Source organism: Hemiscyllium ocellatum, chromosome 5, assembly GCF_020745735.1.
Source record: "Hemiscyllium ocellatum isolate sHemOce1 chromosome 5, sHemOce1.pat.X.cur, whole genome shotgun sequence".
In the NCBI taxonomy this organism is placed as follows: domain Eukaryota; kingdom Metazoa; phylum Chordata; class Chondrichthyes; order Orectolobiformes; family Hemiscylliidae; genus Hemiscyllium; species Hemiscyllium ocellatum.
Window position 1 is genome coordinate 14,178,647 of NC_083405.1, and position 72,089 is coordinate 14,250,735.

Genomic DNA, 72,089 nt, shown 5'->3' on the forward strand with positions numbered 1-72,089 from the left:
AAGAGACTGGAACGTGGCAGCTGCTCTTATTTAAATTCGATGAATTAAACCTGGAAAATAAACCTAATCTCGGGAACAGAGATAATAACTTGATATTGCTGCAAACTCATTCATTCAGGTCCCTTCGAAAGTGAAGTCGAGCGACCATAACAAGTCCTGTCAACATATCACTCCAGACACACAACAATGTGGTTCACCCATGAATGCCCTCTGACTCAGTTCACGGTGAATTAAGAATGAATAACAAATGCTCTTCAGACCAATGATAACAATCCGTGGGAGAATAAGGAAGAATAAAAATACATGGACAACAGGGAAAATGGGAAACGTGCCTGTGTGGACTCGAATCCAATTGATTATCAAACTAAATAGACACAAGAATACCCGCAGTACCAAGACGTCATGGCCATGGGGTGTCTGCTGGAAGGGATTTAATTACCCGCTCATGTTAAAAATCACTTGCTCAGACACAATACACACAGGTCATTCACCACTCTCATACGTGAGAAGTGATCACTCTGGAGACCAACTGACAGAGTCACCAGCAAGTTTACAAATGACAGCAGGAATTAAATTCTACTGTTATGGCAGCTGTTAATCCCAACCAGCAATGAACCCTGTTTGGATGCCTGTTTCCAGTGGAGTTCCACTGTTTTCTGATGTAGAAAAATGATTTAGACTTAGTTATAGGAGACAAGGTTCAGAGGTTTGCTGATGATGCAACAATTGGTCGTGTAGTTGACTATTATGAAGAATGTCAGAGACTGCAGGGGTGCATCAATCAGGTGGAAAGGAAAAAAGGCGAACGGAATTGAATCCAGGCCAATGAGTGTTAAAGAAATTTGGGAGAAGAATCAATAACAGTGAGTATCCTATGTGGTGTAGACAGAGATCTTCGAGTGGACATTCATGATCACTGAAGATCAATGGAGAGGGGAATCAGTTGGACTGAAGTGCGTACTGTAGATGCTGGAGATCAGAATCAAGATTAGAGTGATGCTGAAGAAGCACAACAGGTCAGGCAGCATCCAAGTTGCAGAAAAAAATTGGCAAACGCCTTCACCAGGAATAAGGCTGGGAGCCTCGATGTTGGAGAGATAAATGGGACGGTTGGTGTTTGGGAGAATTTAGCTGAGAGTGCAATAGGTGGATGGAGGTGGGGATAAGAGTGTTAGGTCGGACAAGAGGGTGGAGCGGACAGATGGGAAGGAAGATAGACAGGTGAAGTTGGAACTAAGGTAAGGTGAGGGAGATGAATGAGGAAACTGGAGAAATCCGCATTGATGCAATAGGGTTGAAGTGTCATAAGGCAGAAGATGAGACATTCTTCCACCAGGCGTCGGATGTTGAGGGAGTGGTGATGGAGGAAGCCCAGGATCTGCATGTCCTCGGGAGAGTTGAAATGTTCAGTCACGGGCATTGGGGTTGATTGTTGCCGGTGTCCTGGAGATGTTCTCGGAAGCGCTCTGTGAGAAGGTGTCTGATGGCCCCACTCTAGAGGAAACTGCATCGGGAGCAACGAATGAAATAAATGACATGTGTGGAAGTGCAGGTGAAATTTTGCTGGATGTGCAAGGCTTCTTTGGGGCATTGGACGGAGGTGGAGGGTGCGTGGGCTCAGGTTTTGCAATTCCTGTGGTGGCAGAGGAAGGTGCTGGGAGGGAGGGTGGGTCATTGAAGGGCGTGTACTTGACTAGGTAGTCGTGGAGGGAACGGTCTTGGGGGAAAGTGGATGGGGTGAGGAGGGAAAAATATCATTGGAGCTCAGTGTTACTGATTTATTTTACAAACCCACTGACTCCCACAGCTATCTGGATTACACCTTCTCCCAAACCAACTACTGCATAAATAGTATCCTGTATTCAGAACTCCCCACCTCAACAGCATCTGCTCCCAGAGGACCAGTTCCACCCTAGAACACACCAGATGGCCTCCTTCTCTAAATAGCGGAACTGCCCCTCCCATGTGTTTGAAGATGCTCTCTAACGTATCCCAGCCATGCCCCGCACCTCCATCTATGAACCCCACATCTCCAAACACAGCAAGGACAGAACAAGGACAGAGGAAGGGCCTCACCTTCCATTCCACCAACCTCCACATAAATCACATTATCGCTCGATATTTTCACCACCTCTAAATTGACCCCACCAGTAGGGATATATTTCCCTTCCCCAAACCAATCCGCTTTCCTCAAAGACCTTTCCCTCTTTGAATACCTATTCTTGCCCACGCCCTCCAATGGACGACCATTTCCTCCCGGCACCTTTCTCTGCCACCGCAGGAATTATAAAACATGCGGCCACATCTTCCCCCTCACCTCTGTCCAAGGCGCCAATGGACACTTCCACATCCATCAAAGGTTCACCTGTACTTACACACTTATCACTCGTTACACCTGCTGCTCCAGATGCGGTCTCCTCGAAACTGGGGAGGGCGGTGTCTTCTAACAGAGCACTTCAGAGAACATCTGTAGGACACCTGCAAGAATCAAGTCCACTGCCCCATGGTCAAAAATTTCAACTTCCCCTCCCACTCTGCCGAGGACATGCAGGTCCTGGACCACCTCCATCGCCATTGCCTCACCACCTGACACCTGGTGGAGGAACGCCTCTTCTTCTTCCTCGGAACCCTTCAACCCCATGGCATACATGTGGACTTCATAATTTTTCTCATTCCCTCTCACCCATCTTACGTCAGTTCTAAACTTCCAGCTCAGCACCGTCCTCCTGTGCATCTTCATTCCTACCTATTTGCTCCAACCTCCTCTCTGACATATCACCTTCACCGCTCCTCTATCTGCCTACTGTACTCTCAGCGACCTTCTCCCCAGACACAGCCCCTCCCATTTATCTCTCCACCCCTAGGCTTACAGTCTTGTTCCTGATGAAGTGCAATTGCCTGAAACATTGAATTTTCCACAGATGCTGCCAGACCTGCTGTACATCTCCAACACGACTTTCATATTGAGGGGATTCAGTTGACTGAGACGTTTTTTGGATATTTTCTATTGTTGACCACAGGTTGAGGATGATAGTAGAATTTAGCAAACACCAGTTTAGCGAATACCTGAAGGACTGAGCACAACTCCGATCACGGCATAAATCAACATTCATTAAATTTTAAGATAAAAGATGGAGGTCTGAAGTATGCAACTTTGCCCATTAAGACTGTTTCACTATTCAATGAGTTTATCACTGATTCTATCCAAGTCAGGGTGCTATGGGCCTTGGAGGGGAACTTTTAAATGGTAGTGCTTCGTTGCATCTTCCAACCTTGTCCTTATAGTCACTGCTGCTGTTGAGCTTTGAAGGTTCTGCAAAAATGCCCGGATGACTTACTCCAGTGCATCGTGTAGTTGGTGCATTCTCTGCAATTATGCCTTAGCGGTGAAAGGAATAAATATTCAGGTATTGAAGAGGGTACAATCAAGTGACTGCATTGTCGTGGATGGTGTCTAGTACCTTAAGTGTTATTGAAGTTACACCCATCTAGGCAAATAGAGAGAGTTATGTTCCACATCTCATTTGTGCCTTGTAAACGACGTAGAATTAAAGAAGAAATGAGTAAGAACATAGAGCATAGAACAAGGAACTATAAAGCACAGAACAGGCCCTTCGGCTCACGATATTTTGCTGAACAATTGTCTTATCGTAAGCATCTATCCATGTACCTATCCAATTGCCGCTTAATGGTCACCAATCATGCTGACTCGGCCACTCCCATAGGCAGGTCATTCCATGTCACCACTACTCTCTGGGTAACGGACCTACCCCTGACATTCCCCCTATACCTTCCACCCTTCACCTTAAATATATGTACCCTTGTAACACTCTGTTGTACCCGGGAAAAATGTCTCTGACTGTCTACTCTCTCTATTTCCCTGATAATCTTATAAACTCTGTGAAGTCACCCCTCATCCTTCGCTGTTCCAATGAGAAAAGGCCTAGCACTCACAACCTATCCTCGTACGACCTATTCTCCATTCCAGGCAACATCCTGGTAAATCTCCTCTGCACCCTCTCCAAAGCTTCCACATTTTTCCGAAAGTGAAGCGACCAGAACTGCACACAGTACTCCAAATATGGCCTTACCAAGGTCCTGTAAAGCTGCAACATCACCTCACGACTCTTGAATTCAATCCCTCTGCTAATGACCGCTAATACACCATAGGCCTTCTTACAAGTTCTATCCACCTGAGTGGCAACTTTCAAAGAGCTATGAACGTAGACCCCAAGATCCCTCTGCTCCTCTACCTTACTAAGAACCCTACCATTAACCCTGTATTCTGCATTCTCATTTGTCCTTCCAAAATGGACAACGTCACACTTGACAGGGTTGAACTTATCTGCCTCTCCTCAGCCCAGCTCTGCATCATATCTAAGTCCCTTTGAAGCCGACAACAGCCCTACTCACTATCCACAACGCCACCAATCTTCGTAAAATCTGCAAATTTACTGACCCACCCTTCGACTCCCTCTTCCAAGTCATTAATAAAAATTACAAACATCAGAGGACCCACAACTGAACATTGCGGAACTCCACTTATAAGTGGGCCCCAGGTTGAATATTTACCATCTAGCACCACTCTCTGACTTCGACCGGCTAGACAGCTCTCGATCCAACTGGTCAAATTTCCACTATCCCATGCCTCCTGACTTTCCACATAAGCCTACCATGGGGAACCTTATCAACTGCCTTACTAAACTCCATGTACACTACTTCCACTGCTCTCCCCTCATCCACATGCTTGCTCATCTCCTCAAAGAATTCAATAAGTTGAGTTTATAATCAAAAGCTGTCTACCCACGAATATGTTTTTTTGTTGTCAGAGTGTTTATGTGGAGTAATAGAGTCATAGAGATGTACAGCATTGAAACAGACCCTTCGGTCCAACCCGTCCATGCCGAACAGATATCCCTAATCACACCTGCCTGCACCCGGCCCATATCCCTCCAAAGCATTCCTATTCATATACCCATCTAAATGCCTCTTAAAGTTGCAATTGTACCAGCCTCCACCATATCCTCTGGCTGAGCATTCCATACACATTCCACCATCTGCGTGAAAACGTTGCCCCTTAGGTCTCTTTTATATCTTTCCCCTCTCACCCTAAACCTATGCCCTCTAATTCTGGATTCCCCAACACTAGGGAAAAAAACTTGTCTATTTATTTTATCCATGCCCCACATAATTTTGTAAACCTCCATAAGCCCCCCCTCCGCTTAGCCTCTGACGCTCCAGGGAAAACAGTCCCAGCCTGTTCAGCCTCTCACTGTCGCTCAAATCCTCCAAATCTGTCAACATCCCTGGTAAATCTTTTCTGAACCCTTTCAAGGTTCACAACATCTTTCACATAGGATGGAGACAAGAATTGCAGGCAATATTCTAACAGTGGCCTAACCAATGTCCTGTGCAGCCGCAACATGACCTCCCAACTCATGCATTCAATACTCTGACCAATAAAGGAAAGCATACCAAACGCCTTCTTCACTATCGTATCTACCTGCGACTCCACTTTTAAGGAGCTATGAACCTGCACTCCAAGGTCTCTTTGTTCAGCATCACTCCCTAGTACCTTACCACAAAGTGTATAAGTCGTGCTAAGATTTGCTTTCCCAAAATGCAGCACCTCGCATTTGTCTGAATTAAACTCCATCTGCCACTTCGCAGCCCATTGGCCCATTTGGATCAGATCCTATTGTAATTTGACGTTAGCCTCTTCACTGTCCACGACACCTCCAATTTTGGTGTCATCTACAAACTTACTAACTGCACCTCTTATGCTCGCATCGAAATCATTTATGTAAATGCAAAAACATAGAGGACCCAGCACCGATCCATGTGGCACTCCACTGGTCACAGGCCTCCAGTCTGAAAAACAACCCTCCACCAGCACCCGCTGTCTTCTGCCTTTGAGCCAGTTCTGTATCCAAATGGCTAGTTCGCTCTGTATTCAATGAGATCTAACCTTGCTAATCAGCCTCCATGCGGACTCTAGTCGAACGCCTGACTGAAGTCCATATAGATCACATCTACTGCTCAGCCGTCATCAATATTCTTTGTTAAGTCGTCAAAAAACTGAATTAAGTTTGTGAAACATGATTTCCCACGGACAAAGCCATGTTGACTATCCCAAATCAGTCTATGCCTTTCCAATTACATGTATATCCTGTCCCTCAGGATTGCCTCCAACAACTTGCCCACCACTGAGGTTAGGCTCATAGGCAGTCTCAATCCTTTTTCCTAAATACTAGCTCCATGGACGATTACACAGGGGAATTAGGTTACAGTAAAACCATTGAATGTCAATGGGATACGATTAGGCTCTCATTTGTCAGAGTTATCATTACTCTATTTCGTCCTTGTGTGGACAAATCTGATTCCAGTCGCTGTCTGATTTCAATTTCCAACTCCCTCTGTGCTTGAAATTTCAAACATTGCATCACAGAAATGTCTCCACCTACCTTTATAATATGTAAGGCCGCTGCAGGGGATAGCAGAGATTTACGAGGATGGTGCCAATGCAGAAAAAAAGGAGCTGAGTGGAATTATTTTTTTAAGCTGGGATTATTCTCCTTGAAGCAATGGAGGCGGAGGGGAGCTCTATAAACACATTATTACATTTATAAACGTTCAAAATTCGTGGGACCTTGACAGGGTAGATACGGGCAGGTGGTTTACCCTCTGGTATGAAGAGCACCAGAGGACATGAACTCAGAATTAGTTATTGCCTATTTAGTTCGGAAATGAGGATTAATTTCTTTGCTCAGGGGCCAGAGAATCGGTGGAACTCCTTACTGAAACTGTTGTTGAGGCTGAGTTGTTGTGCATTTTCAAACTGTGCCAGACTGATACTTAACCAGAAAGACGATGAAGCTCTGTTGCGGTAAGGCAGGAGAATGGAGTTGAGGGTTATCAGATCAGCCATGAGTTCATTGAATGGTGGAGCAGACTCGATGGGCTCAATGGTCGACTTGCAATCCTACATCATTTGGTCTAACGCCTTATTTTATTGATAAGTTTAGAATTCTGAGGGGATAGGATGAAGTGATCGAAAAGGTTTCTCAAACTGATCTGACAGATCAGGAACTAGGCTCATAAGCTCATGACCAAGAAATGAGCTGTGGCCTGGAGAGAACAAATGGCACTGTGCACATCACAGATGGGTAAATGCAGAAGGTGTGATTGCTAATAAAATTAGTGGATCTAATGTTGTTGGCAAATTGGTGATCATGCTGGATGATGGATCGCGGTATTCACAAAACAATGGTTTGTGAAAGAATGTAAAGTTTGTTTCATTAAAAAAGTTTTCTGCAGTTCAAATCCAATTGACTGTTTAAAATACTGATCAGACTTTTATGTGAGGTGTTACATCAAAATACTCATTCACAACTCCACTGGATAAACTATTGCTCTCGATCTCTCCTTATTTGTTTCACTTTCATTCGATGTCAATTCAGAGAAAGTAAAGATGGAATGAAAGGATGAAAGGAATGTTGCACTCAATTTTATTATCCCAATTTAACTTACAACAGAAACAAACTGCTTTATTTCGACTTTGATGTGGTATAGATATAGAACATAGAAGGATACAGCGCAGTACAGGCCCTTCGGCCCTCGATGTTGCGCCGACCGAGTCCCACCCAACCTATACCAGCCCAACAACTTCCAAATGCCTATCCAATGCACGCTTAAATGAACATAAAGAAGGAGAGTTCACCACTGATACGGGCAGGGCATTCCATGAACTCACAACCCGCTGTGTGAAGAATCTACCCCTAACATCTGTCCTATACCTACCACCCCTTAATTTAAAGCTATAAATATATATATATATATTAGCTATATATCACAAATGTCCGGTGCAATGAAGGGCAAGAGCAAAATTCTCCAACCAATGTCTACTAAAGATACGATGCACGAAGCGAAACCACAGCTGCGTTTGATATAAGTAACAGCCAGAGTAGGATTCAAATCCACACAAGCACAAAAAAAAGCAACCCATCGCTTTAACCTCTGGGATACTTCAGCCCGTGGCAAAGGGGTCGAATCCACATCAGTATGTTTCTGCTTTCAGCGGTATAATAGTACCAGCAAAATCCAAGGAATTTCCGTCGTCCTTGGAAGGAATACCTGTCCTTGATTCATTCCGATTCAGAATTGTCTCAGAATGAATCAGCAAACAAGAAATTTCCGTCACATTCACACGCACATTTAGTTTTAATTTCTTCATATAGTTTCTCTGTCACGTGAAGAAGTATATATGGAGAGAGAAGTGAAGGTGATGTATTAGCTCGATAGTCTTTCTCATGTGACTGAACCTGGACTGGGTAAAATTCCCAGGAAAGAAGTTTTGTTTACTTCGTTTTATTAATTTTGCTGCAACCTCACTCTGTTCATTGCAGTGATCGGAAATGAATTGGATTTCTATCATTAGAACGTTTAATGTTGTATTCAATTTTGCTCCTAATTTATTTCAGCTTAAAGGAAATACTGATGAGAAAAACAGAAGGTTGAACTACAAAACAAGATATCAGTTTTGATGCTTAGTTACTGTGGCAGATTTCAGTGGGTATCAAATGAACCCAGCATCATGGCGAATATCCTCCATTTAAGGCATGTGATTAAAGCAGGAAATCGATCTTCAAGAGACGAGTGACTTCCTGTTCATTATTGAAGATCTTTCCTAAACAATATACCAAATCGGCTCTGTTCCATTCACAATACTTCATGTGGAATATTAATTTAAATCTTTCAAAACTCTGAGAATTTTTTTGCTGAATCTTATTTAGCTGCATACGTTTCCGATATATCTTTACATCTAAAGTCATCCAAATGAGACATTGTTTCCTCGCACCTTCCATCTACCACACCCCACTTTTACACTTTTACCTGGCCACATGTCTCTCTCTCTCCTGGTGAAACTCACTCCTTGTGTGTCTCGAAATGTGCCTTTCCAAATATTTTGGAAACGGATTCTCAGAGTAACAGAAATTATGTTCCCATCATTTCTTTATCCTACATCGATGGTTTTGAAAGAGTGACGTTCAAATATTTACCAATTGAAAGAGAGAATTTACCACCTACTTCCTCTCTCCAAACCTCACATACTCTGGAAAACTTACATTCGGTTTTATTTGGTTCAGTTTCAAATTTTCAAACATACAAATAAATAAAATTCTATTCCCACTAAACGCTGTCAGCATCATCTCTAATGTCTTAGTACCCCAGTAAGCGCTGGCATTGTCCTCTCTCTGATAGAATCACAGATTCCCTACAATGCAGAAAGTACAATTCAGCCAATCGAGTCTGAAAGGGCACCCTGAAGAGCCCTCCTCTCTATCACCGCAGGCCTCTGGTTTGTTATTTCAAGCAAACCTACTGGAATAAAACCTGGCACCGTGTGACTGCTGACCTTATCACTGCGTTACCCATGTCTAATGCACTTAACTTATTGAATTCACTCCCTTGACACATCAGCGCTATTTAACATGGCCAAGCCACCTAACCTACGGATTAACAGCAGTGCGAAACACTGAGCACAGGTACCATCACATTGAGAACCATCTGTATCATGTTTAATGGCTTTACACACTGGTAACTCAGCTTCGTGAAAGCAAGCTGCGCCCATCAACCCGAATGCAATGCATCCAAACGCGATTCTACGCTGTACAACCTCATTAGTGCAGCAGGAAATCTTTCTGCACTCAGATCTGAATGGGTTTACTCTGTTTTCTTCCTTAGATTCCTGCTTTAAATAAACATATCAGTCAGGAACAACTCTATATAATGGTTTTCATTCCAACACAAACACAATGTGCAGTTTGCAGAATTACCTGTTAGCACTTTCACTGACACCCTCTCTCCCCAGGAGCTTGCAGTCCTTGCCCAGCTGATTCAGACAGCACTGTCCTTCCTGTGACACGTTCCACCAAGAATGGAAGGCCATGCATTAATAACCTTCACTGGGTGACAGAGCGACAAATTTAAAACATTTACGATGCCCCAAGCGGAGAATTGAGTCCTGTGACAGGCGGGGACACTGACCACGATACTGTGGAGGACCACAACATCGAAGGAAGCCCTTCAGCATGTTGTGCCCGCACTTGTCCAACACAACTGCTCAACGACCTAAATCAAGTTTTCCATCGTTTAGCCCATAGACTTACATTCCTTGTCATCACAAATTCACATCTGAATTTTTTCAGGTTAAAAGCGTTTCCCGCCTCTTTGACCCTTTCCACACATCGACTCAAACCTTTCTACCTTTTCCCGAAATCTCTTGGCTCCGGTATTCGATCCCTCGATCAATAACAAACGCTTCTTTCAGTCTATCCTATCCATATCCGTCATTATTTAGTGCATCTCAGTCATGTCTTCTCCAATCACCTCTGCTCGGCGGCAAACAACCCCATTCTGTCCAAGCTCTCTTCATAAATGAAACTCTTCAGCCCAGATAATATCTCAGTGAATCTCTCCTGCAACTTTCGCAGTGCCATCACATCATAGTGCTGTGAGGAAGGCATATGGTGTACTGGGCTTTATTGGCAGAGGAATTGAGTTCCGGAGTCCTGAGGTCATGTTGCAGTTGTATAAGACTCTGGTGAGGCCTCATCTGGAGTATTGTGTGCAGTTTTGGTCGCCATACTATAGGAAGGATGTGGAAGCTTTAGAACGAGTGCAGAGGAGGTTTACCAGGATGTTGCCTGGAATGGTAGGAAAATCTTATGAGGAAAGGCTGAGGCACTTGGGGCTGTTCTCATTGGAGAAGAGAAGGTTTAGGGGAGATCTGATAGAAGTGTATAAGATGATTAGGGGTTTAGATAGGGTAGATACTAAGAACCTTTTACCGCTAATGGAGTCAGGTGTTACTAGGGGACATAGCTTTAAATTAAGGGGTGGTAGGTATAGGACAGATGTTAGGGGTAGATTCTTCACACAACGGGTTGTGAGTTCATGGAATGCCCTGCCCGTATCAGTGGTGAACTCTCCTTCTTTATGGTCATTTAAGCGGGCATTGGATAGGCATTTGGAAGTTATTGGGCTAGTATAGGTTAGGTAGGATTCGGTCGGCGCAACATCGAGGGCCGAAGGGCCTGTACTGCGCTGTATCCTTCTATGTTCTATGTTCTATCATTGCTATATTGTGAATTGCAGAACTACACACAGTACTCTAGCTAGAGTCGAATTAACTTTTTTTTCTTTTGTGTTGCAGTGTGAGGGCGTCGCTGTCTCGGCAGTATTGATTGCGATCCCTAATTGCACAGTGGACAGTTGACATTCAACAATATTGCTGTGAGTCTGGAATCACATGGAGGACCGACCAGGTAAGAATGGCAGTTTCCTTCCTTAAAGGACGTCAGTGAACCCGATGGTTTTCTTTTTTCAACAATTGACCATTGATTTATATGAGTTATTAGATTCGTAATTGCAAATATTTATTGAATCCCAATTCTAACACCTGGCACGGTCGGATTCAAACCCGGGTCCCTGGTTCATTTGCTTGGTATCAGAATTATCAGTCCAGTGGTAATAGCGCTCGGCCATTGCAAAAAACCATGAAACTAATTTTTCCCAATGAAGTCGCTTTTCCTCGATATTGTCCTGCGTCAATTTCCTGAGCTTGACTCCCCAATAATCTCTGGTCCATGTCAGTAAAAGCTGCTACATGAGCATTGATCTCACAACAGTGGTACCAAATGGATCAACTGGACTTCAGGTCCCGATCGTGGGCTTGGGGCACGTTCACCCAGCAACATTGACCGCAAAATCACAGTCTGAATGGTATCAATGTGAGAGTCAGTGTTAGTTTCTGCAGTGCCTTAATGAAATAGGAAATGACTCCACAACCACACGATAAAAGAATATAGCTCCGAAAGCTAGTGCTCAATTAAACCTGGTAGGCTCTAACCTGGTGTTGTGTGATTTTTAAGTTTGCACACCATCGTCCAACATTGTCGTCTCTAAATTAATGAAACGGGGGTGTGGGACGAAAAGTTCAGTTAACGATCTAGGACGGAGAGAAACCTCCGAGAACGGTGGATTTGAATTTCGTCATATGAAACAGAGATTTGAGCGAGCAGAATTTGAAGGAAAAAAGTCATTACCTTGGAGGAAATTACCATGTTAAAACAACTGATTCCTTTGTGTTTCACAAAAGCTGAAGCAGATAGAGCAATTATTGCCGTAACTCGGATTCGAACCGAGGTTGCTGTGGCCACAACGCAGAGTACTAACCACTATACGATCACTGCATCCCACACACAAGCACGCAGACTGCCGCAGTACAGTAGCATAAGAAATGTTAGGCAGAGCACCAAATGCACAACATCAATGCTAAGCGAATAGTGGCAGATATGTGGGAACTTAGATTGGGCTGACCGTTTAACATCGGTGCCGCCAGTGGCTGTGGTGATTCCATCATTAATATGCTGAAGGCTGAGATAAATAGATTTCTCCAAAACATCAAGGACTCCGGGGACAATGCAGGTTTTGTTGAAATGTATGTTTCAATAGCAATGCAGTTTAACATCGGCTACTTCACCGGTTTCCCCACACAAGGCAGTAACCACTGCTGCCACAGAGTCCCAATTCCCAGCCCCAGAATCAGAGGAACTGAGTGGCGAAGTCGTGAAGATCCAACTTGAAATTGGGATGGGAATGAGGTCGCAAAGTAACTCGATGGCTCCAGTGATACAACCAGTGAATGCATGGTATTTCTATGACAGTTTAGAGGCACAAGCAATTCCGAGGTTGCGAGTGCGCCTGGTCAAAGGGGTGGGGGCAGAAGGAAAGTTTGTTCCCGTTTATAATGACATAGCAATCCACAGTGCATCTTGCTGAGACAGCTGAGTACCACAACTGGAGCGTGGGCAGCTGGTTTGGAGTTGGATTCTGCTTCACGATCACCCACTTTCCTGGAATGAATTACGTTCACCATTTTTCTTTCCAATTGTTTGATATCTTCCTTCAGTCTGCGGCTTTCTTCTTCATGATTAATTGCATGACTAACTGTTGTATGATCTGCACACTGCTAAATGACGGCCACGACAAGCGAATATGAGTCATTGATCTATATGAGAAAACAGGGGAAAATCACAGCAGGCATCCTTCAGTTATTTCCCAGAAGACAGTTAGGAGTGAAACACGATATTACGCAACTGGAGTTTCATGTGGGATAGAACAGATTGCTATGGCAGTTTACCTCCCGAACTGGCATGAGTGAATCAGGTGAGAGTTTCCACACAAACTGATTCAGGTCATCATGAGAGTCTTCAAACTTCACCATCTGTCCTGCCAGGATCTGAACCCTTTGTCCCCAAAATATTAACTGGGATTTGGATTAACAATACAGTAATAAAACTAGAAGGGCATTATCAATGTTCAACGGGTACAGGAGGAGGCAGATGTGACTAGATTAGTTTGGCAGTATGTTCAGCATGGATTGTTTGGTCTGACTGGCCTGTTGTCATGCTGTATGACTCTCTGACTGACGCTATTGAACAGACAGTTGGTTGGGATTAACAGCCGCATTGACAGCATAATCCAACTCCTGATGGGATATGTAATCCTGCTGGAGTCTTCTGAGGTTGTTTTGCTCAGAGATCCCTTCCCACACATGTGACTGGTAAACGGCCTCTCCCCAATTTTACTGATTAAATTAGGTTCCATTTCTGTGGTTAATTGAATTCCTTCGAGCAGTTCCCACATTGTCCTGCTTTCTCTGTGGTATTGGGCGTCATTTTTTCTACCCAGAGTGAACGATCTTTCAAATTGTGTCCACTCAGAAATAAATCCTGTTTTCCATGTTGTAAATGTGTTATCATTCTTTCTCATTCACCCACAGGGTGTGAGTATGACTGGTCAGGACAACATTTATTCTTCGCCCCTTGTTTGTTGCTGCCTGGCTACATTGCAAACCCAGGTGTGATTCCAGCCTCGGGTCTCTGTCTGTGGGCAGTCTGCACATTGTCTGCATATTTGCACTTTTATTCCTTCCTCTGACCAAAGATGTGCCAATTAAAGAAATCAACAATGGGAAATTCAGGCTTATGGGATAAGGAATATCGTGGGGTCTGGAGGGATGCCCTTCGGAGTGACCGTGCGGACTGGAACGGCCGACTAGCCTGCTTCCCTACAAGGCGGAGATTCTTGAATTAAGGATAAGCTAATGTTTTTCTGGTCCTGGAGTCTCTCGTAGGCAGGACTGGTTAAAGATGGTAGAATCGTTTGCATACGGGACATGAATGAGTGCGATTTCGGGAAATTTAAGTCATGATCTCGGTTCCTGAGGTCAGGCTTGCATTCTAGGTTTTATTCGTTGAACTTAAACATTATTGGTTCGCTGCCCAAGTCCCCAAGGACAACTAGTTTAAAATATCACCCCAACACCACCTTCTCCATGTTGAAGTCTTTACTGTGGGAAGAAACTGATGCTGAGCTGATGCAAACAAAAGCAGCTGCCATCACCAGTGTCGGAAGCACAGATACAAATAGCAAAATCATCTTTTAAACCCACCACTGCAAAGTTAATGGCTCAACACGCTCCTGTTGTGCCACTCAGCTATCTTAGCAAGATACACTGTAGATTGCTGTGAGAGTGTAAACGGGGACAAGAATTCCCTTGATCATGAGCATACTCAAAATAAATTTTTTTGCGCCTCTATACATCATAGAAGGACTGCACTGTCACCTATTGCATCACTGGAGACAGAGAGTAACTCCGCACACTCATTCTCATCCCCATTTCCGGTTGGATCTGGACGGCTGTGCTGCAGTTTCTCTGACTCTGATGCTGGGAACTTGTGTTAGCTCCCAGCACTGGTTACTGCCTTGAGGAAGCTTGTGAAGTCGCTGATGTTAAGCTAAAATGCTTGTGAAGCATACATTTTAACAATATCCTGTACTGTCCCTGAGTCTTTGATGTTTTGTCGAAATCTATCAATCTCAGTTTTCAACATTCTCATTCAAAGATCTCCACATCCTCTGAGGACATCGAACTTAAAGATTTAGCTCATTGTCAGTTCCCACATGTCTGTCACTGTTAGCTGAGTACTGATAATGTACATCTGCTGTTCTTCCGAACATTTCCTGCGCCAGTATACTTAATGCTGCTTGCAAGCATCCTGTTCTGTGGTTACTGTGATCGTGGTCGTCTGTATTTTGCATTATGACCACAGAAAACTCGGTTCGAAAACATATCACGACTTAGGTGTTCTCTCCGTTGTCCTTTTTGTGACACATCATAAGAAATTAATTGTTTTTCCTTCAAATTTCGCTTTCTCACATCTCTGCGTTTCATATATCAGGATTCAAACACACCCATTGTCGGTGATTCCTCTCCTTCCCACGATCATTAAACCTCCTTTCCGTCCCTCCTCCCATTTCTTTGAGGCAATGCACAATGTATCACTCTCTTTCACATTCACACTGTTCTGTCTGTGCTGTGGTCACTGTTGCTGAGTCAACGTGCACCAATCCCACCATCGGGACCTCGAAACAAGTCGATCCACTTGAATACCGCAGTTGTGAAATCAATCCCCATGTAGCAGCTTTTACAGACATAGGCCAGAGACAGTTGGAGCGTCAGGCTCATGGAAAAGATCCAGGGTAGTTTTGGGAAAAAGAGATTTTATTGGAAAAGATCAGTTTTTGTGGCTTTCTGCATTGGTCTTGTGGTAATGTCATAGACTAACTGATAATCCAGAGACCGAGGTAATAGTCTGAGTACTCGGGCTTGAGTCCCAACATGCCAGATTGTAAAATTTAGATTCAGCAAATATCTACAATGAAGAATATAATGACGACTATAGATCCATTGACATTCGTTGGAAAAAAAAAGCATCTGGTTCACTGATTTCATTTCAGGATAGAATCTGCTGTCCTTACTTGGTCTGACCAGCATGTGACTTCAGACTCATAGCAATATGGTTGAGTCTCAACAGCGCTCTCTTCAATTAGGAATAGGTAATAAATTCTGCTTTGCCAGTATCGCCCTCATATTAATACATAAATTTTAAAACAAATGCTCATTAGGTTCAAGCAAGAGTGTTGTGTGCAGTTTTTCAAGTCACATTATGGCAGGAATGTAATCACACTGAAAACATTGCAGGAGATATTTACCGGGATATTGTTTGGGATGAAGAGTTTCAGTTAGGAAGAAAGACAGGACAAAGTGGACTGTTTATCGCAGTGCAAAGGAGATGTAGAGGAGACATGATTGAGTTAGGGTATGGACAAGGTTGACTGAATGAGTTTCCCATTGATGGAGGGATCGATTAGCAGGGGCTAGAGATTTAAAGAGAAAGGCAGAAAGGTTTGAGAAGATGTGCCAAAATGCTTTATCAGCCAGTGGGTGGTTGGAATTTGGAATACACTATCTGCATTGTTCAGAGTAGCAGATACTGTTATTGTTGAAAATGTGTTGCTGGAAAAGCACAGCAGGTCAGGCAGCATCCAAGGAGAATCTCCTTCGATTCTCCGCCTGCTTACATGCTGCCTGACCTGCTGCGCTTTTCCAGCAACACATTTTCAGATCTGATCTCCAGCATCTGTAGTCCTCACTTTCCCCTAGACACTGTTATAGCCTGAATAAATATTCAGATGTGAACTTGTGATGCCAAGACATATAAGGCTGTTAGGTAAACATTGTGAAATGGGATTCAGTTCATTCGGCAGGTGCTTTTGACAAGTATGGCCACAACTGGTTGAAGGGCCTCCTTTGACACTCTTGTTCTCAGTCGTATAGTAGTTAGTGTGCCCACCAGTTTCAGGGCTCAATTCTCCACTGGGGACAGTGTAAATATTTTAAAACTGTCGCTCCATTCCCAAGTGCGGGTATTGATAGTTGTCCTTCCATTCTCAATAAGGCATGTCACAGGAAGGACAGTGCTGCCTGAATCAAGGTGGGGAAGGACTGCAACTCTCAGGGAGGCAGAGTGTCAGTGAAAGTGCAAACACGTGACTTCTGCAAACTGCACATTTGTACTGTGTTGGAATGAAAAGCATTTGACAGACTTGTTCTGGATTGAAGTGTTTATTGGAAGCAGGAAGGTGAGTAAGAGACAGCGTAAAAGCATTCAAATATGAGTGCAGAAACATTTCCCCCAGCACGAATGAGATCGTAAAGCACAGTGTAGCGTTTCGATACATTGAATTTGGGTTGATTTGCTTTGATGAGGCAGAGTTACCAGGGTATAAAGCCATTATACATGTAAAAATTATACATGTTTTGCTCACGATGATGAACCTTTGGCTCAGTAATTCGCACTGCTGTTCGGTCTGAAGGTTATGTTGATTGGCCAAGTTAAATTGCCCTCTCGTGTGCGGGGAATGAATTCAGTAAGTTTAATGAATTAGCCATTGGTAACGCGGGGACAAGGTCAGAAGTCACAGGACACCAGGTTCTAGTTCAACAGGTTTAGTTGACATCACAAGGGGGAGGGTTGGCCCTTCTTCTGGTGAAATATAAGGGAATAGGGAGGAGAGCTAGGTCTGAGTGAGTTGCTCTTCAGAGAGTCTACACTGGCTTGATTGACTGAAATGTTCTTTCTGCAATGTAGGATTCTGTGATTCTATGAATTGAAAATGACGGTGTTTACTGGGGTGTAAAGGCATAAGAGAAGATGCTGTTGGGGGTGTGCTGAGGATGAGATTTTACTCACTTGTCTTCTTGGAAAACTGAGAACAGTTATCCCTGAACCACGGAAGACTTAATGGGTTTTTTTTTCAGGTTATGAAATGTTTGAACAGAGTAAATAGATAGAAAATTCCCTCTTTCAAGTAAGTAAACATCGAGACGCCAGACATTCAATACTTTTGATGAAGCCTTTGAATGACAAAGAAATGATGAGAACAGAATCGCTGTCACTCCGAGAATCTGTTTTTCAAAGTATTTAGAAAGGCACATTTGGTGACATGCAGGGAATAAATTTCACAAGGAGAGAGACAGCGTGTCGCTAGATAAAGGTGTAGGGATGAGGTGAAGTCGTTCGGAAGTTGCAGGGAAACAATGTCTAAGTTGGTTGACTTTAAATGTAAATAAATTTCTTGAATGTGTGCAGCTGAATAAGATTCGGTTCCAAATCTATGCATTTTGAAAGATTTAGCATAATATTCCACCTAAAGCATTGTAAATCGAACTGAGTGGATTTTTATTTATTGTGTAGGGAAGATATTACATAATGAATAGGAAGTTACCAGTTGCTTGGAGATCGACTTCCTGCTTTCATCACTTGCGTTAAGGATGTGAGAACAAACACCATGATGTTTGATACATTTAATACTCAGTGAAATCTGCCAAAGCAACGAGCAACAAAACTGGTGGGTTTTCGTTTGAACTTTAACCCTCTGTTTTTCTCAGCAGTATTTTCCTTAAGCTGAAATAAAGTCAGAGCAAATTTGCATACAACATTAATCGTTCCAATGAGATATATCTAATTCACTTCTGATTATTACAATGGACATTGTGAGATTTCAGCAAAATTAAAATGAAATGAACAAATCAGCATTTCTTGCGATTTAATCCAATTCAGGTTCAACCATATAAGAAAGGCCATTGAGCGACAGCATTGCAATTATTTCACTCACCAAAGCTGCGTCTTCTGGTGAAAGCAGAAACACAATGGTGTGGATTCAATATCACTGTGGAACTTTCTCATCCATGACTTCACCACATGTAACCTGATGAGGTTACATATCACCCCACTACAAAATGTGCAGAGGAAACCTAGAGATTATGGTGCCGGGTAATTATACCGCTGTGCTCCACACTCACGGGTTCGAGTCACACTCTGGTTGCTAACTTTATGAACCGCTCGAGCAGTTTTTCTTTACACCTCACACTCTCGTATACACTGGATCGAGAATCTTGTTCTTGCCCTTCACTGCACGGGAGATTCACAATTAATCGACACCACATTAAAGTCGAAATGAAGAGTGAGAGCAGTCATTCCATTCAATTGTAGATAAAATTGGTGAAATGAGAAGGAACGCATTTTTTTCTTTCTGCCCTACATTCCACTTTGTCTTTCTATGAATTTACATCGAAAGAATGGGAAATAAGTAACAAGAGATCGGGAGCACAAGCTTATCCAGTGGAGTTGTTCATGAGTATTTTATCCTAACACTTCACACAAAGATCTGATCAGTATTTCAAACAGTCACTCGGAATTGGAACCGCATTCTTTCACAAATTTCTGCTGTGTGTGAATCATACAACGATCCAACATCCAGCGTGATCACTGACTTGCCAACTTCCTTCAGCAATCACAACTTCTGTACACAGCCACCTGTGCTGTGCCCAGTGTCATTTGTTGCCCCCAGGTCACTGCACATTTCTTCTTCCTGAGGTTATGAGCCTTGTTCCATATCTGTCTGATCTGTTTAATAAACCCTTTCTGTCACTTCGTCCCATCCCCTCACAATTCTGAACTTACGAATAAAATAAGGCGTTGGATGAAATTTTAAAACAGTGGAAGTATGCTATTCAGCACAAGGAGTCTTCTCAACCATTCAACGAATTCATAGTTGATCTGATTTGGAGACGTCGGTGTTGGACTGGGGTGTACAAAGTTAAAAATCACACAACACCAGGTTTTAGTTCAACAGGTGTCTGTCACCCGATGAAGGAGCATCGCTCCGATAGCTAGTGTGCTTCCAATTAAACCTGTTGGACTATTACCTGGTGTTCTGTGATTTTTAACATAGTTGCCTCCCATTCACAATTGAGGAATGGTTTCTTGTCCCGGATATGTCCGCTCCCTTGGGCGACTAGTACGAATCCCACAAGAGAGACATCTGAATCAGACAGTGAAATGAGGTCGATTAAAAAAATATAGAAAAACTGGGGTGCACAGACCAACGTCATAAATCTGAGTTTTAAATATTAACTTGGTGTCCGGGAAAAGGGATATTTGATCACTGAGGGACTGGTGAGGGCACTGAGAAGTTGGGGGTAGGCAGAGTAATTCGAACTGTCACGGAGTAAAGGAAGGAAAAGTCCCTCGTAACATTCTTCCTGAAAGTCCGTCAGGGAGGATGTTGAGGGAATGGACAAGTAACACTTGTACAAGGGAAAAAGATAAAAAAGAAAATGATGAAATATTGTTGTTTAGTACGGACCAAAGAACCAATCCTTCATCCAGCTGTCTTCGGGCCAAAGTATGATTCGGATGAGGATTGGGTATGTCAGTGTTTAGATTTGTAGTGAATAAAAAACAAACTTTCAGTCAAGAGGCAGACTGTGCATCCTGTTGGAAGGGCAGTGTGGGAATGATGGTATTAAAGACAAAGGATTCCCCCTCTGCCCCACCCAGTTTATGGGATCCTTTTGCCTACTTACACTCCCCAGCCCCGGAGCATAAAACCAGATTAGGTGAAAATGGGGGACTAGGAGAGACAGACAGACAGGGACAGGTAACGGATGACCCACAAGAGGAGGACGAAGGAGCGGTGGACAGGAATGTTGTTGTCCCCGAACCTCAACCCTCAACAAAAGAAAGGGAAGATAAAGTAGATGTAGAGGAGGCCTCTGGAATATCTAAACCAAAGCCTAAGGGGGAAAATCAAAAACAAAAAAGGGGAAGAACGTCAAGACATATCCCCTTCGGGATGTACCAATAGGGGACAGAGAAATTTGGTTTGTAAGTGCCCCCTCACCAGTGGGGAGGTCAGAACATTTAAAAAGAAGATAAATGTCCTGGTTGAGGATCCGGTAGGGTTGTCTGAACAAATTGATCAATTCTTGGTGCTCAGTCTGTATACATGAACTGAGTTAATGTCTATTTTGAATATACTATTTACTGGGGAGGAAAGGGGACTTATACCAGGAGCAGCCATTAAAATATGGGACACGGAACTTCCCATTGGGGATAGGGAAACTGGACAGGGAGAGACGGAGTTTCCCCTCAGAGACATCCAGTGGGAAAATCAAAACGCGGAGCATCGGGAAGAAATGAGGGAATTGAAAGACCTGATTCTAAAAGAAATAAGAGAGGCAGTTCCGAAGTCGCAGAATTTGACTAATGTCTTTGAAGTGAGAGAGGAGAAAGATGAGACTTCCACAGCTTTCTTGCAAACATTAAGAGACTCAATGCGGAAATACTCTGGAATGAACCCTGAGGACCCAATGGCACAGGCTGTTTTGAAAGTACATTTTGTGACAAAGGCATGGTCAGACACAGAGAAAGATACTGAAGATAGAAGGGAGGAACGAAACACCAATAGATGAATTGTAAAGAAAGGCACAGAAAGTGTTTGCAAAGAGAGAGGATGAGAGACAGAAACAGAAGGCAAAAATGATGGTAGCTACGGTTGATGAGGTAGTTAAGAAAAGACTGGAACCAATAGTGAGCATCCGGAGCGGCGGGTGGCAGCATGTAGGACAGAGAGGTAGAGGGAGAGGGAGAGGAAAGGGGGGAGCACTTGATAGAGGGTTCGGGCGACAGCGGCAGAGATGAAAGTCTCCACAGGCAGGATGCTATTATTGCAGAAACTCGGGCATTTGAAGCAGGAGTGTCCTGATCTACAAAGGGAAGAGCGGGCAATTCGGCTTATGAACTTTGATGAAGAATAGGGATGTCAGAGTATCCTGCCCCCGGGGAGCCACCAGGAATTCTTGATAAACCTGAGGGTGGTACCCTGTGGGGAAGAGTTAGTCTTCCTAGTAGATACGGGGGCAGCACGGTCATTACTGAATTTTAAACCAAAGAAAGTAGAAATGTCAACACGGTCAATTGCTGTTTCCGGGGTAAAAGGGGAACGATTTACTGTTCCAGTATTTTAACCTATGATGATAGAAGGTCCGAAGGATACAGTCACAGGGGAACTATTTTATATCCCTGATATAAGAAGTAACTTACGAGGGAGAGATTTAATTATCCTCTGAGATTTGAATTCAGGAAAAAGAATTAGTTGTATAAATAGCAATGTTGACAGAAGATGTGGAGAGAGAGATAGACCGTATTGTGTGGGCTAGAGAAGGCAATCGTGGAAAAATACAGATATGTCCCCTAGAAATAAGTTTAAAAAGGAAAGGGGACGTTGTTTATGAGCGACAATATCCCATTTCCATAGAAGGTAAATGAAGACTGCAGGAAGCAATTGAGGGGCTAGAGATGGACTTTTGGAGCCATGCATGTCTCCTTATAATATCCTAATTCTTCGAGTGCAAAAATCCGATGGAACGTATCGATTGGTGCAGGATTTGAGAACATTGAATCGAATAAAACAGGTCAGGCACACACAGTGGTGCCAAATTCCTATATGTTATTAAGTAAGATCCCTCATGCCCACAAATGGTTTAGTGTGATAGATTTAAAGGAAGCCTTTTGGGCTTGTCCCTTGGCAGATAGAAGTAGGAATTTCTTTTGCCTTTGAATGGGAAGATCCCAAGATAGGACAGAAACAGTAAAACCAGTGGACCATGCTCCCCCAGGGGTTTACGCAATCCCCGAATTTATTTGGACAGATGTTAGAACGAATATTAGAGAAATTTAGCAGCCCCAAGCAAACTTTCCTGTCCCAGTATGTAGACGACCTCTTAGTAACAGGAACGAGAAGAGAAAGAGTAGTAGAAGGTACTAAAAATATTGAATTTCCTGGGTCAACAGGGACTGCGAGTATTTAAAAACAAAATAGAATGTGGGGAGCGAGAAGTGAAACACTTGGGACATTTAGTTAAGAGGGAAAGCGAAAGGTAAGCCCGGAACGGTTAAAGGGAATAGTGGGGATTCCACTGTCCAGGAATAAACTGGAATATCGTAATCTTTTGGGTTTAACGGAATATTGCAGATTGTGGATTGATTCTTTTGCTCAAAAGACGAATAAATTATATCTCAAACCACTAGAGGAGGAACCAAAGTGTCTGAGTTGGGAAGAAGAGGAAAAATAACGATTTAAGAACTCAAAAAGATCTGATGCATGCCCCCATGTTAGTCTTACCTTCACTAAATAAAACTTTCCAACTCTTTGCTACCGTAGATAGGGGAGTGGTTTTGGGAGTATTAACCCAGAGGTGGGGAGGAATGAAATAGACAGTAGCATATCTTTCGAAGCAATTGGATCCAGTATTCCGGGGAAGGCCTGAATGTGTGCAGGCCATGGCTGCCACTGCACTGTTTGTGGAGGAAATCAGAAATCTACACACCAAGTGAGAACGATCCTAAACCAAAAAGCTGAGTGATGGTTGACAGACTCGTGGGTTCTGAAATAAGAGGCAATATTAATAGAAAAGGATGATCTAGTGTTGATCACGGACAGTTGTTTAAATCCAGCTGACTTTCTTTGGAAAGGGGAAGGAGAATCTCCTCAGAATCCAGAGCACAACTGCCTTGACATTCTCGAATACCAAACTGAGGTCCACATGGACCTGAGAAATGTTCTGCTTCATGCAAGAGCCTGACTTTTTATAGACCTATGATCCCGGGTGACTGAAGGGAAAAGACATAATGAGTATGCAGTTGTAGACAGGATGAAAGGTAGGGTGATAGAGGCAGGATGGTTGCTAAATGGGTGGTCAGCTCAGTCCTGCGAACTCTATGCATTGGAAAGAGCCCTTAGGGCGTTAGAAAATAAAGAGGGAGCAGCATACAGTGATTCTAAATATGCATTTCGTGTTGTGCACACTTTTGCAAAGATATGACAGGAAAGAGGACTGATCAATAGTCGGGGAAAGGAATTAGCACATGAGGAGTTGATTAAATGGGTCTTGGAGTCCCTATTACACCCCCGAGAATTAGTGGTAGTGTGTGTAAATGGTCATCAGAAAGGAAATGAACCAGAAGTTAGGGCGAATAAATTAGCCGATGAAGTGGCTAAGGAAGCAGGCCTGGACCCACAAGAGTGCTGATTCATTCCTTAATACCTACTGTCCCTGATCCCCGGAACCTCCTATATTTACTGACAGAGATGGAAAAGAATTGAAAGATTTTGGTGCTGATAAAAATAGCAGACGGGCGATGGATGTTACCTGATGAAAGGGAAATGTTAAACAAAATGATGGTGCGAGAAATTATAGCTGTCCTACATCAATTCAGCCATTGGGGAGTACAAGCAATGTATCTTTTAGTTCTTAGGGAATATGGATGTCGAGGAAAATATAGAATTGCTAAAGTAATATGTGAGGCATGTATAATATGCACAAAGGTAAATAAGAAAGTCTTGAGAAAACAGACCCCGGGAGGAAGAGTCCCGGGATTGAGACGCTTCCATAGTATACAAGAAAATTATACTGAACTACCCAGAGTAGGAAGACTAAAAATATGCTAGCCACAGCAGATCATCTATTTGGTTGTGTTGAGGCATTCGCCCTAGCTACTGCCACTGCAAGTGTGGTTCTAAAACAATATTAGAGCACATAACTCCCCGATATGGGCTAGTGAACCATATAGATTCCGACCAAGGAACTCATTTTACCTCTAAAGTATTACAGGAGATAATGAAAGAGTTGTGAATTTGCTGGGAGTTCCATGCTCCATGGCACCCACCATCATCAGGAAGGTTTGAGAGAATGAACCAAACACTCAAACGACAGCTCTCTAAATTGATAGTAGAAACCAGACTACCTTGGACCAAATGTTTACCTATAGGTCTCTTGCGAGTACGAACAGCCCCAAGGAAAGATTTGGGACTATCCCCTATGAAATCATACCTTATCTGGGAATGTACGGAGAATTGACAATTCCCGAAACGAAAGGCTTGTTCTAAAGAAATATATATACTGGGCTTGTCCACCCCATTGTCTCTCCTCAGAAAACAGAGTTTATTGGCACAGACACTGCTCCTTGAATTCACCGTTAAACCCATTCTGCCAGGAGACTGGATCTTAGTAAAATCATGGACAGAGACTAAATTGTAGCTGGACTGGCAAGGGCCATATCAGGATCCTTTGATTACCGAAACGACATAAGGACAGTGGAGAAATGCTGGGCTCACTACACTCGGATCACAGGGCCAGTGAAATCTCCAGTCGAGGAAGAAGTCTGGACAAATGAATCAACGCAAGATCTGCTGGAAGTCAGGCTGAAGAGACTTAGAGTAACTGATTATACAGTGACAACACGAGTACGGGATTATTTCTGTGGGATTGTGTATTAAGTTTTTTTGTGTTTCAGCACAATTTTTAGATTGCTGGGGATGCTTAGAGTTATGAAGCTAGCTCTCTTAGTATTGGGATTTTGTCGAATATAATTTTCATATGTGTTATTAACGGTCCCTGAGTCTGATAATCCGCAAGTAATAGACCTGATGCATGTAGCTTAGTAAATTGTGAGGATGTCGATAATCAGAGACAGTACTGCAGCTCAGAGATACATCTTAAGTCCTTTGAGGATGGTACTTGCTATAATGGTCTTGTCACAATACACCGGTCCACGTTCCAATCACCTCTCGATTGTCGCAATAAAGACCACAACCCAATATAGCTAATGATAAAGAAAACCACATGGCACAAAGCAATTCTTGGGGTGGGGAGGCACCTATGCGATACAATTAGATGAAATATTTGCGATAGAAATGTAAGCAAACGGGAAGGATTTCTCAGTCTGTTGTTTTCGAATTAGCATAGGACAGGGAAAACGGGCAGAACTATTGGGTAATAAAGTACAAACATTCACCCCTCCCGATGAACCTAAAGTAGTAAAAATTATAGAGATAAAGGAGTTGAAACAGACCATCGAAATAGAAACTGGATATGGGGATGCAAATGGCTGGTTTGAATGGGTAAAGTGTACTGTAAAAAGTCTGAACAAGAGCAATTGCTATGCATGTGCCTCCGGTAGGCCAGTGGTCCAGGTGGTTCTTTTTTCTGCTCGGGTATAAGCGAGACAGGAAGGTAATGAAATATATGATAGCCTTGTAACAGGATAAGACTGCATGGAATGATAGTAATTGTACCTCCCTATCTCTGATGTTCGCTCCCTTGGAGAAGAAAGATTCAAAAGTAGCCCCTACGTTTTCAGCCGCAGTCTGAAATCATACGATGTGTGTGCATAGACAAGGTACAAATCGATCTAGAGATTTGGGGCAGCTGAAAGTATGTACCGAGATTAAGAATGTCACTGAAACGGACAAGGGAGGGAACTACTCAGCACCAAAGGCTCCCCGAGCGGATCTGTGGTGGTACTGTTGAGGCAAAATATTAAGACCCACCCTACCACCGGATTGGAGAGGGATATGTGCGATTGTACAATTGGCAATTCCATTTACCCTGGCATTTGAGAAGGAAAAGATAGTGGGGCAAAAGGGAAGGTGTAAGAGATCACTGCTAGACACTTCTTCCAATGACAGGATGTATCTCGATTCTGTAGGAGTCCCTTGGAGGGGACATGATGAGTTGAAGGCTCGTAATCAAATTGCAGCAGGCTATGAGTCAGCTCTCTTTCGGTGGGTAACAATTAATAAAAATGTAGATTGGATAAATTACATTTTCTATGATAAACAGCAATTCATAAATTATACAAGAGATGCGGTTGAAGGAGTATCAGAACAGCTTGATGCGACAAGTAGGATGGCATGGGAAAACAGAATGGCCCTTGATATGATTTTAGCGAAAAAAGTCTGTGTGTGTGTGTGTGTGTGTGTGTGTGTGTGAGAGAGAGATGCCGGGAGGAAGCTGTTGCAACTTTATTTCTAATAACACTGCACCTGATGGTTCAATTACTCGGCCGTTGACGACCTTGGCAGAGGAACTGGCTGAGAGTTCAGGAGTAGACACATCTCTCACGGGATGGCTTGAATCATGGTTTGGAAAATGGAAGGGGGTGGTGATTTCCATCCTTATTTCCCTGATAGTGATAGTCGAGGTACTGGTAGCCATTGGCTGTTGTATCATGCCCTGTATACGAGGACTCACCCAAAGACTGATTGAGACAGCTTTAATAAAACAGATTCCCCGAAAAGGCAATCAGGCAGAGGAACTTTGTCGATTAAATAATGAGAGGATGAGTGACACCAAGATGGATGAAATCTCTGGAATGATGCTTGTGAATTTTGGGAGCAATGCTTAAAAGAAAAATGCAGAAGATAACAAATGGTAATTAAAGAATAAGGGGGAAATTGTGGGATATAGGTGAAGTAGCGTTACTTCTGCAATCATAATTATTTATGCAAGGTAAATGCACTCACACCAGTGTATAATTGTTTCAACCAAGAGCTGAGTCAACAAGAATGAAAACTATGTGAAGGAAATATGTAATTGTCTTTGTATTCGCTGAAATGTGCATACAAGAATGAAATGTGCCTGCAAACAATGATAGATTGAACAGACAACGAGATAAGGTGCTGTGAAGGTGTATGTTAAGCCAAATATGCTTGTACAAGCAGGAGGTATAAGCATCTGTTTCCCATTTTGCAAAAACACAAAAACAATCCCCAATTGAAAGGTCATAAGGATCAATATGGTTGGGGAAAGCGAGGGAACGTCACAAGTGGGGAATTTAGATAGAGGTGATGGAGGATATGTCTAACAATGGGCCACAGCAAGATGTGGTGAAATGGCCAAGTAAAGGCCGGATAAGGCAAGAGAGAAACAAAGTAATGGGCACTGGGTTTGGAGTAGTGAATCCCATATAAGATATGTATTTGCTAAACTCTGCGTGCCTTATTCCAGGCACCACGCTTGCAAGCGTCTACTAAACATACTGATTGCTTCAGATTTTGTCATAGACTCTTTTTTTTCACACTCTGTAATTTAAATTTACTGTGTTTTCTATTCAAGTTCTCATACTAATTGCTCCTCGTTTTCTTCTTAACTTTGAGACAAATCTCAAACTTCCGGGCACAATAAAATCGATATGAATTATAAATTAGGATCTGGACAAGAGAACCAACGAACAGCTACATAGACCTCTTGAACATTCGAGATATTTGAATGAAAAAGCCATGCCTTCCAAAAAACATCTCTGCACATCTGTATCCTTTTTCAATTTAATACTCCTGCAAATAGTTTATCAGTTTCAGTTGAACACTCTTAATGAGTACCTAATCAATGTCACTGTAGACCATTGAAAAAAATTAAACTTTTATTTGTTAAAATGCAAAGATTCATTCTCAAGCTTTATTAAAACAATAAGTGAACCATATTTTACCTGTCCACTAAGGTCAAGTGACCTGTCGCCCATAATTGAACATTCTAAATATTCCTACAGCTGGAGAAATCGGTGCTAAAAAGGCAAAACTAAAGCAAACATTAGACAAAATAATAAGCTCCTGAAAACTGTGGAAAGCCCGGTCAAAGAGGTCACAAAGATTCGAGAGATCCCGTCACAACCAGCCCGAGAGTTGTGCTTTGGAGAGATTGAAGCAGACTTCCAGGCACCTTGACTTGCAGCCAGTGCCTGAGCGTTATACACCTCACTTGAAAATGACACAAGTGAAGGGTGTTTGCACGAAACCCATTGAATGCTTAGAATCCAGAATTTTGGTAAAATGTTGTGAAACATTTCCCAGATCATGGAAATCAGTGCAACATTATTGAAATCAAAGTACTCGTAATGGTCTTCAAGTCCACCTCATTACTGTTCGGGGAAAATCACTTTGTACATTCCTTATTGTTCTCAGGATGAATAATCACAGCATACATCACAGTCTCACCAGATCCAAAGATATGCAAGAGAAACCTTATTATAATTTACACACTACATCTTTCCCAGACCCATGATGACACCTTATTTCTTATGACTGAGGATACTACGCGCAACATGTCTCGAGATGAAGCAAGTCCTGAATATAGGATGTTTTTTCTGATAAATTTCCAATCCAAAAATTATGATAAAAATGTAATTGTGGCTCATTACATTGTCAACAGATCCCCATTAAACATATTTATCCGTTTATTCAGAGATAATATTGAAACAAATACGTTGATAAATGCTGTTGATTGTATGCTTCTGTGAAAATAAATCTTCCTGATTGACGTATTTTCTTTATAATTCTCACTCAAATGTCTAAATATTGGTGATATGAAAAATTGCATGAATAATATACAATGCAGAATTTGTTTTTATTATATATTATATTTCTCCAAAAGAAAAGTAGAGAAACCAAGTATAGAAATCTTGCAGATCTGAGAATTTTGAATGACAAACCATTTCTGATCAACATTCACTGAATTGCTAATGTCTTTCCATATCATCATGCCAGAATTCGCATTCTCAGCTGACAGATTAAGAAATATCTAGTCAGCATCAGAGCAAATCCATTTAGAAATATTGAATCATTTCCTTTGCCAAAGTTCGAAAATTAATTATCAATTCAATGTCATTCCAAAAATCACACAGTAATTCAGTTTACATTTTGTAACAAACATCGTCAAATTCACATTCTAATTTAATCCTGTATTTCTTAGTGTCAATATTTAAAAACGAATAATAGTTCTCTTATTCCAGGATAACACAAACACAAATCAATGAATGATTTCTTATCCAACACTCACAGATAATATCTGTTCTCTTCTCATTTGAATGTTCACAGAAATCATTGGACTAATATTCGACCTTAAATATTAAGAGACATCTGATTATTTTACACTCCAATAAATGCTGTTCATTTTTATACATGACGGGCGGCTATAAGAGATTTCTAATCATTTTTAAGTTTACTATGAAATGTTTTTAAGATTAATTGTTGCTTATTTCTAACATTTAATAATTGACCAAATCCAGTATATCCAGCTTTAAGTGTGAAATTAAGGGTCAGTAACGTAAACGTATTGCATTGTACAGAAACCAATGGTAGCGAATAGTGATTTTTATTTCAATACTTGAAACTTAATTGATTTGCTGTTTTAAGCATGATCTGCCCCCACCTGGAATAGAATGGTCCATATTGGCTCATATAAAATGCCTGACAATCAAAAACAAGCAGCCTGCATTAGAACTAAAATACAAGGTGTCAGGGAGTGATTAACTAGACTAACATTCTGTTCCAGCCTTAAATTAAAAGAAAGCACATGACCAATGGACCTAGTCCAACGCCAGGACTACAGCATTCCAGACATTTCTTGGTAACAGCATGCCGACATACAGACCAATGTCCAATACTGATCTTCATAAATGAAAGGACAATTGTCCCAGTAAATGGATAAACAGCAGCTGCAGAGTGCAGCCCAGTTAACACAGTAAGCAGCTATAGTGACAACAGAAGTGTTCTTTTGTCAGAAATAATTATTATTTTGCAGTTACTCAGAATATTAAACAAGGTTCTAATTACAGATTGTTGAGTATAATAGAGGAAATTTGCAACATAAGTTTGATACATGTAACCAATGCCTCCTAAAAACATTACAGAAAAGCATTGAGACTGAGATTTGAAGTTAGCTAGCTTGAGGAATTAACTTCACGGTATGATGTTGACTGCCCATTAATTATAAAGTCCTGACAGAAAGAGTAGCTGTATAATTTTACACAATATAACGAATTTTATAATACAAGTTATATTACTAATTTTATAGCAATTAAGCTAAAATTAACTTTTCTATTTCTTTCTACATATATAATTTAGACAGTGAACAATATGAGGAGTAATTGACTTTAACAAAATAAAATATAATGAATAACATAATTCAAAATGTCCCAACTGATCAGGCATCCTGAGAGGCCCGAGGGAGTGCAGGAATAATTTTGAAATCTAAATCAATAAGATGCATGGAAAGATCCCAATAGGAATCTGGGGATGTCCATTAGAATGCCCATCTGCAATTATGTGTTTCAATTGGGCATCTGGATGAGGAGGAGAGAGCTGTAACCACATTGCGTGTGGCCATTGTGATGCAGAAAGTCCATAAAATGCTGCTTTTTTACTGTACATGTTCCAGTGTGTCATGGATCTCCCTTCCGAGATTGGCCTCGGGGGATGACCCCTTCATTAACTGTTTGCTGCAGGAGTAAACATCTTCCACATGCCTGAGCTCAGCCTGCCTCCTGAGTGTTCATTCCCTATCAGGGGGAAAACACTTCTACAGCTGTGATGACATTTCAATTCAATACAAACATTTATTGTGTGTGAAATAATTACATTCAGAGCGATATAATTTTCATGATAAAATTGCTTTACATTTACTTTTTTTGTTATACAAGAAAGCAATTTGATTATATCCATTTGTTCTTTATTTCAACCAACACTAAGTTTTAAATTATTGTAAAGACTACAATGGGGGAAACGGGAACGAGTCTTCTGCTCAAATGTTACAGGAAGTGACTGTTTCCTTTTTTCAAACAAATTGCCCTCCAAAATGATTTTTATTTTCATTTCATAATAAGAAAAAAATTGCTTGGAAATATTGACAATTCTCCTTTATTTCCCATATTCGATGTCAGTGGACAATAATCACAAAATTATGAGAATTGCTTTGCATATCAAATGTCAGTGACTATATTTTGTTCACAGTCATAGTCACTTTCATGGCCGAATTCTTTTCCTCCTAATTCTGAAATTAACATCGAAATATTTACTATGATAATAATTACATCAACAAAATTGCCATGACTCTTTAAGAAAACTATTGGAAGCATAGAAATCTTTCATTGCTTGCATTTTTAAACATTTTTTTTTCAAATGCTGCTGAATGATCTTTTTCAAATCATACAGCTAAGTTTTATGCTTTAATTTTCAGTTTCTTAATCTTATTGAACATCCAATCAACATCAGAGTAAAGTGTTTTCAAAATATTAGGTCAATTTATCTGTCACGATTCTAAAAGTAATTATCAATTACAATAATTACACAGCAATTTAACATAGACTTTGTAAAAATGCAGCGTTTTATTTAAAAAAATCATTCATTATTTCTTATTGTCAATGTTAATATATTAATACATATTTGGTCAGGCCAATGCACACACAAAACGACCAATAATATCCCTTGCAAAATTCTTTGTAAACATCTGATTTTTGCTCAGTTGAAATATAACAATTATCTCAGCCTTTGAAATTCAGAGAGCTCCAATTCCTTTTCCCTGCAATATTACTCTTCATTTCTACATATTACTCAGTTTAATATCAAGATGAGATATCTCATTATTCTCAAATTCACGAAAACAATTTTAAAAATTTCTTTGTTGCGAATATATCTTATATCTACTAATTGTGCAATCCAGTCAGGGGTATAAATGGAGAATTATGCTTCCATACAATAAATACTGCAAGGATATTGCAAAGTACAATCTCTCAATTGTGAATATTGTATTTATTTTAAACTTGGAAGAAATTTTGAATTGATTTAATTATTATTTGCTTCGATGCTGACATTTACTGTATATTCAATCACAATATCAGTAGATTATTTGGAGGTATCATCGTTCATTCCAATAATCACAGTATCAGCTACATACTTTCTTCTGGTCACTCACAGCAAAATGTATCTAATTCCACTCAATCAATGTTCCTCAGAAAATATTTGAGAATGTTGCAGTCATAAAGCTGAAATATACGAAGTCATGATAGTCATTAATTTTCTCTTGTTCTGTAGATCTTAGTTAAAACAACACAGAGCACTTTATGCTCCAGTGCTATAAATATGAGAAAAGGTCAATTACTTCTCAGTAAAATAAACAAATGTCACTTGCTATTATTTATCAATTTTTAATTATTGGTCAGTTTATGAAATGTGTGCGATTTGTTTTTAGCTTTCCAGTCATCTATTTATATTGAATGTGATATTGAAATGGTGTGAAAATATCAAGGTGTGTTCATTTGAAAGTTCAATTTGCATATCTCTCACTTATCCCGTTGATTGCATGATGTTTTAAGAACGTTTCACTCAGCAATCCTGGAAAAAAATCAAAAACTGTCTGATTTTAAATCAGATCATTCACACCCAATTATCACTCTGTTCCTAATTCATGCAAAAATCTCAATTTCATCGAACCCAATGTTCACACTAAACAACACACATAAAGCAACACAAAGACTTCCATCACCATCTGATTATTGTTCAGTAGAATAACCTGATTAAGTACCTTATTGCTCCAGAAACCAGTAAGCATTTTTTTACTATTCCATGCAACAAGTGCAATTGATATCTTCTATGTCAGTTCAGTAGTTAAAGATGATTTATGTTGTTTAAAACGATGCTTCTACTTTTTCACGGATATTGACTGTAATACAATCATGCAAACAATAAAGTTTTGTCATTCTAAAACTCTTTAAGTTTACTTATTTCAAATTTGTGTGTAACAGATATTTCAAATTACAACCATTTTTGTTGTATAATTCAGCAAACCTAAATTTTGAATTTGGAAACGTCTCCATTTTTGCAAAATGGAAGTTGTTTTCAGTTTACATAACACATTAAATGACTGTTTTTTTTAAATCACGTGCTCTGCAAAATGATTATTGGTTTCATTTAATTGTAAGAAAATAGCTGTTTTGAACATGTTGATTCTTTTTTGCCTTTTCTATTCCAACATTATTCATCACTGTACAATAATAACACAATTATTATAATTCCTTTATGTAACAAATGTCATAGATTGCATCATTTGTTCACTTTCATGCTCACTTTCATTATCTATTAACTTTCTTCCAAATTCTGACACAAACGTTTGAACTCTGATCATAATATTAATCTTCTAAATTAAAATGACATGTATCTATGATGAAACCATTTGATCGAAATTCATATTTCTTGTGTTACCTTCATTTTTTAGTAAAGAAAGAAAAAATTGTCCTATAATGACTGAATGGCTAATTTTTTCTTCAATTCACAAAGCTAGTTACTATATTTAATTCCTCCATTTACCAATTTTAATAAATAACTAATCAACATAACAGCAAAGTATTTTTGAAATATTGAATCCTTTTAATTGGTCATATAACAACATTATCGAGTCATTGTCATGATAATAATTACGCAATTATTTAAGAAAGTCTTTTGAACAAGTAAAGTGAGATTCACATTTTAATTTAACCAATTGTTTCTGAGTGCCAACACTGCAATATGAAACTGTACTTTCAGGTCAAGTTTCCAACAATGGAACCAAGGACCTCCCATCCAACATTAAATGTTTGCTTATTTGAATGATGTCCATAATCACAGACTTTAAATTCACAGATCTGTAATTAATTTTCATTGCAATAATTCCTGTTTGTTGGCACATATTCCTCAGTCACATCGCAAAACAAGATTTCTTCTTATTTCTAAATTCATTGATCGAATTTCATAATTCAGTTGTTGCTCATACCTAATAATTGTTCAATCCATAACTTGCTGTGAATTTGTAATTACGACTCCGTACATGAATAACTATTGTAGTGTGCAATCTCTCAATCATTGTTAATATTAATTCTTATTTTACCTGCGGAAGCAGAGTTGATTCATTTAAATATATTTCACTTTGATGTGAACATTTATTGTATTTCTAATCACAATAAGATGTAAGTATTTTTCATGCCACAAAATCATGTTAGAACCCTGCATTTTGTTAAGTCAAATGAAAAAGAATTAACATTTCTGTATTGTCTCATTAAACAATGACAATGCATTTTGAACTTATCGAAGTTGAGCATTTTTGCAAAGAATGATGTTGTCTTCAGCTGAATAATCACATTGAATGACTAATTCACAGAATCTGCTGTTTATTCTCTTTGATTTCCCAAGCAACCAAATTAACTAATTCTGCTGGTTCTAAATTCCTGGAAAGTATTTGATAATGTTGCAGTCTTAAAGATGAAGAAGTCAATGTGATTGTCCTGATTTTTTTTTATTGGAAAGAGCTTAATTCAAACATTTCAGGCACATAAAGTTTTATTCTGCAGTGTCACAAAGATGAAATGTAAGTCAATTTCTTCATCAGTGAAATAAATAAATGTCACTTCCCGTTATTCATTAGTTAGCTAATTCCCAAATTTGTAATTAAACAATGCAATTCACCTGAATATTGTTGTGCCCTTTGATCATATTAATTTTATAATTATTGTTCATTCATGATTTGTCAGGGAGTTTTTTTTTGTTTTTCATTCACTTATTCATATTGAATGTAAGATTGATACGCTTTGGCAACATCAGAGTGTTCATTTGAAATTTGACTTTGCATGTCTCTTACTTATTTAATTTCTTGCATGTGGGTTGGGCATTGAGAACAGAGGATCAGTGGTTAGCACTCATGTCTTACAGTGTTATGCACTTGGGTTTGATTCCAACCTTGGTCACATGTTTGTGTGGAGTTTGTATGTTCTGGTTTTCTCCCACAATCCAAAGATGTGCAGATTAGATAATTTGGCCATGCTAAGCTGCACGTTCTGTTCAGTGATGTGTAGGTTATGTGCATTAGTCAGTTTCTCGGAGGATCACGTGACGGCTGTTTGTCCGGTTCGAAGTCCAGGGTGAGTTCCAGTTCTTAGTTTTTCTTATTTTGTTTTAAAAATTAAAATTTAAGTTGTAAGTTCCAGTACTTAACTTTTTTTTAACTTTTTTAAACTAAAAATTTAAAAAGTTTGTTTTTTAAAAAAACGCCGGGTAAACCCGGAGGCTTGTGTTGCTAGGTCACCTGGGTAGGGTTTTTTCTCAATTTAAACGCGCAGGCGAGCTGTAGGCCTCAGTTTCTCGGAGGATCACGTGACGGCTGTTTGTCCGGTTCGAAGTCCAGGGTGAGTTCCAGTTCTTAGTGTTTCTTATTTTGTTTTAAAAACTACAAATTTAAGTTGTAAGTTCCAGTACTTAACATTTTTTTAACTTTTTTATACTAAAAATTTAAAAAGTTTGTTTTTTAAAAAAAACGCCGGGTAGACCCGGAGGCTTGTGTTGCTAGGTTACCTGGGTAGGGTTTTTTCTCTATTTAAATGCGCAGGCGAGTAACCCGAGGCACTTCGGCAGAAGAGCCTCCCACCGCCCTCCTCCTCTAACCTAAATAATAAGACCCGTTGCGGCAAGCAGGTAAGTGCTGCGTTTTGCTTGTTTGGTTTCTATACATTGAGTTTTTTTTCTTAAAGAAAGCTAGCTTTTTAGAGGGATGGCAGTGCAGGCAGTGCAATGTTCCTCTTGCAACATGTATGAGGTGAGGGAAGCCATTGGCGTTCCTGCTGAGTACACTTGCAAGAAGTGCACCCATCTCCAGCTCCTCCAAGCCCGTGTTAGAGAACTGGAGCTGGATTTGGATGAACTGTGGATCATTCGGGAGGCAGAGAGGGTCATAGATCAGAGCTTTAGGGAAGTAGTTACTCCGAAAGTTCAAGATAGATGGGTGACAGTGAGGGGGAGTGGGAGGAGGAAGCCAGTGCAGGGACCCCCTGCGGTCATTCCCCTCAAGAACAAGTATACCGTTTTGGATACTTATCGGGGGGATGACTTACCAGGGGCAAGCAACGAGGTTCAGGCCTCTGGCACGGAGCCTGGCCCCGTTGCTCAGAAGGGTAGGGTGGAGAAAGGTAGAGCAATAGTTCTTGGGGACTCGATAGTGAGGGGTACAGACAGACGGTTTTGTGGGGGCGACAGTGACTCACGTTTGGTATGTTGCCTCCCAGGTGCAAGGGTACGTGATGTCGCTGATCGTGTTTTCCGGGTCCTTAAGGGGGAGGGGGAGCAGCCCCAGATCGTGGTCCACGTTGGCACCAACGATATAGGTAGGAAGAAGGGTGAGGATGTCAGACAGGCTTTCAGGGAGCTAGGTTGGAAGCTCAGAGTTAGAACAAACAGTTGTAGTCTCTGGTTTGTTACCCGTGCCACGTGATAGAGAGTCGGGGAACAGGGAGAGAGAGCAGTTAAATGCGTGGCTACAGGGATGGTGCAGGAGGGAGGGATTCCGGTTTCTGGACAACTGGGGTTCTTTCTGGGGAAGGTGGGACCTCTATAAAAAGGATGGTCTACACCTGAACCTGAGGGGCACCAGTATCCTTGGGGGGAGGTTTGCTAGTGCTCTTTGGGAGGGTTTAAACTAACTCCGCCGGGGCATGGGAACCTGGACTGTAGCTTTAGGGTACAGGACCTTGAGTGTAGGGAGGTTATGAATAATGCAGCGATCTCGAAGGAGGGTGCCTGTAAACAGAAGGGTGGACTGAAGTGTGTATACTTCAATGCCAGAAGTATAAGAAATAAGGTAGGTGAACTTGCAGCATGGGTTGGTACCTGGGGCTTCGATGTTGTGGCCATTACAGAGACGTGGGTAGAACAGGGACAAGAATGGCTGTTGCAGGTTCCAGGGTTTAAATGTTTTAGTAGGATCAGACATGGGGGTAAAAAAGGGGGAGGTGTGGCATTACTTGTCAAAGATAGTATTACAGCAGTGGAATGGACGATGGAAGAGGACTTGCCATCTGAGGTAGTTTGGGCTGAGGTTAGAAATAGGAAAGGTGAGGTCACCCTGTTAGGTGTTTTCTACAGGCCTCCTAATAGTCCTAGAGAAGTAGAAGATAATATTGCGAGGATGATTCAGGAAAAGAGTGAAGGTAGCAGGGTGGTTGTTATGGGGGACTTTAACTTCCCAGATATTGACTGGGAGAGCTATAGCTCGAGTTCATTAGATGGGTCGGTGTTTGTACAATGTGTGCAGGAGGGTTTCCTGACACAATATGTCGACAGGCCAACAAGAGGTGAGGCTATACTGGATTTGGTTCTAGGTAATGAACCAGGCCAGGTGTTAGACTTGGAGGTAGGTGAGCACTTCGGGGACAGTGAGCACAACTCGGTGACTTTTACTTTAGTGATGGAGAGGGATAATCGTGCGCCGCAGGGCAAGAGTTATAGCTGGGGGCAGGGAAATTATGATGCAGTGAGGCATGACTTAGGATGTGTGGATTGGAAAAACAGGCTTCAAGAGAAGAACACTAATGAGATGTGGGGATTGTTCAAGGAGCAGCTACTACGTGTCCTCGATAAGTATGTACCAGTCAGGCATGGTGTAAAGGGCCTTGTGAGGCAGCCGTGGTTTAGTAAGGAATTGGAATCCCTTGTGAAAGGGAAGAAGGCGGCATATGTAAAGATGAGGCGTGAAGGTTCATTTGGGGCGATAGAGAGTTATAAGGTAGCCAGGAAGGATCTAAAGAGAGAGCTAAGAGAAGCGAGAAGGGGACATGAAAAGTCTTTAGCTGGTAGGATTAGGGAAAACCCAAAGGCTTTCTATAGGTATGTCAGGAATAAAAGGATGACTAGGGTAGGTATCGGTCCAGTCAAGGATAGTAGTGGGAAGTTGTGTGTGGAGGCGGAGGAGATTGGAGAGACACTAAATCAATACTTTTCATCAGTATTCACTCAGGAACAGGACACTGTTGCTGATGTGAATATGGAGTCACAAATGATTAGAATGGATGGCCTGGAAATATGCAGGGAAGAGGTTCTGGGAATATTGGAGAGCATGAAAATAGATAAGTCTCCTGGGCCTGTTGGCATTTACCCTAGGATCCTATGGGAAGCTAGGGAGGAGATAGCAGAACCATTGGCCTGGGTTTTTATGTCGTCATTGTCAACGGGAATAGTACCAGAGGACTGGAGGATAGCGAATGTGGTCCCCTTGTTCAATAAAGGGAGTAGGGATAGCCCTAGTAACTATAGGCCAGTGAGTCTGACTTCAGTGGTGGGCAAAGTCTTAGAGAGAATGGTAAGGGATAAGATTTATGAACATCTGGATAGGAATAACGTGATCAAGGATAGCCAGCATGGTTTTGTGAAGGGCAGGTCGTGCCTCACAAACCTTATTGAGTTCTTTGAGAAGGTGACCAAGGAAGTGGACGAGGGTAAAGCAGTAGATGTTGTGTATATGGATTTTAGTAAGGCGTTCGATAAGGTTCCCCATGGTAGGCTAATGCTTAAACGACGGATGTATGGCATTGAGGATACATTAGAGGTTTGGATTAGGAATTGGCTGGCTGGAAGGAGACAGAGAGTAGTAGTTGATGGACTATGTTCATCTTGGAGTGCAGTTACGAGCGATGTACCACAAGGATCTGTTTTGGGACCATTGCTTTTTGTTATCTTTATAAATGATCTAGAGGAAGGGCTTGAAAGCTGGGTAAGCAAGTTTGCGGATGACACAAAAGTCGGTGGAGTTGTGGATAGTGAGGAAGGAAGTGGTAGGTTACAGCGGGATATAGATAAGTTGCAGAGCTGGGCAGAAAGGTGGCAAATGGAATTCAATGTAGCTAAGTGTGAAGTCATTCACTTTGGTAGGAGTAACAAGAAGATGGATTACTGGGCTAATGGTAGGCTACTTGGTAGTGTGGATGAGCAGAGGGATCTTGGTGTCCATGTACACAGATCTCTGAAAGTTGCCACGCAGGTAAATAGTGCTGTGAGGAAGGCATATGGTGTACTGGGCTTTATTGGTAGAGGAATTGAGTTCCGGAGTCCTGAGGTCATGTTGCAACTGTATAAGACTCTGGTGCGGCCTCATCTGGAGTATTGTGTGCAGTTTTGGTCGCCATACTATAGGAAGGATGTGGAGGCATTGGAACGAGTGCAGAGGAGGTTTACCAGGATGTTGCCTGGAATGGTAGGAAAATCTTATGAGGAAAGGCTGAGGCACTTGGGGCTGTTCTCATTGGAGAAGAGAAGGTTTAGGGGAGATTTGATAGAGGTGTATAAGATGATTAGGGGTTTAGATAGAGTCGACACTGAGACCCTTTTACCGCTAATGGAATCAGGTGTTACTAGGGGACACAGCTTTAAATTACGGGGTGGTAGGTATAGGACAGATGTTAGGGGTAGATTCTTGACACAGCGGGTTGTGAGTTCATGGAATGCCCTGCCAGTAGCAGTGGTGAACTCTCCTTCTTTATGGTCATTTAAGCGGGCATTGGATAGGCATTTGGAAGTTATTGGGCTAGTGTAGGTTAGGTAGGATTCGGTCGGCGCAACATCGAGGGCCGAAGGGCCTGTACTGCGCTGTATCTTTCTATGTTCTATGTTCTATGTAATCTGAGAGCAGAATGGTGCTGAGTGGATTATTCTTTGGAAGGTCAGTGTAGACTTGTTGGGCCAAATGGCCTGTTTCCACACAGTAGGGATTCCATAAACTTAGAATTGTGTTTCCCTAAACAAAACGGACATTTTTTTAAATGTTGCATTTAAAACTTATCTTTATGTCAATTGTCAATCTTGTAAAATAGCTCAATGTTACTGAAATCAATGTTCAAACAAGACACTGCACATAAAGCTACACAAAGATCTTCATGACCATCTAATTACTGTTCAGTTTAATAATCACCGTAAATATCTTAAAGTTCCTGAGATCAATCTTCACTATCACAGGAACTAGTTATCATTCCATTCAATAAATGCAATCGTTGTCCTCTGGTGTTTCAGTTCAGTCGTTATACACCATACTGGTTGTTTAAAGCATGGTTATTATGAAAGACCAAAGGTTCTGACGTCAAGAGATGCTGCTCGATCTCTTTGTTGCATGTTCTCAAATAGGTTTTCACTACAAATTTTGCAAAAAATGTGTTAATTTGGTCTTGTTCAACTGCTGATGCTAACATTCTCAGTTCATGTTCATTAAACATCTTTGGAGAAATGAGGAAAGCTGTAGCATTGCAAAAGGGCAGGCACATTCAAAGAGGAGGAGTATCGACCTGTCGGGCATTAGGCCATAATCAGAAAAGGTTCCTGATGAAGTTTTCATGGTCAAAACATCGATTCTGCTTCTCCTCGAATGCTGCCTGACTTGCTGTGCTTTTCCGGCTCCATGATCTTTTGACATCAGAAAAATTTGACTGAATATTCAGAGATAATACTAAAGGTTGCCTCTGTCAATTTGATTTACTGTGCTTTCTATTCACTGAAGTTTTCATGTTAATTCCTCCTCTTTTTCTTAAATCTGATACAAATTTCAAAATATAGAACACATTAAAATTCACATGAATTATAAATTTTATTTCTCGACAAGAAAACCAATGGAAGGCAATATCGAATTCTTGAACAGCCTACATATTTGAATGAAACAGCAATTCCTTCCAAAAAATGTCTGCCCGTCTGTATGTCTCTTTCAGTTAAATAATCCTGCAAATAGTTTATAATTGCCAGTTTATCTCTCTGAATGAGTACCTAATCAATGTTAATGTAACCAGCTGAAACATTAAGAACAGACTGCTAATTGAGTGTTAAATATCTTATTTGACGTGAACAAATGTTTGATATTTACTTGAATTCCACCAGGAAACCTTCTTGAATCATAATACAAGAAGTGAGATATGTGACAGATGTGCAAACCTTATTTTTAAATGAACAAACTCCAATATTTTGAAAGCATTGCAATCTTACGTTCAAAATGAACAGGTGAATGGAAAAATAAAAACAAGTTTCTGACAATTCATAATCTGAACAACAATTACAAATTCACTTTGATCAAAGGACAGAGTAATATTTAGATGAATCACAACATTTAGTTACAAAGTAGATAATTAGCTGATGGACAAGTGATAGGTGGGAGCATTTGTTAGTTTACTCAAGAAGATGTCAACTTTATTTCAAATTTATAGCACGAAAGAAAAATGTTTAATGTGTTTCAATTGTTTGGAGTTGCCCCTTTGCAACAAAAAAAAATCAATCTCATTACTTCGACATCGTAATCTTTAATTCTGCAACATTTTCAAATATTCTCCAGGAACTTATAAGCAACAAGAATTAGATACAGGTATCGCCACTATCCGAAAGTAGAGCGTTATTATAAAACTTTACATAAGCTGAAAAGGCGTAAATCGAAGAAACACTAATTTAAGTGGGAAAAATCTCCCCGTTTTTCGTAAAAGTGAAATTCCTCTTCAGATTTCTTTCTGTTAGATAAAACAGGGGCAGACGTAAGGCTTTTGTAAAAGCAAAGTGACTAAAGCGAATTTTCCAACAAATATTTCTTGGTAACCTGACTCAAATAAGTATTAGATTTTGTGATTATTGATATAATAGATAAAAGCAGATCTAATGTTGAATTGAAAAGCAACTCATTCTGCGCTTAGGTACTCTCAACATTCAGAGCAGCTCTTGATATATTTCGATTGAAGGTGTGATTTGAAACCTTCCCTCCGGTCTAGTAATAGAGACACTGCCACAGCTCCACAAGCTCCTTTCATAATGTTCCCACTCAGGGCGGCAGGATTGTAATATTATATTTAATGTGATGTCTCAAATGAAAACTAATCAGCCATTTATTGTTGTAATTTGAATGGGAATTAATTAGGTAGTTTCTGTGTGTAATGGACTGGAAATTAAACAATATTTTACAATAACAATAGAATAAATGAATAATAGTCTTAAATAAAGAGGAATCTCATGACAATTCTTTGAAAGACAATTTGAAAAACTGCGTGGTCATTGTACTTTGGTTTATAAAAATGCATCAGTCATTCAATGTGAATATTCAGGTGAAGACAATTTTCCTTCCTTTCAACAATGTACAATAAATGTTAGCATGAAGTGAAATATAATGAAATCAATTCAACTGTGTTTTCTCAGTTAAAGTACAGTTCAAAATTCAAAGAAATCGAGTGATTGTACACTGCAATATCATTACATTACTTCAGCGCTGAAATATAATTCCATATTTATACCACGAACAGTGAAGCAAACTTGTGCCAAGAGTCAGAGGGGGTAGGGGACGTCTTTAATGCGTACTTTGCTTCAGTATTCCCGAGTGAGTGGGACCTTGTTCTTTGTAAGGTCAGCGTGAAACAGGCTGATATGGTCGAACAGATCGATGTTAAGAGGGAGAATTTGCTGAACATATTGAAAAATCATGGGGATAGATAAGTCCCCTGGGCCAGAAAGAATATAACTTGGGTTGTTATGGGAAGGGAGGGAAGGGATTACCGTGTTTTGGCAATGATCTTTGCATCCTCACAGTCCACTGGAGTCATACCAGACGATTGGAGAGTGGCAAACGTTATTCCCTTATTCAAGAAAGGTAAGTGAGATAATCCTGGGAATCATCGATGAGTCAGTCTTACATCAGTTGTTGGCAAATTATTGGAGAGGATTCTGAGAGACAGGGTTTATGATTAGTTGGAAAAGCATTGATTGATTAGAGATGGTCAGCATGGCTTTGTGAGCCGTAGGTTATGCCTCACAAAGCTTCCTGAAATTTTTGAGAATGTGACAAACACATTGGTTAGGGCAGAGCAGTGGATGTGGTGCATATGGAATTTAGCAATGTAATTGACAAGGTTCCCCATGGAAGGTTCATTCAGAAAGTAATGAGGCACGGGATAGAGGGTTATCCTGATAACATGATTCAATCTTGAGACATTTGTGTCAGAGACTGCAAGGGGGTGAGTGAGAGAGAAATAAATAAATAAAACGCAGAAAGGAAAGGAACTGGTGAGCAGAGGATCTCCAACCAGTTTCTCACCCTGCCAACATCGTATTTGGTGAGCTGGAATGCAGACTAGTCAAGCAACGGCATGACACAGTTACACGTGCACAATCATACCTTACAATGTCCCAGACACCACCATGACCATCCTTGCATATCCTATCCCACCCGCAGGACATAGATGTAACGGAAATGCTGGAACATGCAAGGCTATGTACTATGTAGAATGGGATCAATATGATTTATTTGACACCTCTCCAGAATATTAAACTCCAGTCCAATTTGAAAATTTATTAACATCATCAGACTTGAATTCCAAATGTCAGAAAATAAAATCAGAGACTTACAGCACATGTGGAGGTCACTTGGCCTGTCCTGTATGTGTTGCTTGCAATAGAACTACCTAGTCTTTACAACGTTCTGTACTCACCAATGAGAGCAACAATTTCAGATTGTGTACTCTGCCCTCTATGTTGCAATAATCTATTTTTTAAAATGTATTTCTTTGACAGCTGCATACCTTGTTTGCTGGTATCTTTCCCAGCCCTATCTCTATTCCCCGTGGCCTTGAGGAACTACCATTTCTACTGCTTAATCTCTGCTGCCTTCCCCCGTGGGACAGACTCTCTTTTTGTCCCTGTCTCACCCCCACCTTGTTCACAACCTGTTACATTTCTGATGGTTCCCAGATCTCTGTGACTTCACTGCGCCCCCTGGTTGTGGCGTGAGTTCTTTTTATCCAGAAATAATTGGCAATCTTTCTGGCTGCAGTTTCCCCCAGATTTTATTTTTAAAAACAGAGCATTTGTGTCAGGAGGAGGCCATTCATCCACAATTCCGAGCATTTGTATGTAATCTGTGACCTGCCCACAAATGTGCAGGTTTGCTCTATCGGCTGTGCTAACATAGCCTGTAGTGTGCAGGTTCAGCGGGTTGGGTTAGCCATGATAAATGTGGGGTCATGGGGGTAGGGTGGGAGAGCAGGTCATTGCAGACTCGATGGGCCGAATAGCCTCTTTCTGCACCTACGGGATTCTGTGATTCTAGCTAGTTGTGATAATCGTCACGTTTCTCTCATGCCAGGTTCATTCAGCTCAGGTACACATGCTGCCTCTGTGTTGCTGTGGGTGCTCACTCACTCCTTTCCTTCAGGTTTACAGCAATTTCACACTGTATGTGAGGTGAGAATGAATTTGTAAATACAAATACTCCAACCGAAACCCACGCAGGTCAGGACCTGTTTCTGCTGCTAATGTCGCTCACAGGGAACAGGAAAATAAAGGTTCAGTCATACATCTTACAAGGTTACAATCAGCAGGAATGGTTAAACAGCTTAAAACTCTTTTCTCAAGCAAAGAGGAAGCTGAGAGACAACCTGATGCAAGCAGGTAGCTTTGTGCCTGAGTTTTCAGAGCGTTGAAGTTGAAATAATTGGTTTTGAAGCATGTTTCATTGCCCCAGGACATCAAAGGTGTTATCAAAAGTTGCATATTTATTTCTGTCCATCTGTTTGAGTTAACAATCAGATGGACAGATCAGTGTCTAAGTGCCTGAGTGTCTTCCCAAATCCCCGATTGAATCTGCCTCCCCCATAAACACAGATGCCTCACTACTCCCTGGATCACAGAGAAACACTGCAGCTACAATGAGAACTGTCTCTGCTCTCACCTCTCCTCGTGCTATTGCCTAATCCCCATTTCTCTTCATTAAATACCAGCTGCCTCTAGTCCACCCACATGGGCATGTTGAAGAGCATGACAGGAGAAAGGATGGAAACCGAGAATTCAATAGCCAGAATGAAATAGGAAGAAGGGAATAAACGAGATTTGTGAATCTCAGGGATACAGACTCCAGTATGAGACCTTTGAGGGCATTCCCGCAGTAATACGAGACAGCATTCCATGATGAGTGTTAAACCCGGTGGCAGGAGAGGGCGCCACTGAACATTAGCTGCTTTAATTCAAACACAGGTTTGTTCAGTCAGTAAAAGTGTGGAAGGCATTGATGTGAAGTGAACAGTGAGGGGAAATGTTGCCACAAGCTGCAGATGGACTACGTTCATTGGAAGAGGAGGAGGCCATTCAAGCCCTCAACCCTCCTCTGCCATTCAATGAGATCATGGCTGATTTTTGGCCTAACTGACAATTTTCAAAACTTTCTGAACTTATCAATAAACTCCTCTGCAACAGACAAGTTGAATATTGAAAAACTAAACATCTACAAATGCTGGAAAATCAGAAACAAAACAGACATTGCTGGAAAATGTCAGCAGACCTGGCAGCATCTGTGCAGAGTGAACCTTTGGGTCCAGTGATCAATCATGTGACCAGCTGTAGCTGACAATTCTGCCTTTTCTGTAACACTCTCTGGAACAGGTTCTGGTGCGAGCGGAATGAGATTGTCAATAACAACTGAGAAAACAGGAAGACGCACTCAATCAGAATAAAACCCATTTTGGTCTTGCACTTTTAATTCAAAGGCAAACGTTATTCATTATCATTTCAGATGTTAATAGGCGAGAAATCAACTCTTCAGGTCATTGGGTCTTGGGCATTGTGTTAATTCTTACCTGGTCCAGCCGACATGTGAATGGAGACCATGAATAATGGGGCTGACTCTAAACCATCTTAAATTAGATTAGATTACTTACAGTGTGGAAACAAGCCCTTCAGCCCACACCGACCTGCCGAAGTGCAACCCACCCATACCCCTATATTTACCCACTACACAACACTACGGGCAATTTAGCATGGCCAATTTACCTGGCCCGCACATCTTTGGACTGTGGGAGGAAACCGGTGCACCCGGAGGGAACCCACGCAGACACGGGAGAACATGCAAACTCCATGCAGTCAGTCGCCTGAGTCGGGAATTGAACCCGGGTCCCAGGCGCTGTGAGGCAGCACTGTGCCACCGTGCCGCCCACTGCCGTCTTCTAGACAGTTAGAATGGGTGACATTTGCTGCCCCAGCAAGTGATGCCGTGATCTCATGAACAAACAATACAAATCCAATTGCTGTGGTAATTTTGAATACGCCGGTGTTTCATCAAGCTGGATATCTGAGTGAACTGCTTCCCACACTCAGATCAGGTGAATGGCCTCTCCCCAGTGTGTTTTCGCTTGAATACAGTGAGGCTGGATTGAGTCCTGAACCCAGTCCCGCACTGAGAGCACCTGAATTGTCTCACACTGTTCTCCTGTGACCGGGAGAGATGATATTTACCATCCGGGGGATGGTGTGGACAGATACCTCCAAGAGGGATCCAGTGAGAGTTGATCGGGAGAAACTGGTCACGTGCATGAAATAATCAATAATGAGGAGGCACCAATCTGAAGGGATTCTTAAAAAAGCGCATGTGATATGAGACAAAACGTTTTCATGCAGAGAAAGTTTATGGTCAGGAATGCACTACCAAAGAGTGAGGTGTACTCAGGTACAATGAAGAGAATAGAATTGAACAGTTACTGAAAGAGGACAAATGGGAAGGTTTATGGGGTAAAGGTAGAAGAATGGCATTCGGTGAGGTGATCCTTTCGAGAGCTGATGAGGCAAACAGCTTCCTTTTGCACCGGAACAATCCTGTGAACATTTCATTCTGAGCCCTCGAATGCCCTCTCGGGAAATATCAGGGCAGGGTTTGGAAAGACGTCAGATTGAAGGAGGGTCTCAGTGAAAAAAAAGCGAGGCACAGATACAGAGAGGTTTTCGGATAGTTTGAATCAAATGTTACCAATTTACACAGCCACCAACATTACAGCAGTTACAAATGTGAGTCAACAAGAGAGTGGAATTAGAGCAGCAAATAAATCTTATGCAGCTGAAGGGGATGCTGGGCAAAGATACCGCAGTTAGCGCTTATTTCATTCAAGACACACCAGCCAGGGAGAACATCGTCCTATATCTATCCTATTGAGCTGTTGAACAATTTTGTTCATTTCAAGTGGCATCGATTTCACGTGAATTTTTTTTTACGTTTTCAAGATGTCAATTACGCTGGACAAATACGAGCTGTTGGAAACTGAAAGGTGAAACGTAGAATGAATTCACGTTTCAGTGCTGGATGCCACTGATTCGCTGTACAGGTGGCCACGGCTTGTTTCTGTAGTGTAGTGGAGACCACGTTTGCCTAACACGCGAAAAGTCCCCAGCTCAAAACTGGGCAGAAACTGCTTTGTTCTTCCACTGCAGAACTTTGCATGGACAAAAATGGAGCTTTCTTACTTGCTTTCCCATCTGCAAACCTGCCTTCGAATTTGCTTTAACAAATCTGCTCTCGTAGTCAAATGTACTGTAATTCCATTTAATCACTGCGCAAAGCATTGTAAAGGTTTTCTCCAACTTGGTTCTGATCATATGCCATTCTGTTTGAGAGTATAGTTACCGCGTTCTGATCCTTCCAAAAAAACAGTATCGTATTTGCATTCCTTGCGCAGGCGGCCCGGTTCAAAGACAGGGAAGAAGCTGATGCGCTGGTGTCACAGCGCACCACTGATTCCTGAACTAGTCTGTCTGTCAAATGCACCCAAAAGTCGTCTCTGCAAGGCCTCATTTGGAAGCTGTCTGTCGTTATTCAACGTGCGAGAATTGGCAGCAGAGGTGCTGAAGCATGGTTTGGATCAGTTCGCACATTCAGTTAGTGGCTCATTCAATCAGCAACAGCAATGAAACAAATTACACTCTCAGAGGAAACTCTGGACCTGTGCTTTCATAGCGTCGCTAGTATTAAGGTGCGCCCCGAGATCTAAGTCGTGTTGGAACTGAAATGGAAGAATTGGCAGAGAGGCTACAGAATGACATCGCGTCCTTTTGGTTTTCTTTAAATCACTGACGAGCAGGAAAATGTAAACGGGAGAGCGAGTGGGAAAGTGAGGCAGTTGCAGCTCTGGTGAACTTCTTCTTTATGACTCACTCAGCAACAAAAGACGGGAAGGTGGCTCAGGCGTGAGAGCTCTTCACATCGAGAAGAAAAAGCACTCAAGGGCATTTAGCACCTCTCCCGGAGTGGGGGTGGGGTGAGTAGTAACCCCACTAACAGTTACTATGTTCAGAAACTGCCCTTTAAATTGAGGTGAACAGAAAGTTCATTTCTAAGAAGCACCATGGAGTTTAGCAAAATTTATTGAGTCGCTTCACGTCGATTCCCACACAGGTTTCCAACTCAGTTGGTATCCATGTGGCTCATGGCTGAAAATGTGTTGCTGGTTAAAGCGCAGCAGGTCAGGCAGCATCCAAGGAACAGGAAATTCGACGTTTCGGGCCAGAGCCCTTCATCAGGAATGAGGAGAGGGTGCCAGGCAGGCTAAGATAAAAGGTAGGGAGGAGGGACTTGCGGGAGGGGCGTGGAGATGTGATAGGTGGAAGGAGGTCAAGGTGAGGGTGATAGGCCGGAGTGGGGTGGGGGCGGAGAGGTCAGGAAGAGGATTGCACGTTAGGAGGGCGGTGCTGAGTTCGAGGGAATCGACTGAGACAAGGTGGGGGGAGGGGAAATGAGGAAACCGGAGAAATCTGAGTTCATCCCTTGTGGTTGGAGGGTTCCCAGGCGGAAGATGAGGTGCTCTTCCTCCAACCGTCGTGTTGTTATGTTCCGGCGATTGTGAAACAAAATCCTGCAGTGACTTCATTCTCATTATTTGGTGTTCCAGCTAATAGCAAAATAATTCCTGTAAATTGTGATGTCATATTGTCTTAACTTTCGTTTATTTCCTTCACTTCTGCCCTGGAGACGTGGGCTGCAGGCATTGCCGCATTGTTGATCGGATGGGCAAACTAATCTATTCGAAACTGTGTTTGGGAATCTTTACGTTTCATAACCCATTCATGTTCTGTTCTTTCTTTTCCCTCATTTTGGAGTTTTTTGAGAAGTGGCAATGCACGAAGTTTCCAATACATTTTGGGAGTGCAGTTTGGAATGGCTCTGAAGGATCTTGGAGCTGTTTTTGGCTGATTGCCCTTGGACTGTCCCCAGAACAGCATTCATGGTTCAATTTCACTGAAAATGCATTTTAAACAAACTCCCATTTCCCAGCATTTGGCCGCTATCCCACTAAACCCTTCCTATTCAGAAACCCAACCAGTTGCTTTTGAATTCTTCAGAGTGTATTGGCCTCCTCCAGTTCCTCTGGCAGCTGATTCCATACACGCACAACCTTCTGCATGGGAAAGGTGCCTCAAGTCCCTTTTATATTTTACCCATTTTACCTTAAACGTATGCTCTCCAGTTTTCAACTCGCCCCATATTGCGGAAAACAAAAACTTAAATATTCTGTCGACAAACCTTCCTTAAGGTCATGCCGGACGATGAAGGGAAAGTTGTCACAGCATATTTAGACTCCCCCTACGTTCAAAACTGTGCACCCCTGACAACATCTTTGTCTGTATTTTGTCAGCAATTTCACGTGATTTTCTTAATTTTCAATGATGCCAATTACGCTGGAGAATAACCAGCTCCTGAAAACAGAAAGGTGAAACATTGAACGGATGTAGATTTTAGTGCTGGCCGACTCTGAACACCAGCTGTTCACGGAGATATTTCCTGTCGTGTCGTGACTGTTGGAGTCACCTCATATGCAAAAGCTCCCCACTTCAAAATCGGGCAAGAACAGCCTTATTCCTGATAGCAGCCTTTCAGACTGACATGAGCAGAGCTTTGTAACTTGCTGTTCACGTCAGCAAACCTGCCTTTGAATTTGATCGCTCATACATGCTCAAGTGGTGAAAAGGAATGCAATCCCGTTTCATTACTGTGTGAAACATTGTTACGGTTTTCTCCAACCAGGTTCTGAATTAGTACAGATCTGTACAGCATTGATGGTCATTCTGTTTCAGAGTGGAGTTACCGTGCTCTGATCCTTCCACTAAAAGCAGTACCACACCAGAGGAAAAGGAACCATCACAAACTGGATGATACCCAGGCCCATCGAGGTGACTGCCTGAGTTACACCGCTATGGCTCTGGTAGTGGGATAATTCTAGCCCACGCCTTGACAAAAACTGGAAATTAAATACAGCGCTACAGGCTGTTCAAGCCAACTGTATACCTTGAAGATACTGTGTATAGTATTCTCTACATATAACCACTTCATCAAATCCTCCCTGTCAATCTATCCAAAATTAATGTTTGATCTCATCTTCCATTTCCCCAGCTAATGTGAAGATCTTATTTTCGTCTTCCTGTTGTAGTTCTGTGCGCCCAACTGGGAATTTGTGTTGCAAACGTTTCGTCCCCAGTCTAGGTGACATCCTCAGTGCTTGGGAGCCTCCTGTGAAGCGCTTCTGTGATGTTTTCTCCGGCATTTATAGTGGCTTGTCTCTGCCGCTTCTGGTTGTCAGTTGCAGCTGTCCGCTGCAGTGGCGGGTATGTTGTGTACAGGTCGACGTGCTTATTGATTGAATCTGTGGGTGCTTCCATGAACACCAACTAGCCACGAAATGACACGACCAGCTATCCTTATAGCCACACATGTAGATGACAAGCAACATGATTTCGACTGGGACAACACTACTATTATAGGTCAAGCCAAACAGAGAACAGTCAGGGAATTCCTCGAGCTATGGCACTCATCCACAGATTTCTGCAGTCAGTTCACTGGAACATTCACACTCTTGTGTGTGTGTGTGAGTGTGTCTGTGTTGGTGCTTTACCACACACAATGTTGTTTGAAACTTTTACTTACTGACATACGAGATAAATATGTTCTCTTTATGTCTAAATGAATTTAGTGACTGTTTGTTCTTTATATCATGTTTGATTTGTCTCACCGATCTTCAGTTATTTCAAACTATTTATCTGCGAAATGATTTTCATATATTATCGCGGTCCATACTGTGTAAAATCTCAGATCAAACAAATGCAATTTCAGAAAGACACCCTTTCTCATTTCCACACCACCTCCCAAACAAATGGTCGAATCACCTCGAAAGATACAAAAAGTGCCATCAAATGCGAAAAGGAACCTGAGACATTGTGTGTCCTGTGGTGCAAACCTATTGTAGAATACACAGCCCCCCACACAGAAGGATGTTGCACAAGAGGTGATACCCTTTGCTGCTACTGGATATCAATGGTGATGAAAGGCAATGGTGAAGGTTGTTAACAATCAGAAGTGCTGTTTTGTCCCACATGTTAATAAGTTTAGATGACTTACAGTATGGAAACAGGCCCTTTGCCCCAACAAGTCCACACCGACCCACGGAAGCACAACCCATTCTTCTACATTTACCCCATCATCGAAAACTACTGGCAATTTAGAATGGACAAATCAACTGACCTGTACATTTTTGGATTGTGGGAGGAAATCAGAGCACCCAGAGGATAGCCATACAATGTGCAAACTCCACACCGAGCGTTACCTGAGGCGGGAATTGAAGCTGGGTCTCTCGTACTGTAAGGCAGCAGTCATAGCTGTCGTGCCATTGCGTCGCTACTTGCATTGTTGAAGCAGCATTCAACCAGGCAAGTGGAGAGGACTCCATATCACACCTGACTTACATTTGTAAGGTGGGGAGTCATGATGTGAGTTGAGCCCTGAAAGACTTTTTGCCCCTGCCCTGAACATATATCAACAGTTGTATGGTCAGTCCTGTTCAGTTGCTTATCAACTTTACACCCCAGAATGCTGCTCATAGAGGATTCAACAATGATATTGCTGTTGAATGTCAACAAGCAATACTCAGATTTTCTCTTGTTGAAGATGGTCTTTGCCAGGCACGGATGTGATACAGCTGTTACTTGCCACTTGTGCAGATTTTAGCTGCCAGCCAGGTCTTGCTACATGTGGGTATGCGATTTTTGAGAATATTTTTAGCATAGGTTGGGGTTCAGATTGTAAGATTGTTCTCAGTGAGAACACGCCTACCAGCTCAGCGAGCAAACTTACAACCTGAACATATGGATATGCGCTACATCAGTATCTGAGCAGTTGAAAATGGTGCTGAATATTATCCAATCGTCAACCAACATCCCTACTTTTGAAGGGAAAGTGATTGGCGAAACAGCTGAAGATGGTTGGGCCAAAGACTCGACCCTGAGGAACTCCCCTCTAACTAAGAAGGCCTGGATTCTCAAGCAGAAACCCCGCCCCCACCACCACCACCACCACCACCACCACCATCTGCTTCACAAGTGGGACATGACACGTCTGAACAGGTTGGTGAAAAATGTCACCTGCAGAAAAATCCAGAGATTCAGGTAGACTGCTGTTTGTTTCAAAGATCACCTGAGGGTGAAGCTGTTCTCAAGCTATCGCCGAGGACACTGCAGCAACATGGTAATGGGTTCTGAAGAAGATGCACACAGGACTGGAATGGTTGACTTTGTTTCTCTGTCCACATTTCCGGCCAGACCCCGCTGACCTTCAGCACTATCAGATTTACTGCCAGATTTTTAGCATCTGCATGAATCACCGTCAGGCTCCGCCGGGCACTGTCACGTCACGGGTCGTCTGCGCATGCGTCCAGATCCCCGGCCAAGATGGAGGCGGTTCATCTCGGAGCTGCGATACATTTATCCGCAAGTTATTTGTCAAGGTGCTCGCTTCTAGCTGAAAGGGTTTATAAACGCTCTCCAGCTCCTGCAGCCTTACCATGTGGAAAAGCGCATCTCTTCCCATTTCCAACGGAGATAAAGTCGGTACTGCCAATGTGCTCCCTCGCCTGTCGTGAGTATAGAGAACTTTCACCACCGCGGGACATGCTGAGTACCTACACCCGCCATTGAAGCCAGTTATCACAGAGGATCGATTCTGTTCATTAATAACTTTTTTCCCCCATATTCCAACTTTTTGTTTTCCAACTAACCTTGGGAAGAACAAAATTGACGGTTAGAAAAATACCTTAAAATGGGATGCATCTATCAAATCTCTCAAATCGTCCCTACAACATAACCCTGTCATTAAAGTACGAGATCTTTCAAATCATTTTGTAAATTCCCGTCCTGAGTTGATAGTGGTGGATTTTGGAATCTCCTTTAACAGGTGGATGTTTAGCACTCAAACCAAGAGATATATTTGTTTATTCTGAATGTGTCTCAACATGTGTCTTTTGTCATCTCATTTTGCAGAGAAATGGAAGTAAACTGAAGTGTTTCTCTGATTCCAGTTCTGTGCTATCTTCCCAGCTATAAGGTCCAGCCAGAGACTTTACATTGAAGGAGAATGCAATTGGTTCAGAGGTGAATTTTATTAAGCATTCATCTATAATTCAATACTGAACTTGCTTTGCTGTGGTTCATTGGTCAGGCCCTGGTGTGATCCCTTTACTCTGGATCTGAATCCATGTACATCCATTGCTCTGTTTCATCCCTGTCCTCCACGACGGTCTCTTTAACATTGTCCAACCTGCGCCACCTTCAATAATGCGGATTTTAACTCGATGTCATAGTTTATTGTTATTCCTTTCGGTCATGTTCAATTGAGGGTGTCATCACTGGATGTCCCTAAGGTATGTGCTGTTAATTTATTCCACTCGTTTATGTGGCCTCCCTCACAACACCACTCAGACTTTCATTTGCTCCTGCTTGCTTTTATTCTTCATGCTCCCTCTTACACACTGTATTCCCTTCCCTGTTCTTACCACCCCACCTCTCCTTCTCTTTTCTTACCAATCCACCTCCCCCATAATCCCTCTCATTTCTCTGTCATCCCAGAGAGGTTCGAATCTTTTCTCGGTCGAGATCCTTCCTTGATGCATAATCTTTAAGGAGTTGCATAGAATGTGGAACAATGCAGCACAGGAACGGGCCCATGATGTTGTGTTTAACATGCCGCCCAAAACCCTTTATGCAGTCAGCCTGAAACCAAACGGTGATAGCCTGACAATAAGTCGGGAACATGCTGAACTGTATTGTAAATGATATGAAAATAAATGATAACTGGACGCTTCGAAACAATGGGAGAAATATGGTTTTGTAGAAACAGAATATTTTTAAATCTGTTGTATTTAAAGAGCCTTAACACTGCTCTTGCCCTTCTGTGTTCTGACCCTTATTACCCAGAATTTGGTCTACGACTGATTGATAATCTAAGACACATGTTTTTTTTTGATCATCCTATTGTTACCCCTAACGATGCGAGATTCCCATCCTTCTTCCCATTCTGCCTGACTTTCCACAATGTTGTGTAGCTGTGATTATTCATGCCCCACCTTCTTGTTCACCCTGTGACCATGTCTCCCTAATGGTGATTAGATAGAAATCACAGTCACACTTGCATATCCCTTATTGCAGTTACTTCTTTCATCCAAATTTAGAAACAATAATTTACTTTTTATAACAATTTCCTGTCACAAACATATTTGTTGATGTACAATTTTCGTTAAACTCACTTCCTTCCTGTTTCTTTCTGTTTCTTTTCAGCCACGTCCCCATGTTTCAATATTTAAACCTTTCCCCATGGAATTGGGATTTCCTTTCAGCTGCGCCCTGTACCACTTCATGTGTGTCAGTTTTAAGCACTCTGCATAATCCTGGCCATACGATTGACCAGGGCCCTGGTTCCACCACTGTTCCATCCCAATAAAATCGCTGCCTTCTCCCACAGAACTGGTAGCAGTTCGCACTGCATCAGACCTACTTCTTCTGACATCATAGATTGTTTCTGAAAACGTGCTAAACCTGCTGCACTCTAGTGATATAACTCAGTACCTCTCTATGTGCTATCCCTCACTGTGTGGTTCTAATTGCTGCCTCTGTCAATGCCTCTCACTCGTGCAGCTAGTCTGAGATTCTGAGCCAACAGAATTCTCCACTCCAGAGAGACGCAGCAGCACAGGCCAGGAATGGCGAATGGGATTTTCCAGATCTCTGTTGGACTCAGTGCTACTCGACATGAGTTATCCTCACTGCCTCAGTCTAATTTCCCATTCCGTCTGTTTCTCTGTCTCCTGTACGTAAGCAGGATGTTTCTGACTTAGCCGAATTCCTAATTCTTTTTCATTACTGCATTGAAGACAATTGGTCAGCCAGAGAGAGATGAATAGTGAGATCTGGAGCCTTCCGTAAATCCTGCAGCTGGTAAGATCACTCACAGTAAACAGCACAGGGAGGAGTTTATGGCCTTCTGCATTCAGATCCGGAAGACAGGACATAGACATAGTTCTGGGCAAGGAACATCAACATTCTAGGCTTCATTTCCACCATCTTGTGAGAGTCCTGCTCTCACTTCTGCTGTACTGGTACTCATTGAGACAGGACAGAGATCCCAGGCATCAATCCTGCCCCATGCTGTATTAGTGATCTCTGTAATATCCTCCCATCCCAATCATCCTCTTTCTGTTTGGAATCTCCTCTAATCCACATAATGCTCTCTTTCTCTATTAGGTTCTCCAATCCCTGACACCCTAATCTCTACATTTTTCCAGTCGATGCTAAATTCCTTCATCATTGTAAACCCTGACAGTGCTGTTTATCCCTGTAAACGCCTCCTACCAACACCACTCTCCATGTCAATGTATTTGTCTTTAATCTCTTCGTCTTTCCCTATCTGTACAAACTTCTCCACCTCCTACAATCCTTCCTTAGCTGTGTAAAATTCATAATCTCCTCATCCTTCTCCAATTCTTCGAACTTAATCTATGTACACTTCACCCTCCACCACCCCCACCAACCCTCCCAACTATGGATCCTCTTTCAGTTTGTGCAATCGTCCCCATCTGTGTAACTGTCTCCAACCCAGCCACCTGGTATTGTCCATTGTTTGCCTATCTACGTCGCCTCCAGAGCCTAGAAGTCCGCTTTCATCTTTAAACGTCTTAAGTCGCTACAATCTTCCATATCTCTGTTAATATGTGCAATATTCTTCTCCATGAAACACCCTGAAACTCCCAGACAACTATAAACCAGTGCACCTGACGTCAGTGGTGGGCAAGTTGTTGGAGGGAATTCTGAGGGACAGGTTGTAAATGTATTTGGCAAGGCAAAGGCTGACTCGGAATAGTCAACATGACTTTGTGCGTGGGAAATCATGTCTGACAAACTTGAGTGAGTTTTTTGAGCAAGTACAAAGAGCATGAAGGCAGAGCGGTAGAAGTGATCTATATGGATTTCAGTAAGGCGTTTGACAAGTTTCCCCTTAGTTGATTGATTAGCAAGGCTAGATTTCATGGAATACAGGGAGAACTAGCCACTGGATACAGAGCTTGCTCAAAGGTAGAAGACAGAGGATGGTGGTGGAGGGCAGTTTTTCACTCTGGAGGCCTATGACCAGTGGAGTGCCACTAGGATTGATGCTGGGTCCTCTACTTTTTCTCATTTACATAAATGATTTGCTTGCAAGCATCAGAAGTACGATCAGTAATTTTGCAGACGTTACCAAAACTGGAGGTTACCTCAGATTACAACAGGATCTTGACCAGATGGGCCAATAGGCTGAGAAGTGGCAGATGGAGGTTAATTCAGATAAATGCGAGGTGCTGCGTTTTGGAAAGCAAATCTTAGCGGGAATAATACACTTCATGGAAAGGACCGAGGAAGTGTTGCTGAACAAAGAGACCTTGGGGTGCAGGTTCATTGCACCTTGAAAGTGGAGTTGCAGGGAGATCGGAAGTGAAGAAGGCATTTAATATGTTTTTATTTATTGGTCAGAGTATTGAGTACAAAAATTGGGAGGTCATGTTGTGTACAGGACATTGGTTAGGCCACTGTTGGAATATTGTGTGCAATTCTGGTCTCCTTCCTATCGGAAAAATGCTGTGAAACTTGAAGAGTTCAGAAAGATTTACAAGGATGTTTCCAGGGTTAGAGTATTTGAGCAATGGGGAGAGGCTGAAGACGATGGGGATGTTTTCCTTGGAGCGTCGGAGACTGAGGGGTTACCTTATAGATGTTTACAAAATTATGAGGGGCATGGACAGGGTAAATAGACAAAGTCTTTTCCCTGTGGACAGGCACTCCAGAACTAGAGAACATAGTTTTAGGGTGAGAGGGGAAAGATATATGAGAGACCTAAGGGGCAGCTTTTTCACAAAGAGAGTGGTACGTTTGGAATGAGTTGCCAGAGGAATTGGTAGAGGTTGGTACAATTGCAACATTTAAGGGGAATTTGAATGGGTATATGAATTGGAGGCGTTTGGAGGGATATGGGCCAGGTGCTGGCAGATTGGACGAGATTGGGTTGGGGTATCTGTTTAACATGGAGTGTTGGACCGAAGGGTCTGTTTCAATTCTGTACATCTCTATGACTCCATGACTATGCCTCTATGAGCCCCTGTCTGTGCCTATCAATCTGCCTGCCTCTAACCTATATCCATCCCGATCCCTACCTCCAGAATCTAACGCAGGTCCCTCTCTCTCTGTAAATTCCTCCAATCCCCAACTCCTTTGTCCCTCTGTTTATCTTGAACATCCTCGAGCCCCTGTAAGCTTCCATATCTCTGTAACCTCTACCCAACTATTCAACTCCCCACTACTGCGGAATGACTCCCTGCATTCGCCATAAAGGAAATGGAATGGCAGTGAACAGATATAATCGAACTGTCACTCCGGAGATGTGGCTGCAGAATTACCACCGCAGGCAAATGAATACTGAAGGGTTTTGTGTGATCGAGGTAGGCTAGGCAAAAAGTCAACAAGTTGTGAAGAAAGGATGAGATCAACACAGTAATGAGACATTCATGTGGAAGTGAAGATCAAAATTTGGAGTCTTATGTGAGTGGAGCTGAGAATAAGCAAGCAGCAGCAGCCCTGAGCAAGAATTCTTTTATTGGAACCAACCAGTGATGGTAATGTCAATATAGTTACAGTCAGGATACTGAATGTGCTTGTAGCAAGGGCAGTACAGTAAATATGGGTGACAGTAGTCTCCATCCTGACTGGATAACTAATGAGTATCAGGGCCGTAATGTATGGAATTCTGGATTGTATACGAGATGTTTTTCTATAACATCACATCAAGAATCCATCAACAAAATTGTCTTTCTTAGATCAAATGCTGTGTAATTATAATTATCTAGGAATCCCATTATAAAAGTGTTTTGTGAGCCGATCCCCACAATATTATGCAGGACAAATTGAGTTTGAGTTCCGACCAAGAGATAGAGGAGCGTAATTAAGCCATTTGGCTCATTGAGTATGCTCTGTCCTTCAGTCAGATCATGGTTGATCTGATGATCCTCCACTCTATTTACCTGCCTTTTCCACAAAACCCTTGTTTCCCTGATTCATTAAAATCTGACCAAGTCTGTTGTAAATATTCTTAATGACCCAATCTCGACAGCCCACTGCAGTCAGGAATTCCCACAGAGTCACTCCCCTCTGAATGAAGACATTCCTCCTCATCTCCACCTTAAATGCGTGAGCCCTTGTTGGGATTTTCTGCCCTCTTGTGACAGATTCTCGCACCATTGAAACGAAAGGAAGTGGCAGAGATAATTAAAGCAGATGACATGAAAATTGGTGTAGTCGGGGTTAATGAGCAAGGAGACCCAAGGTTGCAGGAGGTTACAGATCAGTTCGAAAGATGTGCAGAGAAATGATAAATAGATTTTAATCTGGACAAGTGTGAGCTGATGTCAAAGTCAAGAAGAAAGTTCGGATACTGAGGGATATTGATATACAGAAGGATCTTGCTGCAAGTCAGTAACTCCATAAAAATGGAAACAGAAGTGTTTCAGATGGGAAAGAAAGCAAATAGAGCACTGGCCTTCATCGGCCACAACGTTGGGTATAGAGGTTTGCATCTGAAGTTGTAATTTTATAAAATGTTTGTTTGGCCATGTTTGGAGTACTGTGTGCAGTTCTCATCTCAATACAATAGGGAGGATGTGCAGCTTTGGAGGGGTTACAAAGGGGGTTTATCAGCGTGTTGCCTGTGTTAGGGTTTTTGAAGTTGCATTAGGTATAAGAGGAAATTAAACAAAGTTGGATTGTTTTGTGAGAGTATCTGAAGCTGACAGATGACCAGGTACTGGAAAAATAAATATCACAGGGGCAGATCATGTGGATAGTTGGAATCTCTCTTCTAGTGTGTAAGTTTCAAATAGTAGAGCATATAGATTTAAGGTGAGATAAAGGAAGTTTAAACGAGAAGTGTGAGGCAAGTTTTTCTAACATAGAGAGTGGAAGTTACTGAGAGAGAATGGAGAAGCAGAAATATGAGCAAAGCATTGAAGTGGCATTTAGACAGAAACATGAACAGGCAGAGAATAGAGGGATATGGCCCATGTGCAGGTAGACGGGACTAGTTTAGAATAGCATCATGGACAGCACAGCCATGGTGGACCGAAAGGACCTGTTACTGTGCTGTACTGTTCTGTTTTCTAACTTCCCAGCAACTAACCTGTCAAAGCCCCCAGAATCTTGAATGTTTCATTCAATTTCTCTCTCATGTTTTCTGAACGTCAATGTGTTCAACCTCAGTTTACTCGACCTCTTCCCATTAGAAAATCCCTCCATTCACAGGATCAGCCGCGTGACCCTTCTCTGGCCTGTCTCCAATGTGACAATGTCGTTCCTTAGGGCACTCAGACTGCTCATAATATTCTAGGTGTGGTCTGATTATACCTTACCCTAGATCTCACTGTTTTAGACGCCATTCCCTTTGTAACAAATGCCAGCATTTGACTTGCCTGCTGTATTACCTGCTGACCACGTGAGCTACCTTTTTTCAGATTGATAAACAAGAACTCCCACAACCCTTTCTGCTGTCAGTCTGAAACCATATAGTGTTACCTTGACAGTAATTCAGGAACTGGAATGTGTTAGAAAGGATATGTCAATATACAATAACTGGACCCTTAGAAACACATTTTATACAGAGAATGTGTTATTGAGCCTGTTGCATTTTATCTGTTGGTGTGACTATAAATGGCAGAATAGATAAGAGTGTCAGAGATGTGTGGTACAGAGGTTATGGATTATTTGAATTTTCAGAAGTCTGTGCACAATTTTCAAGAAGGGCTAATGAGTAACTTGGTGGAGAATAGGGTCCGTTAAAGATCAATGAAGTCACCTATGTGTGGAACCAGAGGAGATGGATGAGATATTAGACAAAATAGTGTTGTCAATGTTTACTGTGGAGAAAGCCACGGAAGCTCAGGAACTTGGAGAAATAAATAGTGATGTCTTGGAAAGAATGCTCAACAGAGAAGAGAAAGTGCTGGAGTCTTTAAACAAATAAAGGTCGATCAATCCATAGGAGCTCATTTGGTCGATCCTAGAACGTTCTGGGAAGCTAAGGAAGAGATTGCAGTGTCCCTAACAGAGATATTTACATTATCAACAGACACAGTGAGGAATCCGAAGACTGGAGGGCGGCTAATACTATTCCATCACTTTGCGCTGCAGGGAAAAGCGAGGAAATTACTGTCCAGTGATGGGTAAGTCGTTGGAGGAGTTTCTGAAAGAAAGGAGCTAAATATATTCGGAAGGGCAAGGGCTTATTAGAAATAGTCAGCATGACTTTGTGAGTAGGTAACAATGTTTCACAAACCGGATTGTCTCTTCCATGAAGTGGAGACAGTGAGGTCTGCAGATGCTGGAGATCAGACTTGTCAGGATGTTGCTGGAAAAGCCTAGCAGGTCAGGTAGCATCCGAGGAGCAGGAAAATCGACATTTCAGGCCGGAGCCCTTCATCAGGAATGAGGAGGTTGCCAAGAGATAGATGAAGGCAGAGCAGTCAATGCTGTCCGCATGGACTTCAGCAAAGCACTTGACAAGGTTCTAAGAAATGTCGAACATCTCGTCAAGAGGAAGAAGGAAGCTGACTTAAGGTTGAGGAAGCAAGAATCAAATAGACCTCTAGAGGGTTACATGGGACAGCATGGTGTCCCCGTGGTTAATACTGCTACCTCAGAGCCTCATAGCACATCTCCCTGGTGTCTTACTCTCTTTTATCTCTGTGTCACAAATCCATCTACCTTATTGCAGGAACTTAATTTACAGTTTCCTTTAATTTTCTGTCACAAATCGCTTCGCTGATGTACAATTTTAGTGAAACTCTGATCCTGTTCCTTTCTGCTTGTCTTCAGCCACATTCCCATACAGTTCCGATGCTTCACTTTTTCTATTTGGATTTGGAAAGCTCCTTTGAACTGAACACTGCCCCTGCATCCTCTCTGTCAGTTTAAAGCCCGGTCCCTAAACCTACCGACATGATTGGCCAGGACACTGGTCCCAGCAAGTTCTAGTGGGACCATCTAAATGGATTATTTTTTTAAATCAGCTATGGGATGTGTGTGTGTCTGAATGACCAGACTTGCCCGCCCAGCGCTAGCTGCCCTTGAACTGATTAGCTTGCTTGGCTATTGCAGATGGTAATTGAAAGACAAACACTTTGCTGTGGTTCCGTCATGCAGATCACTTGAGGATGGCAGAAGTCCCCAAGTATTGTTTTTAATGAAATAAACGTTGTTTTGGACCTCAGGAATGGTATCGTACTTATTCATGGATTGTTAATTGCAATTTGAAAAATAAATATTGATTGGAAATTCCACCATTTCTGATGGTGAGATTTAAACCTGCCTCCACTGAAGTTTGGGTGAGGTTTCGGATACATTCTCTCGCAATAATACCATTAGGCCATCACTTCACCTGCTCAAAAGTTGTTCAATCTGAGCACTGATACCAGGGCATCATGAACCTAAACCTGTTCTTCCTACATGATTGTTTCGTTATGAAATCTTCCTGCCCTCTGGTGATATCACTCAGTCTCTCTCCATGTGATACCCCTCACTGTGTGAGTCTAATTGCTGCCTCTCTCAGCGTTTCTCACTCTTGCAGCTACTCCAGATCCTGATCCAATTGAATTCTCCACTTCAGAGAGACACGGGAGCACAGGTCAGGGATGGAGACTGAGATTTTTCAGATCTCTGTTAAACTCAGTGCCATTCTCCGTGTGTATCCCTCACTGGATCAGTCTAATTTCCTATTCTGTCTATTTCTCCGTCTCCTGTATGCATTCAGAAATTTCCTGACTCAGTTCAATTCCCAACTGCTGGATTCTCGTGCATCACCACATTGAAGATGATTGGTCAGTCAGAGAGACAAAGGGCAGGGAGATCTGGAGTCTTCAATAAATCCTGCAGTGAGGTCAGATCACAGAGCAGACAGCAATGAGAGGGCTCCAAACATCGGCTAACAAAACATGACACAGATACAGTGCTGGAGGGGGAGCACATTACAGACACACCCCAGGCTCAGTCAACACCCCTACTGTGAGTTCTGTTGTGCTAAGATTCACTACTCTGCAACACTGTATATATGGCATGACTTGGTGACTCGTGTAACAGCTCCTGTCCTTGTAACCTCCTCCCTTCCTGATAGTCCCTCCACATATTTGAAATGGACTGCATTCCAGACTAGTATCTCTATTTCTGTAACTTGTTTCAGTGTCTATAACATGCCTTATCTCAGTAGTCTCCTCCTCCAATAACAGGAGACAGGGTCATGCAGCACAGAAATGGTTCCTCCGATCCAACTAGTCCATGCTGACCAGAGTCCCTGAACGAGTTGCATTTCCCTGCATTTGACCCATACACCTTCAAACCTTATCCTCTCTATGCTTCTGTCCAATTTTTTTTACATGTTGTTATTGTACTTTTCTCTACCACTTCCACGGAAACCCATTCATACCTATATTATACTCTGTGTGGAAAATGTTCTCCTTCAAACCCTTCTAAGTTTATTCCTCTCCGATCTCCTACTTATGCCCTCTCGTACAGAGAACATAGAACATGGAACTGCAGTACGGACCCTTTGCATTCCATGCCCCGATTGTTCTGAGTAAAGAACCTACCTCTGGCATCTGTCCCATATCTATTAATTAATATTAATATGAATTGCTACCTCAATTTAAAGCTATTTGCTCTCGTGCTAGGCATCTCCATCCGAGAGATAAGGCTCTCACTGTTCAACCCATCACACCGTCTGATTATCTTCTATGTCTAAATTAATTGGCCTCAAACTCTTCACTGAAACAAAAACAGATTCAAGTCCCTCAGCTTTCCTAATGGCACTTACACTCCGTACCAGGTAACATTCTGGTAAATATCCTCGGAGCCCTTTCCAAAACTTTAATCATCATTCCTCTAATGCAGTGATCTGAACCTTAGAAAACACTTCAAATGTGGCCGCACAAGAGTTTTGTACAGCTGGAGCATTATCTTATGGTTCCGAAACTCAATCCCTGTACCAATAAAAGCTAACATGCTGAATGCCTTCTTAACAACCCTATCAAACTGGGGGGCACCTTTTCAAGGACCTATGTACGTGGGCACAGTGATCTCTGTGCTCATCTGCACTACCAATATCTGCTTTACCCACATCCACCTGTTTGGTCACCTCAAAGAAGTCAATCAAGTTTGTGAGGCATGAACTACCCTTCACAAAACTGTACTGACTATTCCTCATCAACTTATTCATCTCCAGCTGAGTATAAATACTAACTTTTACAAGACTTTTCAACACTTTTCCCAGAATCGAAGTAAGGCTCACAGCTCTATAACTACCCAGGGTTGCCTCTATTCCCCTTCTTGATCAAGCGGACAACATGTGCTGTCCTCCAGCCTTCTAACACTATTCCCAGACCTAATGACGACATAAAGATCAAAGCCAACGGCTCAGCAATCTCCTTCCTGGCCTCCTAGAGAAGCCAAGGATAAATCCCATCTGGCCCAGGGGACGTTTCTTTTACACTTTACAGAATTGCTAACACCTTCTCCTTCTGCGGTTTAATCCCATCTAGTTTTGGACTACACGACCCAGGAGTAAAGACGTTGGTTAATCAACTTACCTGTACCCCTCATGGTTTTATAAACCTTTACAAAGTCACCCTTCTGCCACCTATGCCCAGTGGAAATGCGAAGGAAAATGACGTAAATATTTCTGCTCGTGTCCCAGACAATGCTCTGCCACAATGTTCTGGTATGCACTTGTTCAGAACCTAGAGCTTTCTCTACATTTATGTTCTAAGACCTCCAGCACCACCTCTTCAGTAATGGGGACTCTTTCCAAGATATCACTGTTTGTTTTCCTTTGCTTCCTAGTCTTTGTCCACAGTACATTCTGACATGAAATGCTCATTTGAGGTTTTGCCCATCTCCAGTTGTTCTACACATCGATGGCCTCATTGATCTTTGAGGAGCCCCAGAGTCTCTCCAGTTGTTTTTTTCTACTTGTATGCTGTAGAAAATTGTTTGGATTCTCCTTAACCTTATCTGCCAAAGCTATCTCATCCCCCCGATGCCATGTTGCTTTCCAGCTTATCCAGCCTATCCGTTTCTGTCAAACCCTCCAGGATCAGTAAGATCTCCGTCAATTTTTGCTCCATTTACAGTTGCAGGAAATGCTTCCTAAATCAGAATGATCAGAATTCTATGCAATTCTCCAAAGCTGTGCTGACTATCCCGAATCAATCATTGCTGTTGCAAGTGCATGTAACTCCTGTCCAGCAGAATCGCTTCCAACAACGTCTGCATCACTGACATCAAGCTAATTGGTGTTGATGTCCCTGGATTTCCCTCGGAGCGTTTCCTAAACAATTGCACAACATTAGCCACCCTCCAGGCTTCCAGTTCATCAGCCGTGGCTGTCAGTGATAGAAAAATCTCTTTATGGCAGACACCCCACAATTTCTTCCTGAGCTTCTCACAATATCCTGAGTTATCCTTGATTTGCTCCCAATGATTTGTCCATCTTATATGCATTTTAGAAACTTCAGTACCTTCTGTTCTGTTATATGGAGTCTTTTGAAGACATCACTCTTTTTCCCTGATTTCCCTTATATTTCTCCAAGTAAGTTCAAATGTGAAATTTTCAGTCAGGATATCACCCATCTCCTGTGGTTCCACACTTGGATGGCCCCATTCGTCTTCAAGGAGCCATGCTCTGTTCCTAGTTTATCTACTGCTGTTAATATACTTGAAAAATCTCTTTGGACTTTCATCAGCCTGATCTGCCCATGCTTTTTGTGATCCCCTTTGTGCCTTCCTGATTTCCTTCTTAATTGAATTTCTCCACCCGCTATGTTCTTCAATGGGTTCCCTGAATCCAGCTATATTTATGTGACATGTGCCCCCTTTTTCTTGACCAGAGCCTCAATACCCCAGTCATCCATTGTATCCCACTTGTGTCAGCATTGTCCGGCACACTAACAGAAATATGGTGGCCCTGAACTCTCATTTGAAGGCTTCCCACTGCGTGACTTCCCTTTACCTGTAAATAGCCTCCACAATCAATTGCCAAAAGCTCTTGACTAATACCATCTGGATTGTGGCTAGACGAATTATGATCTTCAACTTGTGGACCAGGCTTGTTCTTTTCCATCGCTATTTTCAAACTAATACAATTGTGCTCACTTTGCCAAAGTGTTGCCCCACGAACACCTCAGTCCCTTTCTCTACCTTGTTCCCCAAGGTGAGGCCAGGTTTTACCCCTTCCTGCAGTCCAACCATTTTTATTCTGACTGAGACATTTTTTTTTCTTGTACATACCTAACAACTTCCTCCCTCCCAAGCTCTGAGCACTCTGACAGTCCCAGACTAGGTTTGGAAAGTTAAAATTCCCGACCATTCCAACCCTATCATTCTCCCGATATATTTGCTGCTCAAATTCTCGCTGATTCTTGGGGGCCTGTAATACAGTCACATCAAAGTGATGGCCCATTCTCACTTCTCAGTTCAACTATAATAGCTTTGCTGGGCGTTCCACACGAATATCCTCTCTAAGTGCTTCTGTAATATTTTTGCTGATCAAAAACTCCACCCCCTCATCTTTTACTTCTTGTTCTATCCTCCCTGTGGTATCTGTACCCTGGAACAAAGAGCTCCGAGTCCTGTCACATCCTCAGCTGTGCTTCTGGCATATCTATGTTCTCATCCATGCACTCATCATTTGCCTTAATTGTTAGGGCTTTGTTTTGAAATAAATGCACTTTAATTGATCAGTTTTCACTCGTTTGCTGTGCTCTTTCCTGCTCTTTTCTATTTAAGTTCCTGTCTTGAAATTCTGTCCCAGTCTTTACTTTCAGACTGTAGCCTGACACAATCCCCCTCACGATGGACAACACCCTTGGCTTTCATGTCATCTGCAAACCTACGAATGATACCTTCTGCTTTCTAATCAGAGTTATTAATGTATATAATAAACAGCAATGGTTCCTGCACAGATCCCCGTGGTACAACTATTGGTGAAAAAATTTCAATCGTAAAAACATCCCTCCACCAGTTGTGGATCCACTTTGCCAAATTGACTTGGATCTCATTGGTCTGTTAGACCAGCCTTCTATGTGGGACCTCGTCAAACGCCTTAATGAACTTCATGTAACCCACATCATTTGCACGGCCCTCATCAAGATCCTCAATCGTAATTTCAAACAAAAATCTCTGTTGAATTTGGGAGACGATCTTACTCTACCTAATCTATGTTGAATATCCCTAATCAATCTCTGCCTTTCCAATGTTGATTCATCCTGTCCCTCAGAATTGTCCCCAATAAATTCCCTCCCCCTGCTGTCAGCCTATCTGCTCTGTAATTACCTGGCCTATTCTGCTGCTCTTCTTGAACTAAGGAACCACATTAGCGATCCTCAAGTGATTCAACACTTCACCTGTGGCCAGCAAAGTATTAAATATATCCTACACGGCCCCTGCAATCTCTTTCCTTCCCACCCATAGCAGCCTGGGTTACATTTCATTGGGCACTGGGGATTTCTCCACCTTTATGCCTGTGAAAACATTTAATACCTCATCCTTATTCATCTTAACATGTCATTAAACCTCACCATCCCAACTGAAATCCCCGGCTACAATGTCTTTCTCCAGTGTGAATACAGATGGTAAGTATTTATTGAAGACCTCCCCTACTTCCTCTGGCTCCATGCACAAATTGTCCCTTTAGTTTTTATCAGGCCCCACTCATTCGTCAGTAACTCTCTTATTCTAACTATACTGCTAAAATACCTAGTGCTTTTTCATTAACACTATCTACCAAGGATGTTTAATGACCATTGTTTGTCCTTCATTTTTCAGGAGACCCCTTGCACTCACTATACTTTTGAATGGCTTCACCAGTGTTTATTGCACTATATATTCTTAACCAAATTCACGATATCTCTTGATCAGTATTTGCTGGACTTGCTGCCTTTACTATTCCCTCGTCAGGACCACACTGGCCCTGAATTATCACTGTATCACTTTCACATCCTCTCATTTCCCAAATATAGCCCCAACTGCTGATAGTCCTCCCAGTCTCTGTTTGTCAGCTCATCTCTAATGATAGTGATATTGATAGGAGACTCAGTTGTGAGGGGGACAGGCAGGATATTCTTGGGTTGCAGAAGAGACCCCAGGATGGTGTGCTGTCTCCCGTATACCAGGTAATGGGTATCTCTGAGCGGTCACTGACCATTTTGAACTGACAGGGTAAATACCCAGAGGTCATTGTCCACAACGGTATACATGACATAGTTGGTCAAAGGGATAGAATCCTGTGAAATACGTACAGGGAGTGCAGAAAGAAGTTGAAAAGCAATACCTCAAGGGTTGTGATCTCCAAATACTCACAGTGCCACATGCCAATGAGAGTAGAAATAAAAAGATCGGCCAGGTGGATACGTGGCTGAGGAGCTGGTGGAGGAGGCAGGGTTTTCAGTTCTTGGATCATTGGGATCTCTTCTGGGGTAGCGGTGACATGAAAAAGGGGAATGGGTTGGACTTGAACCAGAAAAGCACCAGTATCCCTGGGGGGAGATTTGTTTGTCTTACCCCGGAGGGTTTAAACCAGTTTGGCAGAGTTTTGGACTCTGAATAAGAGAGAGCCCATTGATCAGACAAGGGAAAAATTGCATCAGTCATTGAGAGCATGTTTTCTATCCAGGATATCCAGGGGCACAGTCAAGGGAGGGAAAAGGCTACTGGTTTAATGTTCATTCATTTCAAAGTGGGAGGCCTGACTGGTAATACAGATTCGCTCAAAGCATGGTTTCTCTCTGGGGGACTGGGATATTATAGCCATGACTGAAACATGGCTGAGAGAAGGGCAGGACTGGCAGTTCAGTGTTCCAGGATACAGAAGCTACACGCGGGACAGAAGGACAAGTAAGTGAGGAGGGGAGTTGTCCTTTGGTAAGGGAGGGGCAGAACAACAGTGTCTAGAGAGGGTACTCTTTCTGGGTGATCAAATGAGGTCATCTGGTGAGAAGTTAGAAACAAAAGGGGGATGGTCAGTCTGCTGGGATGGTGTTATGGACCCCCAAATAGCGAGTGGATACTAGAGGAGCAGATGTGAAGAGAGATTGCAGGTACCTATAGAAATAATAGGGTGGTATTGGTTGGAGATTTTAACTTCCCCTGTACGGATTGGACCACTCAGAGTGTAAAAGGCTCGTGTGGGGTGGAATTTGTCAGATGTGTCCAAGAAAATTTCTTAGATCAATATATAAAGGGCCCCACTCAGGCGGATACAACACTGGACCACACCTCAGAAACCGAGGTCGAGCAAGTGACTGAAGTGACAGTCGGAGAGCACTTTCGGTCCAGTGACCACAACTGTCTTCGTTTTAACATAGCTATGGAAGAAAATCAGACAGGTCCACAGATTAAGGTCTTAAATTGGAGTCGGGCCAGGTTTGGGGCCATTAGGCAGGATCGAGCAGAGGTCGTTTGGGTGAATTAATAATCACACAACACCAGGTTATAGTCCAACAGGTTCATTTAAAGCATCAGCTTTCAAAGTGCAGGTGATCATTCTAAAAGGTGAAAACATAAATTAAATTTGTTTGGTATTACATTCCATGACACTGCAATCTTGTTGCTATAAAATCTGTGCCTTATGGTGCTCCACAACCACCTGATGAAGGAACAGCGCTATGAAACCCAGTGTCTCCAAATAAACCTGCTGGACTCTAAGCTGGTGTTGTGTGATTTTTTTTACATCGTCCATCCCAGTCCAACACCGGTTCCTCCACATTATGCTCCCATCAACTGGGTGAGTCTGTTTGAATGAAAATGAATTACTGGCAAATGGAAGGCTTTTAAAATTGTGATCTCCAGAATCCAGGGCCAGTATGTCCCTGTTAGAGGAAAGGGACATGCTGGCAGGTTGAGGGATCCCTGGCTGCTGGGGGATATTGAGGCTCTGTTCAGGATAATGAAACAGCGTACATTGAGTTGAAGCTGTCCATATCTTTTTCCATTCCGAAAGATACGATCAATCTGTGGGGACCGTACAATCCTCTCTGGTCACTGCAGCATTCCCAATCTGTCGAACGCACTCCAATGCCTGTTACTCTCCTGATCCAATTCCGAAAAGACTCACTATCGGTCCAACCTCCTCTCGTGGCTATCTCCCACCCTGTCAATGTCAGCTCAACCAGTCTCTCTACCTCTCAACCAGTCTATCTACTCATCTCCATAACCGTCTCCAGCTCTTACAGCCCTATCTGTGTAAATATCACCCTCCCCTACAAACCTTCCCACTTTGACTTAACTACAGGAGGTTACTAATGCTCCCTGATCTGTGAAACTGTCTCCAACTAAAATTGCTGTCCTTATCTCCTGGTAAAAAATGTCAGATTCCACGCCCCCTATATCTAAATAACCTGCAGAACCCTAGCCTTTCTATAGCTATAAACATCTTCAGTCACGACTACCCTCCACATATCTGTGTGTTCCTCTAACCTATAAAACCGTTTTGATTTCCACAATCTGCTCCATTCACCTCAAACACTCCTATCTGTGTAAACCACCCCATCCTATCAACATCCTTATCCCTGTCAACTGATCCATCCCTTCCAATCTCCCCATCTCCATGAACTCCAACAGGCCCTACTCTTCTTCACATTTCTATAACACCCTGCTACTCTATGGTTCTCCCTCCCTGTGAAACCACCTCCCGTGCTCACACCCCTCCCAGTCTGAGATGTCTGCCCCAGATCAGACCATCGCTGTCTCTGTTACTTCTGACAATCCTAGCTAACCTTCCTATTTGTGTCAATTCATTCAGATCCCATCCTCTCCAGCTTTCTGAAACCTCTTTGTGCCATTGTAACCCTCCCTATTAAGAACGCAGAACAATACAGTACAGTGCAGTACAGATCCTTCAGCCCTCAATGTTGTGCTGACCTTTTATCCTACAGACCCGACATTTTACTCTCATCCATTTGGCTTTCTCAGAGTTGCTTAAATGTCCCTAATATATCGGACACTACTACCACGGTTAGCAGTGCATTCTACGCACCTCCTACACTGTGTAAAGAACCCCCTCTGACATGTAAACCTTCCTCCAAACACCTCCCATTTATACCCACTCATTATTTCCACTTTTGCAATGCGTAAAGTATCTGGTTATCCTCTCTATCTAGGCCTCAAATCATCTCGTTTACCTCTATCAAGTCACCTCTCATCCTATTTCATTCCAATGAGAAAAGCCCTAACTCCGTCAACATTTCTTCACATGGCCTCCCCTCCAATCCAGGCAGCATCTTGATAAATCTCTTCTGCACGCTCCGTAAAGCTACCACATCTTTCTCAGAATGAGTCAACCAGGACTGAATACAATATACCACGTGTTATCTAACAGGGCTCGATCAAGCTGCAGCATAACCTTGTAGCTCTAAAACTTGGTAATGAAAGCCAACACACCATACGCCTTCTGAACAAGGCTATCAACTTGAATGGCAGCTTTGAAGGATCAATGGGCGTGGATCTCAAGATTGTTCTGTTCCTCCACACTGACACGAATCCTGCCTTTATCCCTGTGGAATCCTACAATCTCAAACCCTCGCTACCTTGGTAACTTTCTCCATTAAGAACAACACTCGTAAACTGAGAAACTTCTTCAAGACCCAACAATCCTCCTCAGCTCTGTAACCTCCTTTATTAATATCGATCCCTGCAAATTACTGAAGCCATTTTTTTGCTATAGCAATACTCGTGATATCTGCAGAATGGCTATGCATGCTTCAGATTACAAGGATGGGAGATGGGACTTTAGATGTGAATCTATTTGCCCATTCTGTCTGTGTGCCTGACACTGACCTGGTGCTGCTCTGGTACAAAGCACTCTCCATGCATGTGGTGACCTCCAGTTCTACATTACTGACCATAGCTCACCTTGTCAAGGCCTTCCCTTGGAAAGTTCTTTATCTTGTCATTACTTTCAAGTGAGTTTCTGAAGATGTAGGAATTGGGGAGCTTCCATTTTGAGAGAATGAAACCTTTATCACTGGAAATTGGGAAGCTTCCAAAATGCTAACAGCACCCTGTTACCGTGAAAAGAAATGGCAGTAAGTATATGGAATGCTGGATGATGAGAGAAATCAAGGTTTCAGTTCAGACAAAGAAGTAAACATATGTCGGTATAAACATGAGAGATAATGTGAATCCTTAGAAAGACATTCAGAGTATACTAAAGTGTGAAATAATGAGGGCGAACAGGGGACATGAGATAGCTTTGGCAAATAGGGCTAAGGAAAATCCAAAGGGTTTTCACAAATACATAAATGGTAATAGGGTAACTAGGGAGATCAGCAAGGCAGAGAATGTGTTGCTGGATAAAGCACAGCAGGTTAGGCAGCATCCAAGGAACAGGAAATTCGACGGTTCGGGGCAGAGCCCTGATGAAGGGCTCTGGCCCGAAACGTCGAATTTCCTGTTCCTTGGATGCTGCCTAACCTGCTGTGCTTTAACCAGTAACAGATTTTCAGCTCTGATCTCCAGCCTCTGCAGACCTCACTTTTTACTCACAGATCAGCAAGGCAGCCTGCATGTGGAGCTGCAGCAGATACTAAATAAGTATTACATTACTTACAGTATAGAAACAGGCCCTTTAGTCTAGCAAGTCCACTCCGATCTACCCACCCAGACCCATTCTCCCTCCATTTACCCCTTCACCTAACACTACAGGCAATTTAGCAATGCCAATTCACCTGACC

General features: G+C 42.2%; 1 pseudogene; it reads left to right on the forward strand.

The window, feature by feature from the left end:
- Window positions 1-6,746: 6,746 nt before the first annotated feature.
- Window positions 6,747-27,005, forward strand: LOC132815919 (uncharacterized; annotated as a pseudogene).
- The last annotated feature ends 45,084 nt before the right edge of the window (window positions 27,006-72,089 follow it).